Here is a 72,089-nt window from a genome sequence, read left to right as displayed (position 1 = left end):
TTTTCTAAAACGCTGTTGAATTTTTAACAAGTTGTTTGAAACAACAAGTTGTTTTACTTAGTAGTTTCAACAGGTTGAAATTTCAAAACAACAGGTTGTTTTACCTTAGCAGTTTTTGAAAAAGGTTCTGAAAAGCTTGACTTTGCTGTCAAGTCAATTCAACCGATTGTTTTGACAAAACAATCGATTGTTTTCCTAAAAACCTTAACAGAATTCTGTTAAGCGGTTTTAATATGTTTTAAATGATCCTAACTAACTTGGCTCCTTTATTAAATGCTTTTGACCACTTGGTTGGTCTATATAAAGGTGGTTTTTACGCCCCTAATCTTGATGTAAGAGAAAGAGTTTATCAAAACAGTTTTCCAAGATTTGAAAGAGCTTTGGATCATTCTTAAGTGTGTGGAATAGGATTGGGTTGTAATTCTGAACTTTAAGCTTTGTAATACCCAGGTGTATTTTATTCCCTTTTTCCTTGATTACTGTATTTCTGTAGTTGTGTTGCCAAGGAGTGTTGTATGTTCTTGAGGTGTTCAAGATCAACATTCTTGGTGTGGTTTGCCAAAGGTAGTGTGTTTCTTGAGGGGTCCAATGTCACTTACTTTGGTGTGTGATGTTTGTAATCTGGTTTTGATTGCATAGTGAATTACCTAGTGGTTTCTGGGGACTGGATGTAGCTCTTGGTGTAAGAGTGAACCAGTATAAATCTGTTTGTGTGATTCTCTCTTTCCCTGATCTCACATATATCTGTTTTAAGTTGTTTTTATTAATTGATGATAAAAACAATCGATTATTTCGACAAAACAACCGATTGTTTTTCTGATAACATCTTAAAACAGTTTTGGGTATTTGTTTCCTTAATTCTTTTCTCTGTAATTCAGCATTAAATTTCATTATACCTTCAAAGTTTGCGAAAATCTCTTATAAACAATTCACCCCCCTCTTGTTTAAGGCCATATATTCTAACACTACCTATGTATCATTTTTATTAACATGAGTTTTGGTCTAGTCCTCCCATATTTATTATTCTCTTATTTCCGTTCTTTTTTCTTTTTGTTAATAATATTTTTTTCATGTGATGATAGATGATCGTTGTTACTTGAGGTGTCAGCCTAGCTGAGATATCAAGTTGAATAGTAATGCCTAATATGAAAGCTTTTATAAAAAAAAAATTGGAAATAAAATAAAAACAAATAAATTCAAAATAAATATGAAATTAATACAAAATAAATAACAACAGATATCCAAATTAAAATAAATTAAAATAGAATAAATAGAATCAAATATGTAATAAAACAAAAGTATAAGCAGTTAAGAAATATAAACAAGAAAATTAAAAATAGTTAGAAAATATTCACAGTATTTAGGAATTAATACTAAAAAATTCAATTGTTCCCTACGATGGCGCCAAAAACTTGATGACTTTTCTACGATAAGTGCACCACGTTGTCAGAAGTAATAATTTGTCCCTAAGGACAGATATTGAACCCACAAGGAACAATTGAATAATCAAGTAAAAGATTCACTAAATATAAAACATAATAATAAAAGTTTGTTGAGTGTTGTTATGATGGTAAAGATTAATAAGAAAATAAGTCAAAGAGTTTGTTGCTTCAATTGGAAAAATATGGATTGAGATTCATCTTTCTCACTCTTTTATATTTTGATTAACATGACAATATTGTGTTCTTTGATTGATATTGATGCCCGTACAAAAATCATTTATATCGATTCTTCGCATATAAAATTATTAAGATGCTTCCTAAATATCGATTCCTTGCATATCTATAAAAACAACTTATCCGTAAGATCAGACATTGATAGGAATTAACATTTCACATCTATTCCTAGCATTCAAATATGTTAAGCATTATCATTTGGGTCAGAAACTTAGAAGTACTTTCTAGTCAAATTTAAGATTTTAGATCATGATAAACCAAGCATTACAAACAAAACAATAATACCAATTATCAATCAAGAACATAATATATGTTTAGATATCACCTCAATACATAAGAGTTTCAGCATTTTACTCCCAATCCAAAATGGTAGAATTAGCCACACATGATGATTGCTAAAAGCAGAGAGAGCATGAAAAGAAGATCCAAAATGTTCCTCCTTGACGATTGCCTCCTCTAGGGTTTTCTAACACCTTCTATCCTTTCAATTGGGATACAATTCACTCAATGGTGTTTTTCTCTCAATCTTTCACACTAGGGTCATGTCTCATGCCCCCTATTTAACCTAATTGGCTTGGGTTAAGTGAATTCTTGCTTGGGCATTATTGGGCTCACCTGGGCGAGTAAAACGTCGAAAAGCCCAACAATCTTAACACTCTCCCGCTCAAGTGAGATTGAGCTCGCTTAGGCGAGTAAAATGCCAAACAACCCAATGTTTCTGGTGCTATCTCACTCAAGTGAGATTGAGCTGGCTTGAGCGAGATCCAGTGGTGGCATCTTGGCTTTTTGCGAGTTTGGGCAGCTATGGTGAGTGTTGATGCACTCCAACTTTCTCTTTTTAGCTTTGTTTATTTTCTTTTTGCCCAATTATCTCCATTTTTCCCTAAAAACCTGAAATTAACTCCATTTTGGGAATAAATCGTTCTTATTCAAATTAAAAATCATAAAATATGTAAAAAGGTATAATATGATTAATTAGGGTTATTTTATATTTATTTTAGCAATTAATACCCATAAGTGCCTATATTTTAATATGGAATATTATTGAAATTTGACACTTATCACTTACATACTTTATTAGTGAATATTTGTTGATTTTGTGAATACTTGATTATGTTCTAATTGAATATTTGACTAAAAATTATTTGAGCATTTGGTTCAAGATTATTTGTTTTCTGAGGGTTTTAGTCTCTCTCGTTTTAGAAAGAAAAATATGACTTGCAATCCTTTTAATACTACTATTGCCCTATTACTGTATGAAACATGAGTATACTTTGCAAGAGCTTGATAAAAGAGGTTTTGAAATTTCGTGTGGATCTTGAACGCCATATCCAAAGTTTCTTAAATTATAAACCATCTACTCATAATTGGTAACGAAATTTAGGAAAAATTCTAGGTTGGTATAAGGGAAAATTATCGTCTCTATGATTTTGGGTGAAGTGGTGATCATTAATAAGTTGAACAGAAGATATTAGGTGATAACTTCTTCTCGAAGGAGCTTGTTCGTTAGAAGGTCAATTATAAGAAGCTATGTGTTAAAGTTGTTTGCTTTTGTAAGTCGTATACTCATGTAGACAACCCCCTTACACTGCCCTTGTAAGTTGTCGGCTCCATCATTAAGGTATCTACAAGGAGTTCTTAGAGATAGACGATCGTCAACATAAACAAATCATCATAAGAGCGAGATACATTATGAATCAACCCATTTTCTCGGTAGTGAATATTCGACAAATGCATATGAGATTAACTCTAAGGCTAGTATAAGTTTTATAACTTCCTTTTGTCTATTTTATGGCTTATAGATTGGTCAATATGGAGCCTCCTCATCTTGGCCCCTTGAAAGTTTTAAATCCTGTGGAGAATAGGTTTCAAAAACTTCTTCTCGGAGGTTTTGCGTAAGGGAAAATGGAGAGCAAAATAGATAATCCACCTAATACTACCAAGAAAGTGTTAGAATATATGGCCTTAAACGAGAGGGGGGTGAATTGTTTAAGAGGGATTTTCTCAAAATTTGAAGGTATAATAAAAATCAATGCTGAATTACAGAGAAAAGAATCAAGGAAACAAATACCCAAAACTATTTTAAGATGATATCAGAAAAACAATCGGTTGTTTTGTCGAAATAATCGATTATTTTTATCAGCAATTAATAAAAACAACTTAAAACATATATATGTGAGATTAGAGAAAGAGAGAATCACACAAACAGATTTATACTGGTTCACTCTTACACCAAGAGCTACATCCAGTCCCCAGAAACCACTGGTAATCCACTATGCAATCAAAACCAGATTACACACATCACACACCAAAGTAAGTGACATTGAACCCCTCAAGAAACACACTACCTTTGGCAAACCACACCAAGAATGTTGATCTTGAACACCTCAAGAACACACAACACTCTTTGGCAACACAACTACAAAAATACCGTAATCAGGGAAGAATGGAATAGAATACACCTGGGTATTACAAAGCTTACAGTTCAGAATTACAACCCAATCCTATTCCACACACTTAAGAATGATCCAAAGCTCTTTCAAATCTTGGAAAAACTGTTTGGATATACTCTTTCTCTTACTCCAAGATTAGGAGCGTAAAACCACCTTTATATAGACCAACCAAGTGGTCAAAAGCATTTAATAAAGGAGCCAAGTTAGTTAGGATCATTTAAAACATATTAAAACCGCTTAACAGAATTCTGTTAAGGTTTTCAGGAAAACAATCGATTGTTTTGTCGAAACAATCGGTTGAATTGACTTTACAACAAAGTCAAGCTTTTAAAAACCTTTTTCAAAAACTGCTAAGGTAAAACAACCTGTTGTTTCGAAATTTCAACCTGTTGAAACTACTAAGTAAAACAACCTGTTGAAAATTCAGCAGCATTTTAGAAAACTCATCTTTTCAAAAGGTTAAGGATTCAAATGAACTTGGATCATCTTAAGGAGTGAAATAACAAGTTTCAAACAACTACACAACACACACACACCCAACATCAAGGTCTTCAAGCTTTCCTCTTGGATTTGGAGACATCAAAGCATCTTGTTCAACAATCTCCCCATATTTGATGAAGACAAATCCCTGGTTTGTTTGTGTTGTTGTTTTTGAACTTGAAAGGTCCTGCAAAACAGAATTTGTGCATATACAAAGAAAGTATACCAGCAGGATACCAAGGCACACAAAACCAGTTTTCTGCATAAGCCTTTAAGTAGAAAAACCAGTCAAATAGCCATAAAAACCAATGTCAAAATGAGACTTGTGTGCAGCATAACTATGGTGAATAAGAGCATGACAATAACAAAATTTAAACCATGAGAAAACCAGATAACACCATATCAAAATTGCAGCAAAAATTTATGGTGTATCAGAGCTATGACAGCAGCAGAATCAAAGTATCATAGACTCCAAGAAATTTCAGCAAGGAGACCACAATTTCTCCCCTTATCTTTTCTTCATCCAACAATTCAAGTTGGTCAAATGATTACTCAAGAGGAGGATTAGGTAGAAATATTCTCTCTTCTGTTAAGAGCAAACCTTCCAGACGTTCCAAAGATACATTCACAAATATTCATCAACCCCATGACCACCAATGTGGTTGCCATTCATAACAAGCTTTGAATTTCAAGGAGAACAAATAATACATCTCTTTATGATCTAATTTAGAGGCACAAAGAATGCATATTTGACTCATAATGGGTTATGAAATAAAATAAACAATTGTAATCATGCATAAGAAATCATAACAGCTTTATTCAAATGTGTCAGAGGTAAAACAATCGGTTGTTTTTCTGAGACAGTAAGAAAATGTTATTTTTCAAAGCAAATCATTTTTCAAAGTGATGGGAAATGCATAATGAAATACATTCATACCTTTGCGTTACCTCAAGCATGTTTAGAATCTCATTTAGTCTTATGAAGCCAAAAGCATAAGATGAACATATACAACTTACTTTACAAAGGATGAACATATGCAAGTTACTAAGCCTCTCATACCACACTACCTTGGAGCTTGCTTAAGCCCATACAAGGCCTTTTACAGCTTGCATACATGGTTAGGATGTTGATGATCTTCAAAGTCCGGTGGTTGTTCATAGACTTCCTCATTGATAATTCCATTGAGGAAAGCACTCTTATCATCCATTTGAAACAATTTGAATCCACTCAAACAAGCAAAGGCCAACAACAACCTTACAACTTCTAATCTTGCAACTGGAGCAAAGGTTTCACCATAATCTATGCCTTCTTCTTGATTATAACCTTTAGCCACAAGCTTTACCTTGTTCCTTGTAATTACTCCAGATTCATCCAGCTTGTTTCTGAAAACCCATTTGCATCCAGTGATGTTCTCCACTGAAAGATCCCTTGGAATTCTCCATTCCTTTGGCAGCTCTTCCTGTTGCAGAATTTCAACCGGTTGTTTCGCAGAATCAATCGGTTGTTTTTCTGGACAGGATTCTAGCTTCTCCAAGGTGATGTTCTGCTCATCTTCTTCTGTATAAACCTTTGTAGAACCCTGATCACTATGAATGATTTCATCAAACACCACATGGACAGACTCCTCCACAGTTATAAGCCATCAACAACACCAGATCAAACTCTTTATTCTTGAAGTTCCTTTACATAGGTCATGAATTTTAACTTGTCAAGAATATGAGTAAGGTGTATATGCTCTTGAACCATAAGCATCACTTTGATCATTCTTCATCATAACACTTGTACTTGAAAGGTCCTGTAACATAGAATTGATGCATATACAAAGCAAGTATAGCACCAAGATAACAATACACACACAAACCAGTTTTCTGCATATACAACATTAGTAGAAAAAATGAGAAAAATTGAAGTAATCAAGTGTTTTCAAGTGCAGATAAGCAACAACATAATGCATCAGTTTTTAAAGCTATCTTATACAACCAAATCAAGCATAAATAGTTCCCCCTATTTGCTCTCACAAATAGATAACGAGAAGGGTTGTACAAAGCAGAAATCAGAATGATAATATAGTAGACTAGCAGTAAAAACAATGTTGACATTTCAAGAATAGAGAATGATATAGAGCTTTCAAGAAAACAAGTGGATATAATCTTTTATTTTATCAGATTCTGAGGCACATTCAATGTATATTTGTCCAAAAGCAAGATTTGAAAAAGAGGAATGGTTTAATCATGCATAAGCAAAATTGGCAGCATTATACAAAGGTGCTAGAGGAAAAAAATCGGTTGTTTTACTGTGATAGCAAAAAGAACATTTTCATAACTAGAAATTATCTTTTAAATTGATGAAAATGAAGTATGCAATTTGTTCATACCTTTGCACAGAGAACCCCAATAGATTCACTCAAAAAGAAGACTTTGAGATGTTCATATGGTCACAAGACACATTTACATATATTGAGAAATGAAAACACACATACTCTCTTTGAAGTTTCTCTTTTGATCAACACTATGCATGTGCCAAGGATGTCTCTTGACATTCAAAGAACCTTGCAAGACATACACAATTGAAAGTACAGGCACAAAGACAAACTTTGCTTTTGATGGTTTTCCCTTTAGAAGTCACTCTAAGTCCAAAAGTTATTCTTGGCTGCCAAGGATACCTACAAGAAAAGATTAAGAAGCAAGATTTGGTCCCCTTATGAATTTGGGTCCAATGATGTTAGTAGGAACCTTAGGAACCTTAGAAACCTTAGGAACCCATTTCAAAATACCTTTAGGAACATAAAACCTTCTTACTCTGCAGAATCTAATAGTGATGGAGATCAAGAAGAAGAAGAGAATGAGGTTGAAGTTGAAGATGCTCAAAGACATATTAGCTCATCATCCTTTTTACCTCAAAGGATTACAAGGAGCGAAGCTAAGGAGTTAGGAAGTAGACTTCAAATGTTTTCTCTTTTTGTAGTTTCTTTTGTATAAAATTTAAAATACATAGAGTAGTGTTTAGTAAGGTGCTAAAGAGGGAAACCTAAGACACCTCTTGTGTATAGCATCTATAGGCGTTAGATTTAGGAAAAGTCTAGAAGGTGCCTCTTCACTCTCCATTTTAGGCGCTAAAAGTGGAAAAGTTATAGGCTACCTTTAGAAAGCTTCTCTTGTAAGCTTCTTTGTATTTGATGACCGGTCCTACTCCCTATAAAAGGAGGGCTTGGGTCTTTGAAATAATAGAATTGATTTTTGAGTAAAGAACCTCTCCCAAATTGGTGAGTGAATTGAGAGAGACTTAGTCTTCTTCTCTTCTAGTCTTATCTTGAGTGCATTCTTAGACTCTCAAGTGGCGGCAACTACACTCATCTTGAAGCCTTTCATCCTTCAAGTGGCGTGCACATCTCTAAGAGCTATAACCACATAAGTTTCCTAGTTCTTTTCATCTTCTTCATCCATTTCCATTCCAAAACAATTCCTAAAACATGTCTTTGATGTTTCTAGTCATTTTAATCGGTAGAACTTGCTTGTTTTGTGCTTTTGTTCGATAGTTTCTCTTAGTTTGTTGTTCTTGTGGATTTGGTTGAGTTTCTTTGTGTTTTAATTGGTTCAATTGTATTTTCTCTTGTTCTAATCGGTTCATTTGCCATATTATGGGTTTCTAAGTGAGTTTGGCTTTGTTACTTGAGTTTTGGTGAATTCTTGAATGTTAAGAACATTGATCCAACTCTTAAAAAGTGCCTAATCATATTCCAACTCTTGTTGAATCCATAACATGTTCATATAATATCTCTATCATGTTATTGGAATCATATCAAATAGTGTGGCCCATTTTCATGCAGTAATGACAAATTTCAACTGGTTGTTTCAATAAAACAACAGGTTGTTTTTCAAAGAAACTTGAAAAGGGTTTTGAAACAGATATGTTATTGTTTTTTGGATTAAACCCCAACCCAACCTTGCTAAAAACATATTTTTGAGAAGCAAGAACAGTTTCAAGATTGGATTGGCCTTTGGAAAACTTGTCCATGGTTTTTAAAAGATAGTGAACCTTCTTTTGAAGAGATTCACAATTTTCACAAGAACTTGAATCAACACACTTACAAGAAGAGTTTTGGTAAATCATTTCCAAATTTTCAAAATCAGTTTTTGAATTGTTCAACTCTTCTTCCAAGATCTTGACTCTATTTTCCAACGAGTTGTTTAAACCTTTCAACCGTTTATTTAAAAGGGCCAACCTATTAACTTCTTCATGAGTCTCATTGAAGGCCTCAAGAAGTTGGCTATAATTTTCAACATTAATGGAAGAGCTTGAACTTACACTGCTTGTGTCACTTTCTTGTCTTGTCATTTGACATAAATTTGCTTCTTCTTCATCACTTGAAGAGAAGCTTGATGAGTCATCATTATAAGCTCTTATTGATTTTCCTTTCTTCTCATGCTTCTTGAAGTTTTTCCTCTTTTTGTTGGGACATTCAGTTTTAATATGACCCTGTTCACCACTTCCAAAGCATGTATATTTGTTAGTGTTAAACTCAGTAGGTTTCTTGTTATCATACATGTTGAATGAGTCAATTTTGTTGTTTCTCTTCTTTAGGAACTTGTTGAATTTCTTAAACAGCAGCCTAAATATTTCCTCTTCACTCTCATCACTTGAGTATTGATAGTTTTTGTTCCCAACAACTTGACTTGATCCAAATTCTTCTTTTGTCATGAGACAAACCTTCTTTTTGGATTCTGAAGAGAAAGATTCAGCAGAAGATTCTTCTTTGTCCATCAAGGCACTCCTTGGATTCTTGTGACACTCTTCAAGGGTATTCCACATTTCTTTGGCAGAACTATATTCTGAAACCTTGAACAATTCATTAGAATCAAGTGCAGATACAATGATGTTCATAGCTACACAATCAAAATGTTCTCTTTCAAAAGAAACATTTTCAGATATAGGCATGAGATAGCTATTTGTAATAACATTCCAGATTTTTCTATTTATAGATTCAACAAAGAATTTCATTCTAACCTTCCATAATTGATAATTCAGTCCACAAAACAGAGGTGGCCTGTTAATTGAGGCACCCTCCCCAAAAGGTAGTTTTTCAGCCATAGAAAAAAGATTTAGGATCGAAAACTTGAATAACTTTCAAGAACTTAGCTCTGATACCAATTGTTAGATTATATGGCCTTAAACGAGAGGGGGGTGAATTGTTTAAGAGGGATTTTCGCAAAATTTGAAGGTATAATGAAAATCAATGCTGAATTACAGAGAAAAGCATCAAGGAAACAAATACCAAAAACTGTTTTAAGATGATATCATAAAAACAATCGGTTGTTTTGTCGAAACAATCAGTTGTTTTTATCAGCAGTTAATAAAAACAACTTAAAACAAATATATGTGAGATCAGGGAAAGAGAGAATCACACAAACAGATTTATACTGGTTCACTCTTACACAAAGATCTACATCCAGTCCCCAGAAACCACTGGTAATCCACTATGCATTCAATTGATTGTTTTGTCAAAACAATCGGTTGAATTGACTTGACAGCAAAGTCAAGTTTTTCAAAAACTGCTAAGGTAAAACAACCTGTTGTTTCAAACAACCTGATGAAATTTTGACAACTTTTTAGAAAACACATCTTTTCAAAAGGTTAAAGATTCAAATGAACTTGGATCATCTTAAGGAGTGAATTAACAAGTTTCAAACAACTAGACAACACACACACACACCCAACAGCAAGGTCTTCAAGCTTTCCTCTTGGATTTGGAGACAACAAAACATCTTGTTCTACAGAAAGATGGATCATTAGACAATCCATCAATTACTAGGGATAAGCATGATAAAGAAGAATTATTTGATATATCTATAAGAAGGAAAATACTACATCTCATAGAATGTTAAAGAGGAGAAATGTCTGAAGCGTCTACTGCTCATTTGTTTGAAGTTCGATTGATCCTCTAAAAAATATATTGAAATATTTATACCCCTAGAGATTATCAACATTCCCATGAGAGATATTTGCACGAATTCTAGAGTTACCACACGTTGAAGTTCGGAAAGTTTTGCTAAAGAACGATTAGACGATCTCCCGAGAGCATCTAAAGTTGGAAACTACTTTGAAGAGAAACTATGCTATTAGCACATTCTTTTGATCTCACTAGGTTACCAACCTATCCATCCTTATCTTGTTATCTCTAGGTTAATTAAGAATGGAAGATCTGATGACACTTTATGGCTAATGGACCAGACCATCAAATCACTCTCATCATATAAAGATGATTTATTAATGTGTAGTACTGTGGATTTGTGAAATATTGGTAACATAGTGATTTATCCATTTGTGAAGAATCATTTATTTTTTATCCCTCCATCCATGAACACGTCTCTCGTCATTAAGTTCAAGATTCAACTAGACATGATTTGTCCTTGCCTTCATGTCTTAAACTTTAGAATGCATAAAGTGTCTACTCCTTTTTAACTTAAAGACCTAAAGAAGTTCCTAAAGCAACCCCCATATTGAAGCTATGTGTTCAACAAGGAACACGGGTTCCTTCGACCTTTGAATGTATATGAAGCCATTTATGCTTGGGAAGATAATTTAGCAAGGCACTTAAAGTGTTTTTTTCATCTCATGGTCTCGAACAAGAAAATTCTCATACTAAGTATAAGTTCCATGTGGCTCATGAATTTTCTCTTGTAAGGCTTTCTCATACTTATTCATCAGTTGATCTTACAATGATGTTTCTCCAAGAATCTGGTTTTGCCTTTTGGAAACTGGTACAATCTTTACCGCATGGAATTTTTAGTTATTTTGATTTGTACCAAACTTCCTTTGAAAAAGCCAAGTCTTTGTTAGAGAAAAAATGCTAAAGTGAATGCTGTTTAGAAATATATTCTCAATGTTAAATCAAGTATAAAAACCGAGGAGGTAGATGATATAAGTTTTGAAATAGAAGATGCTTCTCCTGGTCCATCTAACTCAATTCCTAAACAAGCATCAATAGAAACTACAAGATTGTATTGAAAACTGATCAACAAAGTCCATAACATGATTAATCAAGCACTACAAACTGAACAAGTTTTCAGTTTTTAAGAGTAATTCTAGCTCCCTTAGTATTGGTTGGACAATGGATGGTGGTGGTTCAGAAAAGATTGTATTGAAGCTTCTCAACAAAGTTCAGAACATGATTAATCAAGCACTACAAACTGAACGAGTTTTCAGTTTTTAAGAGTAATTCTAGCTCCCTCAATATTGACTAGAGAATAGATGGTAGTGGTTCAAAAAAGTCAGCTACCTACAACTTAACTAGGTCAATTTTAGAAACAATTGTTATGATCTCATCAATATTTTATTGAGTGATGACGCTGGTGTTTCTGACATGTCAAAATAAACATCTACAACATAAATCATATCATTAGATGATATGGATGACTATCTCAACACAAATATGACAGGTAAATGATCTAGTACATGGATCACATGCGTACATACCCCTTAGACTATATAACTCAAATTGTGATCTACCAAATCAGTGAGTATGTTAGTACAAAAAATAAACGGATTTTGAAGCGGCTTTTTTTGTATTGTCTAAGTATGATGATTTTGCTAAACGATCACCAAACCTTATGGACGATTTGCCAACATGTATAACAATGCTAAGAGATAGGGAAGAAAGACAAAATCAGAAGCTTGAACAACTTGCTACATCTTTTTTTTTTTTATTCAGAATTCGTTATGAGATATTTATTCGGCTTAAGGTAAACTTTGTACCTTACTCATCCTTAAAACAACCACCTCAACCCCCTTTGCAACAATGATGATTTTTTTTTTGTGAACTCTTTTTGGTGATGTCAAAAAGGGAGAGAAAATAGAAAAGTTTTGGAACTAAAGTTTTGGGGGAGAACCGTTTTTACTTTCTTATATGAACTTAATTGCACATGTGTTTCTATGTGATATCTAAAACTAAAATTAATTATATATTATGCAAAATATCTCTAATATACCTATTAATGTTTTTATGTTATTTAAATTTATAATTTTGTCATCATAAAAAATGGAAAGATTTTTAAATTGTTAGGCGGCCTATGACCAACTATACTATATATCACCCATCAAACAATCTTGCAACACAAAAGTCTATATGTTTCGATGATACCAAACACGATAAGGTATGTTAAAATGTCTAACAAAGCTACTAAGTGTATAAATTTAGTTAAAGACACTCTAGACATTCTAAGTTGCTTAAACTTACCAGATGATCAAACAATGTTATAAGTGTTAAATGTTTCTGTTGAATATGAACATATTAGACAGTTTATCAAGACATCCCCAAAGAGTCAAAAGATCTATAATATAAGTTTGATATACGAATTCATTGTCTTTAGATTTTCAGACAATCCAATAGTCACATTATACGATCACATGACACATGCTCACTATAGAAGATCTCATCAGACAGTCTTTGAAGAATCAAACCTAGATTATCTTATCAAACAATCTATTGATGCACTACATGCTAGATTCTTCTAAATTATAAGACAATTCAGAAGGAAGTATTATCTTGAACATATCAAAACGATTTAATGACGATTTTAATAAGAAAGATGAGTAAGACTCACTAGACGGTCTTATTGAAGTAAACACAAATACATGCTAGAAAATCCAACAGTCAAGAAAAGTACAACATTCATATTTGAAGTATATAAAGAAATAATTCGAATTATTTTACACGGTTAAGATGCGAAGATTACAACAAAGCAAAAGTTTCCTTTTAGAATGTCTATTGCATGATGGAAGATCAGTGTTGTATATTTGCAAAAATCAAAATGACTTAATGCGTCAACATACATATTTAAAAAATAGAAGAAAAGAATTCAAATTGCCTCACACGTTCAAGACATGGAAGAATCAATCAGAGCAAGACTTACCATATTGAGCGTCTAACGACTATGAGAAGAAAGAAGAAATTCAAAGCTTCAACAATCACATTTTTGAAGGCTATATAAAGATCTTGAAGATGAAGAACACAACAACAAGTGTACATAAAACGAGAAAGAAACACCACTATCAAGTGATATACAATTTCCATCTGCCATTAAAGCGAATTGTGAGATTGGGTAGTGAGCTTAACCACTGTAAATCCTTCACTTTGTGAAACATATTCTTTGAGCTTTAGTTGTTCTCTCTGAAGAGAGTGTTTTCTCATATTGTTGAGAGGTCTTGATTAGAGGAAGATTCAGACTAGTTTACCTGGAGAGGCATAAAATACCTGGTGACTTGGAGAGGTATAAGAATACTTGTGTACTTGAAGAGGTGGAGAATACTTGGTGAATTAGAGAGGTGTATGAATACTTGTGTACTTGCAAAGGTGTAGAATACTTATGTTAGGGAAGGCTCTTAAGCAGATTGCTTAAGGAGACTGAAAGTAGTCCTAGTTATTGAGTGAATCAATATAAATCCATTATATTTCTCTATACTATATACTTTTTTAGACACTGCATATGTTTTTTTATTATTTTGTGAATTGAGTTCAAGCTCCACTCAACGCTCCCATATGGAGACAATTGCACATTCAATTGGTATTAGAGCTAATCTCAGGGGTTGGTTCTTAACCGGACTTGAGGCATGGTCCTGGTGAACTCAATGGAGTTAAGACAAAAACCATTAACATACCACCTTTATTCAAAGGAGAAAAGTATGAACTGTGGATAAAGATCTACTAGATATTAGTGAAGAAGGAATTTCTTCCCTACTTAACTCCTATGGAGAGTTGTTGCTAAGAGAATCTTGAAATAAACATCAAAAGAACATATATAAACTTAATGCCAAAGCTAGGCATATTCTTATATGTGCATTGTCTGAAGAAGAACTATCCAAAGTAATTGCCTTATCAAGTGTCAAAGAAATGTGAGAAACTATTGCTCTATCTCATAAAGAATCAAAAGGACATCCAAACTCATCTAACTCCAATACCTATCACATTTGTTTCATGGTGAACACCATAGACAGGCTGACATAAGAAGAATATAATGAGGAGATACATGATAGTACTATGACAGATTCCTTGGAAAACTCCTTCCACTAGTACAAAAATAAGAAAAGAGTGCTCATTATTAAACGCGGCTCAGTGCTTAAACGCATTCGTTAAAAAAGCGGTGGCATTTTTGAAATTATTTTGATTTACAAATGCGGTCTTACCCAATGACCGCATTTGTAAATCAATGCGCGTGATTCACAAATGCGGTCTTACCCAATGACCGCATTTGTAAATCATTTTTTACCCTAAAAATTTTGAACGCGCCTCAACAGTTTCTCTTCACCGCTTTTCGTTTTCGTTTTCACTATTGCTCTGCTGCTTCCAGTTCGCGCTTGCATTCATTCCCGTTGGCGTTCTTCTCATTCACATTTGGTAAAACTCTTTCGTTTTCGTTTTCCATTTCGTTGCACCGATTCGTTTTCGCTTTTGTTTTCGTTTTCGTTTTCGTTCACGTTTTGGTTCACTGTTACATTGACATTGCAGCACTCATTCTTGTTTTTTTTTTCTCCCGTAGCTTCATTGAGCGCTATCTGCTGCCGCCACCGCTGCTGCCGCCACCGCTATCTGCTGCTGCCGCTGCCACCAACGAAGGCTTCTCACACAAGGTTGGTGTGGTTTTTTAAATTTTTTTGATTTTTTTTAATGTTCTGAATTTTTATTCTTTTTATGTATTATAATTTGTATTTTTGAATTTAAATTATTCAGTTTAGTTGTATTTATATGTTAGTTTTTATGGATTTTTGAATTTTTATGTTAGTTTAGTGTATTTATAATTTGTATTTTTTAATTTATATTATTCAGTATTTATTATAATTTGTAACATTATGTTAGTTTAGTTGTATTTATAATTTGTATTTTTGAATTTATATTATTCAATATTTATTATAATTTGTATTTATATTATGTTAGTTTAGTTGTTAGGTTTTGAATAGAATTATCGTTGTTGTTGAGTCCGAAGGTGTTCGACCTTCGGCAATAATACGTGCTGGTATTGAGTTCGGGGTGTTTGACCCTCGTCAAAAATGTTAGATAGAACCCTGATTCTCAATGATTATTGCAGAATATGGATCGAAATTGGATAAATTCTGTTCGTATAAGTGATGAGTACGAAAGAGGAGTAGAAGAATTTATACAATTTGCACAACATAACGCGATTAATAGTGGTCATGATGGAACAAAGATCAGGTGTCCGTGTGTTAATTGTTTGAATGGAAGGATATTGGATGTTAATTTAATGAGGGAGCACCTGTTATGTGATGGGTTTCTTCGATCGTATACAACCTGGACATGGCATGGTGAATTATTAAATTTACCACGTGTTTCCGTAACTGAAGAATATGTGGGGTCCACCATGGATGAAGCAGTACACGATGATGTAGAAGATGATCGATTGGAAGACATGATTCGTGATGTAGGAGTTGAGTCTTTTGCAAAAGTGCATGGATATGGAAGTATGTCAAGCGATGCAGAGACTCCATTGTATCCTGGATCAACTAACTTCACACGGTTGTCGGTGGTATTAAGATTGATGAATTTGAAGGCAATAAACGGATGGACTGATAAAAGCTTCACGGAATTGCTCCAGCTGTTGAAGGATATGCTTCCAGAGGGAAATACTCTACCTAATCGTAATTACGAGGCCAAAAAGATTCTTTGTCCAATGGGTATGGAGTATAAAAAGATACATGCATGTCCTAATGATTGTATATTATACCGGAAAGATTTTGAATTGTTGAAAAGTTGTCCGAGGTGTGGGTTATCACGTTATAAGTTGAAACAAAAAGATGATGATTCTATTGATGAGATGGAAAAGCATGGACCCCCAATGAAGGTTATGTGGTATCTTCCCATCATTCCAAGGATGAAGCGTTTGTTTGCAAACCCAGACGATGCTAAGAATCTTAGATGGCATGCAGATGAGAGGAAATGCGATGGCATGTACCGACATCCAACTGATTCTATTCAGTGGAAGAAATTTGACAATGAGTTTCCAGAGTTTGGTAAAGAATCAAGAAATATCTGACTTAGTTTAGCTACAGATGGAATGAATCCGTTTGGTAATATGAGTACAAATCACATTAACTAATGTTTGTTACCTAATTTTTTTAACAGAGACATGGATGACGACCAGACTCCAGACAGACCTCGATCTGGACGAGGCAGTAGAGGACCTACTAGATTGAAGCGTCTTGCATTGAGACGTGCTGCTGGTGAGAAGACACATGTTGACATTGACGTCAACACTGGAGTGGCTTTTGGTCCTAAGGCAGATGAGTTTATGAGCTATCTTGGAGTTGTTTCTCGTGAGAGGCTCTCCATTTTGATTAATTCATGGGATGAGGTTTCAGAGGTTGATCGGAACATGCTATGGGAGGATGTTCTGGTAAGCTTTACATTATTATTGTTATCATATAATGCTTTTTAATATTGATTAATTAATTTTAATTTGATGATGTTATTTTCCAGGCAAACTTTGACATTCCTGATGTGGAACCGCTTCGATCAAAGATATTATCCAATATCGCACTTAAATTTCGTACCTTTAAGTCAAGACTGACTTCGAGATACATTTTTGGCGACCTTAAAGACGAAAATCCATGTTTAAAGTACCAACATATTGATGAAGAGACATGGCGTCTTTTTAGAGAAAGCTGTGAAAATGAGGCTTGGATGGTAAGTGAAGTAACTTTTTTGTTTATATAACATTAATAAGTTTATCTTATTTACTTCAGTTTGTTTATTTCAATTATGACAGGATCGTCGGAAGAAAGCTCAAGAGATAGCTTTGAAGAATCTTACCCCGCACGTTATGTCTCGTTCGGGGTATAGAAATCTTGAGCAAACACTGATGGTGGAAAAGGAGAAATCTCAACAGGGGACGTTGTCTGAGAATGTGGAAACAGGGGTCACTTCTCCTCCATCACCACCTTTTCGCCATGTAAAATGGAAGAGGGCCCGAATAAAAAAGTCGGGTGCACCAAGTTCTGAGCAAACCGGGGTTATAATCGAAAAAATTGTAAGTTATTTTTGTTATTTTCAATTTTTTTAAAGCATTAATTATATTAATGATTGAAAATATGATTTTTGTGTATTCTTGCAAGATTCCTTGGAATCCGACGATAAATTTGTTGCTGAAGGTCGTCACGATATCCTGGTTGAAACAATTGGACGACCTGAACACTCTGGTCGTGTTCGTGCAGCTGGACAAGGGGTCGGAATTAAACTTTATTTTGGAGTTTCAGAACGACAGCCATCCTCCTCCTCCAAGAAGGAAACTCAAATGAAGAGAAAGTTACGTGAAGAAATAATGGAGGAGATGAGAAAGGAGACTGATTTGATGTGGTTGGAGATGAAAAAGGAGAATGATCGAATGCGACAAGAGTTTCTATCGCAACAAGTTTGTGCTGAGCCGATTGAACCCCTTGTTAGTCCCACTCCCAAGAGCACAAAGGGGAGTTGTGCGGCTCCTCCAACATCAGGGGATGATATCAATGGGCAGACAGAGGATTGTGAGCTACTGGTAGTGGGCGGCAAACTTCCTCGGGTGGTGGCACTTGGAAAAGTCTATAAAAATGCCACCACCTTACATAACGTTCCTCTCTCCCCTGATGTGGCGAAGGTAACAGTTGAAAAAGTACGATTTCCTGATGCTCGTGTTCCACTACCTTCAGATGAGGTAACCACTGTGGCCGATGCATTTCAGACATTCGTTGCCTGGCCCAGAGAGCTCATTCGATCTATGCCCGAACCTCATGTAATAATTTTGTTTCATTATATTATTTTTATTTATATTTATATATTACATATAATTTAATACAAATGTTGTTTATCTTGTAGAAACCTTTTCAGCCACCAAGTCCGAAAAAAAAGCGTGAGGTTCCAGTTGACGATCCTATGGCTTCCCTACGTCTCATTGCTAGTCAGATTGGCAATGATCCTTTTCCAGTTCCGTGGGATAATACATTTTTTCAAATAAACACTGAACTGCCACTGATGATTTACAACACAGATTTATAGAATTTATATCTGGGAAACAGGAGCTCAATATAAGTATAATTCAATTTTTTATAATGTAAGTATCTTTACCTATTATTCAATTTACTTTATGTTAAATTATTATTGATTATGCTTTAACTAAAAACTTGTAGGTTTTTGCATAGAGTCTGTATCACTGAGGGGAAGGAAAATATGTATGGATTCTTAGATCCTGCATATACTAATCCCGTTGGACCAAACTCAACTGAGACTCAAGCATACATCACTAACATCCTGGAAAAAGAGGGAAAACAAATTTATTTATGCCCTTATATTAATGAGTAAGTTTAATTATATGTCATCAATTATTATTATTTCATGTTTTAAATATTTACTAACTCTTTTCATTGATCATATAGGCATCATTGGCAGTTACTTGTCTTATCAATGGTTGATAAGACTGTTGTGTGGTTCTGTTCCCTACACAAGAAGATGCCCACAAAATTTAAGGATATCATTGATACGTAAGTATAATATAAACTTAACTTTGTATGTTACTAATTAACCATCTACTAACGAGGTTTTTTGTATTAACCAGTTCATGGCGTGGATATAACATCCTAAAAGGTCGATCCAGTTCAAATAATTTGAACTACATAAGAGTAAAGGTTTGTAATTTTTTTCTTTCTCTATTATCATTGTTTATCAATATACTAACATATTACTTTTTATTGAATTATAGTGTAATAAACAACCAGGAAGCTATGAGTGTGGCTATTACATTATGCAATGGATGATTACCATTATAAGACTAGGTGTTAAAACTGGTTGGAAAGAGGTACTATATATGTTAAATCATTTTTATAATTCTTGAACATATATATATCTAAAAACTAATTTATGTCAACTTTGCAATGTAGTTATTCACAGAAGAAACACCAATGAATGAGGAAGGCATTTCATATGTTAGAGATTCTTGGTCCACATATTTCATTAATTTTTATAACTCTAGCATAGGTAAACAATAGTGGTTTTATTATATGTAATTTGATCACTTGTAAATGTACATTTTGATGATTTCAATTGATTACTATATTTCTGTATTTGTCTGGCTGGGTTTGATCATTATGCAGGTTATTAAAATATATGGTTTCTGCACAAAACAAAGTGAACTTTAAAAAAAAAACACTATTTACAAATGCGGTCATTTACCAAGACCGCATTTGTAAATAGTGATTTATGAATGCGGTTTTTACCAAGACCGCATTCATAAATCCTAAACCCCAAACCCACTCCCTCATTCAGAATAATATACAAATGCGGTTATTTTAGGTAACCGCATTTGTAAATGTGATTTATGAATGCGGTCCTATGACCGCATTTGTAAGTTTAAAATAGCCGCATTTGTTTTACATATTTGCACTAGTGTTCGTTGATAACTCCAATAAAGAGGTAGATCTCCTTGACATACACTCTTAGAAAAGATCATTAGAAAGTCATTTTTATTAATACTCATTTCTGCATATAAAACTCTGAAAAAGAAAATTAAAAATGAGCGTAAAGAAATTAATCTTTTATGCAAAAAGAAAACTTAAGTTTGATAAATATGCAGAACTTATTAGAACTAATCAAAGATTAAGAGAAGATAATCTATATATGAAAATGAAGCTTTAAACTCAAAATACTGATCTAGAAAGGATTAACAAAGAACTAGTCTCACTTAATGAAAAATTAGGTAAAACACCAAGTCAAATGCTTCATAAGAAAATTCTGAATGAGGAATTATATCAAATAAAAGAAAATGATGTTTATAAGAAAATTATATCAAATAATGACATAAACATGTTTGTAAAAAATTCAAGGAATTTTTTTTAAAGCAAGATTTAGGTATGAAAAGAAAAAAGCTAAAATTAAAAATGAATCTATTACTTCTACTAGAGTGTCTACAAATGAAATCTTTAATTGTGTTCTAAAAGGGGAAATGGAAGACAAACTAACAAAAAAATATCCAAACAAATGTGGGTACCAAAAGATAGAATTTTTCTTACAAATATCCTAAATTCGAACAAAGACTTTTGTTCTGAAAAAAAAGGAATGAATACTTGCAAAATAATATTCACGCTACAAAATTTACCCATCTCTTCTATTGTTTTGGATATATTTATCTTAATCCAACATATTAAAAGTCCAAACTATTCTTTCCACATCCATTGTAGAGATACTTTTCTCAATTAAATAATATATCATATATATATATATATTCAAATCTTAAAACACATAATAAATTTAGTTACCACTTTTAAATTATTTCATATACTGACATTAACATATAAAATACCAATGATTACACTTCTCCTTACTTCCTCTTATTTTATTTATATAAAGAAATTGACGCGTCAGAGCATACACGACCAAGCAGACAAACACTGCAAAGACCACTCCTTCAAGGTTGATGATTGGGTGTGTGATAAGTGTCATATTTCAGTAATATTTCATATTAAAATACAAACACCTTTGAATATTTATTGATAAAATAACTATAATTTAACCTCTAATTTATGAATTTAAACCTTTTTACATATTTTGTGATTATAACATGAATAAGAAAAATTTATTCCCAAATTTGTGTTAATTTTAGGATTCTAGGGGAAAAAGGAGATGAAAGGGCTAAAGGAGAATATAAGATAAAAAGGGAAAGTTGGAATGCTCTAACACTTGCCCAAACTTGCCTAAGTCAGAAGCATTCGAGAGGAACTCGCCCAAGCGAGCTCAATATCACCTAGGCGAGACCACTCTAGATAGGTTGGGCCTTTTCTCATCCAACTCTCCAAGACGAGCCCAATCACGCCCAGGCGAGCCCAATCAAGCCCATGCGAGAAGTCACTTAGCCTAAGACCAACTAGGTTAAATCTAAGGTGTGATAAAAAATCCTAGAGGAGGTAGTCGTCAAGAAGAAACATCCTAGATCTTCTTTTCTTGCTTTCAATGCTTGTAATGGCCAACATGAGTGACTAATTCTACCCTTTGGGATTGTGAGTAATCTATTCAAACTTTTACGTATTGATATTTAAATATAATATTTTGTTCTTAATTGATGATTGGTATTGTCATTTTATTCGTTAGGCTTGTTTACCATGATTTTGATCCTTAAATTTGACTGAAAAGTAATTCTAAGTTTCTAACCTAAATGATAATGCTTAACATATTTAAATGTTAGGATTAGATTTGAAGCGTTAATTGTTATCAACATCTAATCGTAAGGATAAAAGATTTTTGTAAATAGACGAGAAATCGATATTTAAAAGACTCTCTTAATAATTTTATATGCGAGAAATCAATATACGCTCTTCACTTTGAAGACAAAGTGACTTGTCAAGTGGTAGATGATATTGTTAGGACACGACCCAATAGCATAAACAAGCCCAAACAATAGAAGAACCAACCTCAGTGGATGCAGGTTTAAATTCTATACGCAAGTGAGCTTTTGTTTAGGTCCAAAAACTATTTAACCTCAGAAACATCACCTATTTAGGTGATAGAGTTTTTCAATAATAAAACACAAGAAGGTTTTACCCTAGTTTATACTATTGTATCCTTTATACGTTAGCTCTCGTTACTTGTAGCAAAAACCTAATACACACTTTCTCTTAGTGATATATTATTTATTTATAACATGTATTCACATGCTTGAATTGTTCTTTCTGACTTGTGAGTTGAGATAGACAAAAGGTATATTAGATTAAATCATTAAATTATTAGATTTTAATTATTCAAGTTCATAAATACACCATTTTAAATATAAATTATTTTTATATATTTAAACTATTTGGAAAAATTAACCTACCAACTTTTCACAAACAAGTGAGTTATTGCAGTCAAGGTGACCCATTCTGTTTTTAACAATGTATACAAGCAAACCTACCTTATTTACCATCACTACAACAAAAATGTTAATTCTCCTCTTTAATTCATGTTGAAGCACACCCATAATTAGTTCATTATTATTTTTAGAATATTTGAGATATTAGCAATCAATGAATTCCATTCATCATGTAAAATCTATACAAACGGAAAAAAATAATAAAAAAATGTGAAGGAATATCTTCAAAGCAAATGGATAATTATCATGCAAACTAAATTCAAAATAGAAATGTGACAAATCTATTTTTAATATACTTTTTTAAATATATTTAATTAATTTTTTAAAACTTACAAAATTACGAGTTTCATGTCATATTTAGTAAATCTCTTTTCTTTTTCATCCGACTGTGTATTTTTTTTATAATTTTTAATACTTTCCTTCAAAAAATTTAAATAAGAGGAGATTTAATTATCTATTTTTATAATTTTCTTACTTTAAATAATAATAATAATAGGATAATAGAAAAATTGAGGCATGAGAGGAACTGGGCTAGTGTTGAATCTTGAGCATTCGTGTCAACGGACTCCAAATACAATTCCAATGTGGCAAAATGTTAGGAATAAAATATAAATACACACGCCAAGATATTATTATTTTATTATTATTATTATTAAAATTCAAATTTAATTTAAATATGCAAACAAGTACTTTATGAAAAAATATACTAAGATATTATCATATATAATAACTGTTGTCTGCTTCTTATAAATATTGTACTTCATATAATTTGTTTTAATTAAGAATATAAAATTCTGAACAAATATTCCATACAGTGAGTGTACAGAACTCTATGACAACTATTATATATACTAAATTAATTAATTTTAATAATAATCTTAAAATTAGTTAAATAATTATTTTTTTATTAAACACTGATTTTTTATACAGTGCTTAAAAATTAAATTATTTTTATTATTTATGTTTCCATTTTTTAATAAATCTCATATTTTACAGCAAAATATTTACATATATGTTTTTTTATGATAAAACGAAGAACAGCTTATTAATTTTGATGTGCTTGTCTTTCTTCCCTCCAATCATTTTCCTCTGTGTCTTGTTTTTCTTTCTTTTTTTTTCTCTCTCTCTCTCTCTGATTTTCCGGGAAAAATTCTCTTACTCTTACTCTCTGGTTTCCCGGCGACACAGGAGGAAGCAGAAGAGTAGAAGGAAGACATTTCTCTGCTTCTACGGAAGCTCTTCCCTTCGCTTCCTTCCCTTGCTCTTCTCAATTTCCGTGATCATCACAACTTTCTTCACTCCTCAATTTCAATCCTCCATGAATCCCCTCTAGCCCCTCCTCTCTTTCCTTCTCTTCCATAAGGTACGCTTATTTTTCGGTTTCTTGCTCTTTTTTTGTTTTTTTCCTTTTCAGTTTCCTAGTCTAATTCTTTGTTTTGTTTTGTTTTTTTCTGAATTCATGTTTATTCAAGTATTAGGGGTGTGTTAAAATTAGTTTTTTTCTTTGAAATTTTGTTTTTTGGAACTTGATCGGGTTTACTGGCAAGTGGGTCTTCCTTGTTTTGGTGCATAAGCTTGAGCTGTTGATGAGTGATGAAGAGCGGTGTTCTTCGGTGTGGGGTTTCGGTGGTGTTGCTGTGTAATTTGAGTGTAACTGTGTGCTTAAAACTTTGCTTTGTGGCTTTTGGTGAAGTTGATTATTTTTCTTGGTTATGTTTAGTTTGGTGTTATTTTTTGTTAAGTTGACCATGCGGTCTTTCTTTCCCTGTTGTGAAATGCGTCATCTATTTAGTGTTCTTTTGTTTGGTTTTGTTTAGTCTCTCCTGTTTAAGTTTGTGCTGTATTGGTTATCGTCTATGAGTGAGTTTACTGTGGTTGCTTGTTTGTGCTTATTGTGCCGTTGGGAAGTACTTTAGCTGCTGGGTGTTCTATGGTTTGTTTTATTTAATCTATAAAACTTTCCTTCCTGTGATAGAATAGGTTTGTGCTTTTATGCATACAAATCATAAGCAATCTGTTTGGATTCTGGTTAAGTCCAAACTTGAATTTTTCTAATCATCATTCCTTCTATGTAATTATGATAATGATTAATCATATTAGAAAGAGCAGTGTCATGGTTGTAAACTGGGGAACTAGCTGGCTTGTTGAGACATATAATCACTTAAGTAGGTAGGTAAACTTATCTAGAACAATTTAGAAAAAAAATAAATAAATAAAAAGAATTTTTTGGTAAATTAGAACTAACTTAAGCATAAATTGAAAATCAAGCTCTAAAGAAGTTAATAAGAGAAAAAATGCTGAGAAATAGCTTATATATAAGTTGATTTTAGTCTATGGATTTTTTTTTCCTTATTTTTTTCTCCCAGGATTGTTTCTCGAAAATTTATCCAAATGTACCCTTTTTCAACCAAAACCAGTGATAATCACCTGACCATATCAATATTATCTTGAGTTACTTAATAAAATGTCTGAACACCTTACCTTCAGCTCATAAAGGATGTCTTGGTTCAAAATTTAACTAGCATCGCGGAGGTATTGCATAATAGCATTTTATTCAGTGACCAAATTTTTATTTTTGTGCATAATCTTCCACTCTCACTTTCTGTTTTTACTATTTTCTGCTTTTTAAGCTGGATGCAGATTACCAGGATACGTTACTGTCAGAGACATTTACACCGGATGAAATTTTTTTGTTTGGTCCACAAACAACATTTGATTTTTAATTAGAATCATATTGTTTTGTTTTGAATTCCAAGGAGCCTGTTAACAGAGATGTTGCTAGATATATGTTATTTACTAAGTCAACTAGTTTGTTACTGAGATTAGTTTAAGTGGTTGTGCTCAATATTCACTATAAGTAAGAATATTACTCTTAGTTTCAAAGTGTCTGTGCTCAATTTCAAAATGGTTCCTTTGAGTTTAACTGTCTTGCTTAACCTCACTAACTGGGGAGTTATCTTTGTTAAAATCATGCTCGTTATTCTAAATGGGTGATTGAACAATTTGTGCAGCTCCCCTGTGGATTTTTCCTACTAAGTTGAATTCTGTTACATAATGAAACGGTTCAGAATGTCTATGTTATATCTGTTGAGTGTTAACATCGTGTTCTTTACTTTCTGTCTTTTCTAAATTGGTGATTGGGGCTCATAGGGCTGTTGGTACTGTGCTTTTGTCATAGTTGAATTCAGCATGTATATTGAAGCAGTGGATTCGGAATGTCATCAAAAAAGAAAAATTGGGTAGCTCACATGACACCCACCATTCACGACTTCTATAATGATGTGTGAGATATCATAAATTTCACCCTTGTCCCATTCTCCTAGCCTCAGACCCTTACTAGGCTGCTCATTTCTATAGTATTGGTTTCATTCTGTGAACTTCATCCATCCAAATTAGATATAAAAGTTGTACTGATTAACACCATGTCATGTGTATAGTTGTTGGTTAATTCAACTTACTAGATATTGATATTGGTGTGATTGTAATCTTTGCTTTGAATATTATACAAATGATTGCATCTCACTCTCGTCTTTGTAGTCACTGAGACAAAGTCAAGAAAGGTATAAAAACTACAAGGAAATCTTTGTCTGTCATTAATGAGACTAAATTGTGATGCATACTTACTTGATTGTGGCAGTTTTTCGATTTATGGAACATTTTTCACACAATGTTTATGATGTCTTCAAGTAATTGATTCAAGATATCTGACTTTCTGAATTCTCTTTCTTTCTGTCACATTTTACAATATTCTTAGAAAGTGACTGAAAATGGACAAAAATTATGGGGATTCTTCACCAGCTCATGTTGCCGCAGGTTCTCCTCTTTTTCAGTAATACATAAAATTCTTCTATAGTAGTTATTTTCTTTTTGAGATTAGTTTGTGTGTTGTTTCTGTAGGTTCATCTGAGATTTCCTCACTGAATGCTCGGAAAAAAGTGGCAAGCAGTGCATGGGGAATACCACGAGCAACTGATGTGTTCCATGATTCAAGTGATATTAGCTTGTTTTCTAGTTCACTGCCTGTTCTTCCACATGAAAAGTGTAAGCATCAGATGATTTTCTGGTGTACAGATTGGAATCATTCAAAATATTTATTTATAATCTCCCCTTATTTTTCTCTTTCTTAATGTTGATATGCAGTAGATTTGACTGATTCTGAAAATTATGCCCAACCAGTTGATGATAACTTGCTAACATTAGAGAAAGTTCATAAAGAAGAAGAGGGACATGATCCTTTTGATGATTTTGAAACCAGTGGAATCGGGAACATGCTTCCTGATGATGAAGAGGAGCTTTTAGCTGGGATTATGGATGATTTTGACCTCAGTAAATTGCCCAACCAACTGGAGGATTTAGATGAAAATGATCTGTTTGTCAATGGAGGAGAATTTGAGATGGATTGTGAACCCCAAGAGAGCCTTAATATTGGCATGACCAAGATAACCATATCAGATGGAGTTGCTTCAAATGGTATTGGTCACTATGCTATCCCAAATGGTGTTGGTACTGTAGCTGGGGAGCATCCCTATGGAGAGCATCCATCAAGGACACTATTTGTTCGAAACATCAACAGTAACGTTGAGGACTCTGAATTACGAACACTATTTGAGGTATTGGACATTTGCCTAATGCTTCAACAGTGTTATACTTGCTTTTAAACTCAGTGCTTAATGTGTGGTAATCATTCTTTTGCTTCTTTAATTGCAAAATGCAAACCTAAGTATATGAATAAAGATAAATAATTGAGGTATTTACATCGAGTTGATCCTTCAATAGAATTATGTCTATATATAAAGACTGTGTTTGGCAATCTTGCTTTTGCATGTTGAATTATTGTTAGTTGGTTTATTTGCTCATAGGGAGATTTCTTGCTTAACCTTTTTAAAAATAATTTTCTAAGAAAACTACTTATATGGTTGTTTTAGCAGTAATTTTTTTGTTATGAAGTTAAAAAGTTTCCTATTATTCAACCTTTTAATCTGTTAGCTTCTTTAAATTTGTCAAGAGTAATGTTTTCCAATTATTTTGTTAAGCTTGAAATTTACTAAATATGAAGGTAGCAATTTTATAGTGACTAGACTTCTTTTTTTAATAGGACTAATGATGTTATTTGTGACATAAGACCTTGGCTGGGAAAGAATATGTAATTCTTCAGACATGTTCACAGAGGAGAAAGTATTTTATTCACTGAACTGATGATTACATAAAGTGTCTCTTTATAGAGCAGAGAAAACAAACTAACAGAGTTACTGAAAACTAACAAACTACACTGCTGTCAGGTAGTGACAGGTGTAGCTAATTTCAATTATAACATAAGCTTATTACACTGTACTCTAACACCACTTAATGAAATATTTCCTATTCAGTTTCTTACATTCATTTTACTTTTCTCTCCTTTTTGGTTTCTCTGATATCTATTAGTAGTATTGAAGTCTATTGATCTTCGCATTTTGGGCGAAGTCATGGATTATTAGTGCAATTTTTGCTACAAAATTGGTTTGTAATCTTTTTTTCCTGCTGATTGATTATCAGTGTGAATGTCTCTGTCAATATAAAGTATTGTGTAAGAGGCAATTAATTGTTAGGCGGTGGGGGCACTATTCTTTACATGTTTAGCCTGAATTCTAAAAGAATAGTATATTTTAAGGTAATCTGTTGTAACATTTACTTTTACTAACAAAGAGGAAACTAATAATCACTTGATTATGGTATAATGAAACTGGAACAGCAAGAAAGAGAATGGTTAGAATGTAAAAATCTTAAGAGAGCTGTGGATTTGGCCAGTTAGTGACTGGAAACCTCACATATGTGCCTGGGTTTGTGCATGGGATCTGGTTGTCCCCATTGTGCTCCTATTATTGCCCCCCACATCTCCAATCTCCAAAAGTTATATAAAAATGATAAACATCAAATGAATAGAGGTTATGGATTTCTACTCAAAAGATAAAGAGAGGTACAGGTGTATTTGAAAAGCCTTGATTTACCTTTTTGTACTTTATTGACTTTCTGATTGTTACCTAGTAGAATTGGTGTGACAAAATTCTAGTTGGAGCTTAAATAGAGTATGTTTTAGTTATCTATTCTGCCTTTTTGTACAAGTGGAAAAATCATTTTCAACCTTTTCTTATCTATTCTTATTGTTGATTTTTTTCCTTTTTATTTGATAGCAATATGGGGCTATCAGAACTTTGTACACAGCATGCAAACATAGAGGCTTTGTGATGATATCATACTACGACATTCGAGCTGCTCGTACGGCCATGCGTACTTTACAAAACAAACCCTTGAGACGTAGAAAACTTGATATTCATTTTTCAATTCCGAAGGTTTGATTTTTGTGGCATTACTTAATAGCTGTTATTTTTTTATGTTGCCTTTTTAGTTATTTCATCTTTCTTCTGGTTGTTTCAGGATAACCCTTCAGAAAAAGATATAAATCAAGGAACCCTTGTAGTGTTCAATTTAGACCCATCCGTCTCAAATGATGACCTTCGGCAAATATTTGGGGCTTATGGTGAGGTCAAGGAGGTAAAATTTGTTTATTTGTTCATCTCAAATGTATTTTCTTTTGTCACTACTTAATTTTTATCTAGTGCTTGGAGTAGTTGTAATTTTGTGTTAAAATTTCAGATCAGGGAAACACCGCATAAGAGGCACCATAAATTTATTGAATTTTATGACGTTAGAGCAGCAGAGGCAGCTCTTAAAGCATTAAATCGAAGGGACATTGCTGGGAAACGCATAAAACTTGAACCCAGTCGCCCTGGTGGAGCACGTAGAAAGTAAGTTGGATTTTATCCTTGTTTGGCATAACATATTTGCTGCATAAATAATTTTCTCCCTTGACCTGATTTATTGACATACTTGAAAGTTTTTGACAATAGAGGTATACGTATACCCAAGAATATCTATTGTATACATCCTTTAAAATTTTGTTATCCTAAAGTGATGTTATAAATATCCCATTTATATAAGTGAATTTCAATTTCAATACATGGATTTAATTCAGCTATTCTATTTTCTCTGATTTCCACACCTTTCATGTTGTCATGCCAATTTTCATTTTATCTGCACACTGAATGCAGTAATGTATTGGTGTCTATACACTAGTTACTCTGTAGGGAATCTTTAGGCTTCTAAGTCCTTGCAAATGTATAATTTGAATCTGGAAAGAAATAGATGTTAAGAAATAAAGTTATTATTTCTGCATTCAAAGTTTTGTACCAATCTGTTTTGAAATGTAATACACTTTTGGTGGATGTATGAGGTCTGTACAAGATAATTGCTTCTGTTGATCTTTATTCTCACCTTTATGTGGAACTCTAACTACATGTTTAGGACCCCCTTTTTGTGACTGTACAGTGTGCATGTAATTCTTGATCAATACATCATTCTTGTCAACACTTGAGGCTTTGGTCTTTTCAAGCTTTCATCTGTTTTGCCTTTTTTGTTTTTTTCCTGGCCATAATTTTGTTTGATATGGTTTTAGCTAATATTATGCTATATGTTCTTGTGCCACTGACAATGTTATTATCTATGTAATTAAACTTATAAGTAAAATAGTAACGCTTTTTCTCGTGTTAGCTTGATGCAACAACTGAGTCAGGAACTGGAACAAGATGAAGCCCGAACTTTTAGGCATCAAGTAGGTTCACCCTTGGCCAATTCTCCTCCTGGTAATGATATCTTAAATTCAATCATTTTTCACATTCCCATTCTACTTTATCATTTTAGCAAGGTATTCTCAGTTACTTGATAAAATTAGTTGTCAATTTTTTCTCAGGTACCTGGGCACAATTTGGTAGTCCGGTTGAACATAATTCATTAGGTTCTTTTAGCAAGTCCCCTGGTTTGGGTCATGCCAGTCCAATTAATACCAGCCATTTGTCTGGATTGGCTGCAATTCTTTCGCCACATGCAACAACCTCTCCCAAGATTGCGCCAATTGGCAAGGACCCTGGAAGAATTACAAATCAGCTGTTTTCAAACTCCGGATCAACACAAGGAGCAGCTTTTCAGCAGTCTATCTCCTTTCCTGAGAAAAATGTAAATGCAAGTCCTAGGCCTATATCTAATTTTGGTGAATCAAATTCAGGTGCATCAAGTATTGGAACACTCTCTGGTCCTCAATTTCTTTGGGGAAGTCCAACTCCTTACTCTGAGCATTCAAACACTTCATGGTCTTCATCTTCTGTGGGGCTTCCATTTACGTCTGGAGTCCAAAGGCAGGGTTTTCCTTATACTAGTCATCGAAGTCCTTTTCTTGGCTCCCATTCTCATCATCATGTTGGATCTGCTCCATCTGGCCTTCCACTTGATAGGCATTTTAGCTACTTCCCTGAATCACCTGAAGCTTCTCTCATGAGCCCTGTTGGGTTTGGGAATTTAAATCAGAGTGAAGGGAATTTTATGATGAACATGGGTGGTCATGCATCCATAGGAGCTGGTCTGTCAGGAAATACCGCTGAAATTAGTTCTCCTAATTTCAGAATGATGTCACTTCCTAGGCCTGGTTCCTTGTTCCTTGGAAATAGTTCGTATACTGGACAAGGAGCAGCTAACATTGATGGATTAGCTGGACGTGGACAAAGTAGACGACCTGACAATGCTGGGAACCAAATGGAAAGTAAGAAATTGTACCAGCTTGATCTTGACAAAATCGTCAGTGGTGAAGATGCAAGAACTACTTTAATGATTAAAAACATTCCTAACAAGTAAGAACAACTAAACTAGTATATCCTAGTATACCAACAATTTAACAAGGATGGTAATTGGTGAATTTCTTGATGACTTTGGGCTTTTCTGGTTGGTTTTAAGGTATACCTCAAAGATGTTGCTTGCTGCAATTGATGAGAATCACCGGGGTACTTATGACTTTCTGTACTTGCCAATTGACTTTAAGGTATACACATCCTACATATCTTTTTTATTAAGTTTGGGGAATTTCTCATCCCAGGATGACTTAATTCTTCTTAATGCCTATTTTTGCTTGCAGAATAAGTGTAATGTGGGTTATGCTTTTATCAACATGGTGTCTCCTTCACACATCATCCCCTTCTATAAGGTTTGAATTCTATACATTTTTACGTCTGAGGTATTCTGTTACTATTTTTAAATTCTCCTGTGGTTTCCAATTTCCTTCACTTAAAAGGTAAATTTGAATACAAGATTAAAAAAATTGATAAGTTCTGGTAATTTGCGAGTGTTGAAACATGTCCTGATCTGGAGAAGTATACTGTTAAGAAGTCTATCATGGAAATTTATGTAGGCCTTGAATGGGAAAAAGTGGGAGAAGTTCAACAGTGAGAAGGTTGCTTCACTGGCATATGCACGGATACAAGGAAAGGCTGCACTTGTGATGCATTTTCAGAATTCAAGCTTAATGAATGAGGACAAACGATGCCGGCCAATTCTTTTTCATTCAGAGGGCCAGGATACTAGTGACCAGGTAATGTGATTACTACCAATTGCAATTGCAAGATTACTGCATGAACACATTGGTTCTGAGCTTAGAAGTCATGCAAGTCTTAAAAATTATAAGTGGATTATTTGGAATTCATGATTATACATTTTCACCTTCAATTTTTAGTTACAGCAATTAGGATGAAGCATTAGACTAGGTCAAACATCAAGGATTAATATAATTTTTGTTTCCTCCTGGACTAAATTATCACAATGTGCTTGTAAGCCTGACACAACTGTTTCTCAAATTTAACTTTAAGACAATAATATTAAGCTACTACAAAAGTGGGCAGACCTCAAGCTGCATGAACTCAACAACTGTTACCAAACCATAGGTTGTACATGGAACTTGAAGTGAAGGGGTTAATTTTCATATAAGAAGTTGTAGACTTATCTTGGAGAAGGGAATTTTATGTTGGCAAGTTGATGACTCCATATTGTTTGAAGCTTGAAGTTGTGCGTCCTACCAAGTTTCTACTGAAATTGTCAATCAGAGTTTATCGTTTTCTTATCAATTTTGAAGTATCAAGTTAGAGGTGAAAACTTAACTCTATGTATACACATGTTCACTTAACACTGTTTATATCCCGTGGATTTAGTATTGATGCTGAATGAAAGGAACGGTGTGGTGTGACCTTTGCTTCAACGGAGGAGCACTGAAATGAATAGAAATAAGGGGTGTGGTCCACAAGGGTGGGTTTCTCCTCTATAGTGGTAAGATTTGAAAGAAAAGCCAGGCTCACTTTGCTGGTTTAACGAAAATGCCCTTTCCTAACTCAGAAAACATTTGATTACAGCACGTGAAAATGCTGTTGTTGAGCCCACATAATCATTATGCTTCCACCATCATAATTGATTATATGGGTTAAAAGTGTAGAATAATCTATTATGATTAATCATAATTGATTATGCACTCATTCTAGATGCATGAGTAATACACTCATTACACAAAAAACAAACTACCATCTCTTTTCTGTCTCTTACACTTAATCCAAACAACCTCATTTGCTTTTCTATTTCTCTTTATTTTCTTTTCCACTCCCTTACTGTCCATCCACTAATCCAAAAAAAGACTAAATGACATACCTGAGGGTTGTAGACTTAAACTGCACTAGTTCTGAATAGTGTATTATAAATTACATTGTCTATTTCACCTTTCGAGAGTTGTTTGATTGTGAAGTCAGATTTGAGCTATCGGTTCACTTTTCGGTTGAACATTAAACTGCTGAATTGTTTTATTATATTTTTCTTATTTGCCACATTAATTGATCAGTTATTTATTCCTTTAACTTAGATTTCGATGGTTTTGTCTGACAATTTCTTTCACTGCTTACCATCTAGGAACATTTTCTATCCAGCAATTTGAATATATGCATTCGTCAACCAGATGGATCCTATTCAGGTGACTTGTTGGAGAGCCCAAAGGGCAATTTGGATCTGAAGTTAGAGAAAGATTAACCATTTGTTAGACATATTGTTCCTAGCCACAATAAATGGGGTCTGGGAGTTCTAACTATTGCATTGGTGATCCTAAGGTGTACAAAGCTGATTCATAAAAAACAAAAAAAAAGCTGTATAAAGATGAAGGGAGCAACCCAGTTATCAGCGGGTGGAGACTTCGAATATGTCAATAATCATAAAAGATGCAGAGAGCAGCTTGTTGATGTGTAGAGAAACCATTGTTTTACAACCAGTGGAAAAGAATAACTTGGAGTGTATTGCTGAGTGGTTAGTTTCTAAAGCAGCATGCATGCCAGATTGTGCAGGATTGACTCTGTCTGGGATTTTGTTATTTTTTTTCTTCTTCTGTTAAGGCTCTTGTGGCCATTTGCTTATATGGCTAACGTGTATATGAAAAAAAAAACACTTTATGGGGAAATAGTCTGTATAGAATGGGAACAGGGAACTATCCTATTTATGAATGTTTGTCAATTGTAGCCAAAAGAATGTGAATGTCTGTAAAGATGTGAAGTTGTGAACTGGTTTCTTGCCATTGCATTTGTGCTTTTGAAATATTGGAGGCTCTGTAAAGCACTGTTCTACCAAACTCTATTATAAAACCGAGTCTTTCTCATTTATTAATGTCTCATAATTTCTACTTAGATATATGCATGTAAACCTTTGCAGTTGGGAAAAAGGTTTTTTGGAATTATGAAAAAAAATGGATCGAGCAAAGCAAGGTTGCCTGATTGAATCTTTTCATGGCTTAAAATTATTGTTCCTTTTGATCAGTATGGATGGTTCGCCTTGAGGAAAGGTCTTGAAGTTTGATAGTGTGTTTGAATATAGTGTACATCAATTTGTTTTCCTTTATCTGAGGCATCTTATGATAAAAAACTGTGAAGTCTCAGAAATACACCTGTGCGGGACCTAAAATGATGTTCAACAGAATTGAAAAGAAAAAATTTAGGGAAGAATCTTTGAAGTTTGCACCATGGACGATTCGACAGCTCACAAATTTTTAGTCATCCCTTACACTTTTAATTCAATAATAGGTTTTTAGAAACATAAATTTTAGGCACATTCTCCCTGCACCCAATGCTTTGTGATTGGCACCCAATCAGATTTGTGAAAAGACCATATTACCCTTAATGAAATTAAAAACACATATATTATGATCTGCACCCAATGCAAGCACCCAACAAATAGGGTTCTTCTTCTTCAGTTGTGCCTTTCACCGTGAAGCAGCAGTAGCCACCTTGAGCCACCGTGAAGTTGCAGGGAGACACCGTGAGCCACCTTCGCAGAGTTGGTTTGCTTCGTCGTGAGTGAGCTTCATCGTCAAAGAAGTCAAGGTACCGTTCATCGTTTTTTCTTCGTAGAGTAGTGCATTCTGGATAATTTTATCCGCAGATCACCATTTGCTTCCGGATAATTTTATCCGTAGATCAGCATTAGCTTCCGGATAAATTTATCCGCACATGAATATTGGCATCCGGATTTTTTCATCCGCACTTGAATAGTGGCTTGCGGATATTTTTGTCCGTAGTTCAAGAATAGGTTCCGGATATTTTTGTTCGTAATTCAAAAGTGGGTTCTGGATATTTTTATCCATAAGCTACGTTTGACTTGCGGATATTTTTATCCGGAATGTTGTTATTGTTCTGCGGATATTAATATCCGTATTAGTGTGAAATTTTTCACAAGTGTTTTAAACTATATGTGTTATAATTTTGTTATATATATTGAATGTTACTTTTATGAAATGTAAGATGGTGCGGACTAGAGGTGGAGGAAGTTCTAATTTGGATCGTGTGCGTCCAACTGCATCGATTAGAAGAAAACGGGGTGGGCCTAGTACTTCAATTCCAAATGAAGAGTTTGAAGATTATATTGAACAAGAAGAAGTTGAAGTTGATGATGAAGGCTATCCAGGAGGGCCATTGGATAAGTCCTTACTTGTTAATTATGAACATCACGTAGCCAAACAGTTGTGGGATGGTTTGGTAAGTAATGAAAAATAAATTTTTGTATTTGTTATGTATTCCTGATTATTGATGATATATGTTGATTATTGTAGGATCGTGGTGAGCTGAAGGTCGTTTCACATGGGAGGAAGATAAATAAGTTAGGAGCACCTCATGAGCGCATAGAAGCTGCTGTAGAATTGTCTGGCTTAGGTGGTCTGCTTCATGCTAGTTATGAGAGTCTAGACCGAGGACTGCTGTGTGCTTTTGTAGAGAGGTGGCATGCAGAGACAAACAGTTTTCATTTACCGGTTGGGGAGATGACCATCACTCTTGATGATGTGTCAAATTTGTTACATTTACCCATTGTCGGTCAGTTTTACACGCAGGAAACCTTAGATTCTGATTCGGCGACTGATTTATTGGTAGAAGCCCTCCGTGTTGACCGTGCACTTGCATATGAAGAAACAAGACACTGCCGGGGAGCTCATGTGCGCCTGAGCTGGTTAAGAGAAGTGTATCAAGATGCATGCTCAAGGAGGCAGTGGACTGTGACTGCCAGAGCATACTTACTTCACCTTGTCGGTTGCACTATTTTTGCGGACAAGAGTGTTACATCAATAAGTGTGTTTTATCTTGGATTTTTTGTTGATTTGAGGCTTACCGGGGGCTATTCTTGGGCAGCAGCTGCCCTAACTCACATGTATGAGCAGCTAGGAGATTGTAGTTATGCAAACACAAAGCAACTAGCTGGTTATGCAACATTGTTGCAGGGGTGGATTTATGAGCATTTCCCGTCTATAGGGATGAGACGTATGCAAGCATTGTATTCTGAAGATCAACCTCGGTGCAGGCTGTATGATGCTGGAAAAGGTACTTCAATTGTTGTTGTTCGATCACAGTTGGATACATTGACACCAGCTTCCATTCGGTTTTGTCCATACAACGAGCACAGGGAAGAAAGTCCATTCGAGTGGATTTCCTTATTCTGTGGTTATTTGAGGCTTGGAAATTGGGCACAGCTGCACATGCCAGAACGTGTTCTGCGTCAGTATGGCTATACACAGATCATCCCTCGCAACCCATCTGTAATTGGACATGGTCATCCGGATACAAATGAAATGGACCGTCGAAGGTTACATTTCAATGATTATGTCATACATGACTATGCCATAGCACGTCATCCTGACGCTTGCGTTCAAGAGTACATGGGTTGGTTTAGATCTGTATCACATCCATATGTGATTAATACAGATGAGGATGACCGTCCTGTACCGGTACCCTCAGATGCACGTCATCACGAAGCAGTGCCAAGTCATCATGAGGAGTCACATCCTGCTCTAGTATGCTTCTAACCTTGTTAACATATTAATTTCTATTGTTTTTTTCTAATAGTATGTCATTCATGCTTGTAGGGTATTTGTTGTAGAATTACAGAGACATTGCAGCCATTACTTAATCATGGCGATGTCGTGGAGGGCAGCCCTGTTTGGGAAGGCATACAAGCAGCCATTATGTTAGCACGAGGAGCGACTGATGAAAGAGCTGTTTATGTCAGGAGACATGCACGTAGGAATGATTGATTAGGATTTCTCAATATGTCAGATGTATTACGATTTCTTTTTATGTAATATTTTTATCCATGACAATGTATCTGAACCTTATTTATATGTTTCAATATGATCCTTATCGGTTCTTGCTTCACGTTACTTTTATTTTAGTACACAAATCACTGGCTTACGCATATTTTATCTGTAGACAATTTACACACTTTCGGATTTATTTATCCGTATGCACAAATGTGGGTTCCAGATATTTTTATCCGTAGGCATAACTGCGACTTCCGGATATTTTTTATCCGTAAGCACAAGTATGGGTTCCGGATATTTTTATCCGTAGGCATAACTGCGACTTCCGGATATTTTTATCCGTAGGCACAAGTGTGACTTACGGATATTTTTATCCGTAAGCAACGAGCAGTTCCGGATTTTTATATTCGTATTCACAAACTTCAGTGAATTCAACATTGTGTGTAGGACAACTGCAAATGTACTAAACATCCATAAATCTAAATTATGCTATTACAAATGTTATAATTACAAATAGTCTAATGGACATTAGTTGGGTATAAACTTGTATCCGGCTAGTGTAGTATGTTGACCAAGTTTGGGCCGCCGGATAACGATGTGATGCCCACAATATATCCGTAGGTGGAATTGGACAACCATCTTTGAGCTTGACCTATAAAGGTAATAAATATAAGGTACACAAATCTTGATTTACCACATCAATCTTGATTGGTTTAGTTTATACCTCGACAAAATGATTTCCGTGGACATGTCCAATTGCAATGATTCGGTGTTGACGGAAGTTACTTGGTGCTTGGGTTCTTAAAGGAAAAATACTCAATGATTGTAACATGGACAAAGAAACAAGAATGACATTATACCGATTTGCAATAACGTATCCCATGTCTGGAATTGTCATCCACTTATCTGTTCCTGCCTGCAAGTACAATTAAGAAACAAAGTTAAATAAAGAAATGCAATGTAAAAATGAAATGGTGTTAGTGGTTGGTACCATAGACATGTGTTCCACTAGAAGTGACTTCTTCAAGTATTCATATCTATCATCACCACCAAAGAGTTGAACATATTCTTGTCTCCATTCACTTAGTTCTTTTAACAAATTCATTCGAACAACAGCCCATGACTCCTCTCCCATTCCCAATTGGGCAGCAACAGCACGGTAGCCACAATGGCCATCAGCCTTAACGTCAACAACATCAACAATATATGGATGATACCCTACAGGGAACTGATCAAGGAAAGGAATACATTTTGCTGGTACAATTTCTGGTAAGCTTTCTTCATTAGATTTTTTGCTTGCACAACTATCATGTTGTGAGTGTAAAAAATCCACATGTTCAAAATAAGAAGGGATTCGCTTAGTTGATCTCATGAATTTGGTTGGACGAGACATCTTTACAGCACCTTTTGTTTTCACCTTATGATCTGGTGCGTAAATAGATGTTTTCTCTGGAAGGGCAATATCCTGCAATTTACTTTTGATGTTAACCTTACCTGCAACATCCAACTCTTTAAACCGCTTCGCGATGACCTCAAACTCTTTATCAATTGACAACTCAGATGAAGATTGTTCAGTAGCAATGTCTTCAAAACTTAAACGAGTCCACATCACATGTACTGATTTAAGTGGTATGCTACCAACACCAAATGAAGCCAATTGACACGCACAAGGAAGACCATGAGTACATGTAAGACTACATCCACACCTACTTTTATCAAACCCCACTGATTTAACCCTATCAAGTTCTTCTGAAATAAGGTTCAAAGCATATTTAGACACAAAACCTAACAATTTTTTGTAAGCTGTAACCTTGAACCGATGTCCAACCACATGCAAACTCTTTTGGAATGAATCTTTGATTGCATTATGTTGTAAAATAATCATCTTATTGATGGAATCCCAGCAGAAACATAAATCCCCCATCGAATTCTGAAGAACTCTCTTTAGGCTCCAGTGTGCCGCCTCAACTCTGTTACTTGTTGTGTTTCCTAAGTGCATCACCTTATCTATCCATGCCTTGACAAATTTTTCTTTATGTGGACGTAACCATGTATCCATCACATAATCAACAAATATAGGCCATGGAGAACAGACAACTCGAAGAGCATTGACATGATCTTCAAAGGCCTCAACAATATCACAATCCACAACAGATCCCCACACTTCCATTACTTGATCCCATGCCTCTATTGGATGCACCAACATTTTACATTTTGCTTTCACATTTTTATCAATGTGAAACCGACATAGCAAATTATAAGCTTCAGGAAACACCATTCTAATTGCATTCATTAAGGCAACATCTCTATCACATACCACCACCCTAGGGCATGAATCAACTCTTAAAAACAACCCTTTAAGTCTGTCAAGGGCCCAAAAAAAATTATTTTCCTTTTCTGCTGCTAGTAAACAAAATGCAACGGAGAAAGTCAAACCTGTAGACGTAATCCCAACAACCTCAAGTAACGGCATCCTATACTTGTTCGTCTTGTACGTACTATCCATTAATATGACAATGTTAAATGAGTTCACCAATTTTACTGAATCTGGGTGTGTCCAAAATATATCTTGCACAATATTAGAGACCTCATCACACCTACACCAATGCACGTACCTGTCTCGCTCTAGTAACAACATCAGTTGTTGCATTTCTGTTCTGTGACCTCGTTGTGATCTTCGGTGAACAGTGATTGCATTATAAACCTGCTTAATCGTTGTCACATTCTTCTCATTTCTCTCTTTCATGGTTAGTAAAATATTTCTTGGCTTCACCGCAGTTTTACTCATATCCTCAACCATAACCTTTTCCTCTATACTTAACCTTCCAGCATAGGGATGACTCACCATTGTCTCTGCCAAGTCATGATTGTGAGAACCACAAATTAATTCAACCTTCCACCCTTGACCACCTTTGACTGGTTTGCCTCGCAATCTGAAAGGACACTCACACTTCCTACTTCCAGTTTGACTGACATCTACTTCTTTTTTATACCGTCTATATTTACCTCCTCTCTCACAACCTAACAATACATAGGTCATCCTTCCTCGTTGGCCCGTCCATGTATCTGACCTTAATATAACAATGACAAACCCATAACTATAGCCAACACTTCTCGCCCAATCTAACAGCTCATCTCGATCACGAAATACCTACAATAACATTCTTAAAAATTTAAAAGAACATCTTGATCATCATGCCAAATTTAAAAATAATTCATATAAAAAACATTCACAACCCAACATTGACCATACCTCATTTGTAGAAAATGCCTCACTACATTCATGTGCCCTGTGTTCATTATCTAATGCATTATAACTTGTTGACTGCTCTAGATCAACATCATCTAATCCATCCCACACATCAATCTCCCCTAAAACTCCCATGTATGACTCTGTTGTATCCATTCGGTTGCTGAAAAAAATGAACACTTCACTTCTGGATAAATTAATCCATAACCAAAAAAATATCAACAGTTAACTTCTGGATATATATATCTGTAAGGCAATATTATGAACTACGGATATTTTCATCCGTAAGGCAAATACTAGTTCCGGATATTTTCATCCGTAAGGCAAATATGAACTACGGATATCAGCGTCCGTAGGCAAATACTAGTTCCGGATATTATTATCCGTATTGAAAATTTTGACTTCCGGATATTAATATCCGTAGGCAGAAAAAAATTAATTCCGGATTCCGATATCCGAGACCAGCTGAGCTCGAGAAAAAAACCAAAAACGAACGAAAATGGATTACTTACCTCATTAACTTGGCAAACGAAGCTTACACTCAACTTAGCAACAATGAACAAAGCACAACCTTCTCTTTTGCAGCTCAAACCAAAGCTTCACACATTCATGAACTTCTTCTTCCTCACCATTCAATGTTTTCATAAATGAAGAAGACAAGGACATTTTAGGATTTTCAAAAATGTGTCGGGTGCCAATCACAATTGATCGGGTGCAGAAAGCAATTGTCTAAATTTTATCTTTCAAAAATTTCAACTAGTGGTGGTTAAAAACCAATATAAAATGCAGGAAAACAATTATATATTTTTATTATCAACTTCTCAAGTTAAAGCAGTGACAAGCGAATCACTTTTCTGACAATATAGAGTCCAAAACCATTCTTAGGATTTTAAGAGAGAAAAATCATTTCATTGCTAAAATTGAAAAGTTGATGACAATATGAGAAACCTACTAATATTTTCCCCTTCTAAGTACTTAAACATCACAGTATCTTTGAATACCTTTTTAGTTTCTACAAAGATTCTTTAGTCGTTCTTTCTTAGGCATGAATTTCATCAATGAATTCTCTAATTCTGATGCATGTTCATGAGTAATAATGTTCTGGTAAGATTAGAAGATTTGCATTCGATGGTCTTGTACCAGAGTTACTCAACTCAGGTCTCAGTACAGTCCAGAACTTAAGAAATCAAATTCGTAGATTTCTTTGTGCTAAAGCTCATAGCAATGCACACTACAAGTAAAAGGATGTTATTGTAATGTGAAACAGGGACAAAAAGTTGTAGTTAAAAATCCCTTTTAACACAGTTCAAAGTTTTTCCCTTGAAATTTTGCCCTCATATTTGTAGAGCATCGGCAATAGACCCGGCTAGACTCAATACTTCAAAAGGAGCTTTATTTGCTATAGCTTTGACAGTAACAGGGCAAGAATCTGTGATCCAGAAATAGGAAAATGCATTCTCCAAAGATTCTGCAAGTTAAATAAAATGGAAATAGTATTCACATATGAAAAATACAAGAATGTGGAAACTAGAAGGCATGTGACATTTAAGCTAGGACTAACCATTTTTATGAGTGAATCGCTCCCATGATTGGTTAGGGAACACTGCATGGGTGACATAGGCACTCACCTTTGCTGCACCATTGGATGCCAAAACTTTCTGAGGAACACAATAGTAAAAAAAAGAGAAATGATCAGTAGCATAGCACTTACATGCAGAAGAAACATGCATTGAGTTTTTGACATATGCACACAAAAATATTGATAATTGATGCATCATACAGATTAACTTTTGCCAAGTTTAGGTTGGCACAACTAAGACCAATAATCAACAACTAAAAATAGTATCATGTCACTAGGTGAGATCGGCTTCAAGCAAACAATTTTCTTTTGAGAATATACCATCATTTTTCTTTTTGTATTTGCAAATTAAATATTGACCTGACACTCAATCAAGGTGCCTCCAGATTGGACCAAATCATCAACAATGACCACATGATGACCAGAGACATGGCCTTCCTTGAGCCGAACTATCTTCTTGTCACCTTCACGAACCTTAGTACATACAACCTACCACATTGAAAAACAGAGAAATCTATTAGCAAAACAAATATAAGCACAAATTAATCAAAGAAATAGGAGGCTCACCACTGAAAAATTATCAAACAGCTTGTGGAATCGCTTCCATGCACCATCATCTGGAAATGCAATAACTACCTGAAAATAACAATCAGAAATTTGGGCCAAAAAATACGAATGTAGCAAGTATGGCAATTTTCCGTGAAATATAAAATACTCACTCTTTTAACATAACAAGTTGATCAACAGACAAAGTGTGAATGAAATAACACAGAATACTCACATTATCAGCATCAGGAAGCTGACTCAGACGGTTCCTTAAGAGAGGAATACCAGTCTCAAACAAAGGCAGGACTTCATCTCCAAAATAAAATCTCTCCTGCATAATGTAAAATCATAAATAAAATTACAAAAACTTGATAGTATGCTGCTACAATATCAACTACACAAAGAAGCACACTGTTGTTGCAAAAACACGGGTATTAATTACAACTGTTAGGATGTTAATTAGTTAAGGGGAAATGACTCATTTAGTTTTGTGTATCATTTGAGCATTGAGGAGAAATCCTTTGTCAAGGTGAAAATCTTGGAGGAAAGATGTGTCTTCTATTTTCTATTCTTTCTATACAATTCAATAAAATATATTTTCTTTGCCACTTCTATTATCATTCATAAGAGGTTTCTACTAAGAATCAATGATGTCCTAAAAGCTGAGAACATTAAACCAGAAAGACACAAAGTTTTACTATGTTGTTGCGTAGCTTAAGCAAGTTGAAGTATATGAGCAATAACTGAATACGTTGTTCAAACAAGTAAAAGTGAAACATGCATCATTCATATGACTTAAAAACTGACTATCTAACCACATATTATGTTGAATGGTGCCTTCGCTCATTCTTCAAGAGTTCTACTTCAGTGAAGAAAAGTTCTTTGAAAGACAATAATAAAGAATTGCATTGACCCATCAAGCATAACCGAAAACGAGATTATGCAACAAAATTCCCATAAACAACAAGAGTATATTGAGTAGCAATTCATAAGCACCTTAAATTATACAGCACAAAAACAAAGCATAGTAGCACTTTCCTTCCAATGCAGTACACACACAAACCTGCAAGGCATGAATGTCATATATGACTAAGCTCGTTGGGCCACCTCTTGAAATTGGAATATTTGACAACATCCTAGCAAGGGTGAAGGCAGTTGCTACATCTCCTTCTTCCTCCATTCGCTCAAAGGATCCAGTTGGAAAGAAAGGCAAAACCAATGTGAAGGAAGCAACAAATAGACGAGGGAGTGCATATATGACAGAAAGTTGTTCAAAGACATGTGCTGGGGAGCAGAAAGATGCCAAAAAAGCAACATGTTGACCTCGGAGTTCTTCTGCATTATTTATATATAAATTTGGAAATCCATCAGCAAATGACCTGAATAAGCATGAAATTAATAAGCATTTTTAGTTTTGGTTATAAAAACGGGAAAACAAAATTCATCATGCAGTTTGTTTGTAATAATGTCATACAGGTCAAATGTGGTTTGAGGAATCCAGATCCTCAGATATCCATCCAGGATATGAATCAAAGAGAATACATCATGACAAAACTGAGGTAACTGGTATAGTGATATTACACTATTAAAATATAACGGATAGCTATAACTAAATATCACCCCAAGAGAAGATTTCTAAGCAAATTAGTCATGAAAAAAACATCAAAACATAGGTACACAACCAGAGGAACTTAGGGAAGACAATAATATTCTCCTGAGAAAATCCTAAGTTCATCTAATATACTCTTCATCGGCATACATCACATCATCATCATCATCACTAAAGAGGAATAGCAAAGAACAAGCCAAACACACAACACAACACAACACAGCGCAAGTCATTGAATTCAACAAGAAAAAATGATCAGGAGTATAAAGAGAGAGCAACACCTCCATTTGATGTTCTGGAGAATGATGTGAGGAGATAAAAGAGCAACCTTATGGGCAAGTTCTTCACAGTCAAGGGAGTAGAAGAGGTTCACCTGCTTCTTTGGGGACTTCACCATTGCCATTTCTCTCTCTCTCTCTCTCAAACAAAAGCAAAAGCGTAGAAAGGAAGCAGAAAGAGAATACAGAAGTAAGAAAGGGTTGTTAGAGTGTGGTGTGGTGAGGCCACGAAGAACACGGAAGGAAGGAAAGAACCTAATCAATGGGTCGGGTCTCTGCTCACCAACATTCGTCAAATATCGATGCTCAATTTTTTTTCTTCTCAATACACCTTTTCGGGAAACAAATTATAAGGGTATTTTTATAAATGTGAAAAAAATTCAAATTATTTATAGGTTGGAAATTTTCAAATTATTATAAAATTCAAAAGTTTATTCTGAATTACAAAATTCACAAACGTGTTGTAGATTATATAGTCTATTTTGAATTCGAAAATACATAATTTTGAAAGTTTTAGGTTATATTTTTTGGAACACAGTTTTAGAATGTACGTATAATTTGAAAATACATAATGTAATAAAAAAATATTCAAAATCAACTCAGAATCTATTCTTAAATTATACAATCTGAAAATGTATTTTAAATTATCTAACACATAAATTGTTTTGAATTACATGATTTATAGAAATTTCTAAATTATAAATATATTTTAAATTATGTAATCTGAAATACATTTTAGAGGATTATGACATATTGGATGTGTTTCTGAATTAAAAAACATTATACATTATTTAATTCGAAGCATGTTGTTTCCTAAATTCAAAATTTAAAAAGAAATCCAAAGTATGGACATTTTAGACTTTTTAAAATCTGTCCGAAGGTGTAAGAAGGAATTAGGCAATTATTTCCTGCATCTAATCAAATGTGAACATGTACTTTATTTTTGTGTGAAATGAAAAAATAAAAAATAAAAGGGATTGCAAATAAAGAATACATTCTAGAACTCTCTTTCTAGAATATTTTGTTTGGAATTTTGGAAAACTTTTATGCATTCTGTAATTTATTTTCTGGAATACGTTTCTAGATTTAGATTTTGTTTTCTAAGTATTTTTTAAATTCTAGAATTGTTTTTTTAAAATAAAATTTTGATTTTTAAATTCTATTTCTAAATTTCACTTCCAAAACTAAATAATCTATTTTGGATTTATTTTTCTAAAATATTTTTTATTTTTTATTTTTATTTATAGAATTAAGGACATTTTTGGAAATTTAAAAATATATAGGGTGCAAGTTCAAAAAATTTAAATTTGGGTGTAGGAAGAATTTGCCAAGGACAAGGAACTATAAGATGCAAAAATTAATTCTCAAATTACAAAATGGAATTTGAATTTATACCCATTTTTTTAATAAAAATAACAAAACGGTCCATTCGAGACAAAAAAAAATAACCTGAAAAGAGAGTGTGGATAAAAAAATATTCTTTACAATCCCTTTTTCAGAATATATTTTCGAATTTGTATTTCTCAAACACATTTCTAAATTTTGGAAATTCTTTTTTGAAATGCATTTCTAAATTTTGTATTTCGATTTTTTTTAAATATATTTTTTAATTTTAGATTTACTGTAAAATAAAATTCTGATTTTCAAATTGTATTTTTTAATTCCTGATTTTAAAATCTTGAAGAGAGGTAATTTTAAATTTTTTGAAAGGTATTAGGATGCATATTCAAATCGATATGGAAAGAATTTGCCTTTATCCAATTTCACCTCTATTTTTTTTTTTTACTTTGCCTTTGTAGAGGGCTAAATGTGTTTGTTTCCAAGTATGAAGAGGGAGAGGAGAGGAGGGAGTGAGTGTTTTTTGCGTTTGTTTCAATGGTTTTGAAAGTGGAGGAGTGGATGAGGAAAAGGGTGGAGAGTTTTTTTCATTTTTCACAAAAATGAAGAGATTTATGAAATTCATGTAGAATTCTTGTATTTTACCCAAATATCCTTGTGCATGTATTTTATTACAATATACAAAATTAAATATTACATAAATTTATTTATAATTTCAAAAATATTTAATTATACTACTAATAACAACATATAACAACATGTAAAATTCTTGTATTTTACCCAAATATCCGTGTACATGTATTTTATTACAATATACAAAATTAAATATTACATAAATTTATTTATAATTTCAAAAATATTTAATTATACTATTAATAACAACATATAACTATAAATAATTAAAATATTAAAATAAAATTATAATATCAACAAAAACGTTATATAAAATAAAAAATAATTAATATTAATAAATATTATTTTCATAAATTTTAATATATTTAATAAATTTATTTCAATTTAACACAAAAATATTTTTTATTATATTTTTATTTAAAAAATATAAGTAATTATGGATATTATATATTAGAAAAATTTAATTAATTCAAACTTAAAAAAATCATAATTCATTATTCAAATATTTTTTAATAACAAGAATAAATTTGTAAACTTACAATAAACCATCCTGACAAATCTTCTCCCTTCCCTCCCATAAATCCTCTCCTCAATCCAAACATTATTTTGTTTCTAAAATTCTAGTCCTTAAAAATTATTATTATCAATTAATATCATTAATTTAAATTTGTTAGTAAAAAATTAATAAATGTAAAATATTAATACAAACTTTAATGTCATAAATTATTTTTACTGATGAAAAAAACACACTAAAATTATGGTCCTTAAAAATTATTATTATCAATTAATATCATTAATTTAAATTTGTGAGTAAAAAATTAATAAATGTAAAATATCAATTTAAAATATTAATATAAACTTTAATGCTATATTAACATCAATAAATCAGTATAATAATTATTAAATTTAAAAATATTATTATTTTAAAATTTATTACTCAAAATTTTCTACCTTAATTTGTAAGAATAAAATAGTATTGACCTAATAACTAATTCCAACCCACTATTTTTAAATTCCTTTTCAATTTTATCTTTGTTAAATTGATAGAACCAAAACCATTATCATTCACTGTTTCCTCCAACAACCTTTCCCTCATGGCTTGCTACAATGCCATTAAGTGAGTTTTAATGGCTTGGAGATTAAGGAAATGAAGAAGATGGAGAAGAAATAGTAAATATTATATGCTTCTCACTGTTATAGTAAGAAAATTCTCAAATTTATAATTGAGTTTCATTGATCCTAAAATGGTGTTGCAACCTAGGTCAGAAGGGGATAATATGTATAAACTATTACTAATTTGGTTTTGGAAATCGATTATGCGAAATAAATATATTAACAAAATTAATGCATGTTTGAAATATTTTTTAACCCGTTAAAAGAAATAAAATAAAATAATTTGTTAATTATTTATTTTAAAAAAGAAAATAGTTATAAAAATATTTATTTGAGTAAGATATTTGAAGATATTGCCTCATTTTAGAAAAAAAAATATTGAATAAAACTTAAGATTCTTTTGCGTATATATATAGATAGACCGTCTAGTAGTTCACTTCCAATACAATAACGTATATTAGTAGTTCACTTTCAACACTTACTAGTTCACTCACAACTCTTTGATTAGATAGAAACTTACAAAAATATTTTACTAATCAAAAGTTTTAGAAACACGATTAGAGAAATAATTTTTAATTATTTCTTCTCAATCTTTTTTTAAGAGTATAAACTTTCGTATTTCTTAAATTATCACTTTTGTCTATAAAGATATAAGATGAAATGTAATCAATAAAACTCTCAACGGAGGAATATAGCAAGAGTTCTACATGTGAGTAACTTTACAAAATAAAAAGATAAACATTTTACTTCACAAAAAGAAGAGTACCAAGATTTCACATTTCTCTCAAGAAAAAGTTCACACTTAAAGTTTGAAGAAAATAATTGTTGCAATGAAAATGAAAATTCAATGATGATTTTGTGTTGACCTAAGCTAATATTATCTTGAATTTTTGCCTAACATTTAAGAATGAAATATTGTGTTTTGTTTTCCATCACTACAAGAAAATGATTGAATGATAACTAGTTTAGAAAAAAAAATAGTTTTTATATTAACTAATTTAGATACCATTTTATAAACTATTTTTTTTAATATTAAAATGGTATCTATTATTAATAAAAAATTAAAATATAATTAGATACTATATTTTTGATAGCTAATAATAAAAAAAATAAAAAAAATTTAGAGACATATTTTAATCTTTTGTTAAGATGTAATTGGAAACATTTTTTAAGTCACTTTTAATCTCTTTTAAAAACTAATTTTTGGTCTATAAAAATAATAAAATTATAAACTAATTTTTTAAGTTTCTAAGTAGATACTTAAATTTTGAGTCCCTATTATTTAAATTTAGATACTAATTTTAGAGTAATTAAATTTTATAAAATTAATTATTAATTTTTAATTAATAAAATATTTTAAATTAATATGAATTAATTCACTAATTTATTAATTTTAGTATAATATTAAAATAATTAAATATCAATTTAAAAATTACATTTAAAATGGTATTTTAACCTTTTAATTTTATTTAAATATAAAATTAAATTAATAATAAATTCAAAATATTATTTAAATTAAAAAAAATTATGAATTAATTTAAATAGATATACATACTTTTTTAAGATCTTTTTTCTTTTAAAATCTGAACAAATAGTGCAAGGCTTGAATTTCTAACTTTATCTTTCGCTTTAACCGTTTTATGATCCAAATAATGTAGCTGCACATGTTACATATGCTATCAATGCTTATTACTTTTTTACCATTTTGCTTATTGCTATTTTTTCAGCTTTTCCCTTTGTTGACCATTTCCCTTTGTTACACATAAGAAAAAACTTGGCATGTAATGATGTAGATATCTATATACTTTATATAACTTTATTTGTTGATTATATGTACTAGTTGCCTACTCTTTTTCCTGATATATTAGTTGTCTTTTTTTTCAGTTTTCAGTTCTCAGTTTAGAACATCTCAGTTTGCACCTCACCCTTTTGGCACCATGAGTTTTTAATTCAAATTCAAAATCAAATGTTGATCAATCATTCATAACACCTCAGTTTGTTTGCAGTTCAATCTTTGGCACTAGGAGTTTCTAATTCAAATTCAAACCAAATGTTGATCAATAATTTAAAACATCTCAGTTTGCAGCTAATTCAACATCAAATGAAACTAATTCAACACCTGTGATATATTATGTCAGCAATGGACATATGAAGAATTCCAAAAGAAAAGCACGATCGGGAAAGTATCTGGCTATGGAGGTTTTGGAAGGTCTCGTCACACATGTGGCTCTATTAGCACATCTCAACATGAATATAATATGGTAATTTCTTTTTCTAACTATTTTCTTTTTATAACATCTCAATATATATAATATAGAAAGTGTATGAAATTTTTATTTTTTTAGACAAAGATGAATGGAATTCCTCCCACTATATTAGAATTGTTTCGTCGCACGCACCAACGACGTAAGGACAACTCTTGGGTTTGTCCTTATCAATGTAATTTTACACTATTCTATATATATTTTTAAATTTCAATCTTACTAATAAGATGATTATTGTTATAGCTAGCATCAAAAGCTCACATGGTACACCACTGAGCATTGACTCTTCATGGAATAAAGATCACAAAAAAAATAAATAGATAAAGCTTTTTACTTAAAAAATAAGAAAGAAATGCACAACTTTTTTTAGAAATTGTTTGACCAATAGTTGTTGTTTTCTTTTTCTTATTGTCTTTTCTAAAATTAAATAAAAGAAGAAAAATATAAAGTTTCTCTATTGCCCGTTTATTTCTTTTTTTCTCCACCTGATAGTAATTCGTGATATTCTTTTGTCCATGATATCTCGTGAGGCATCTAGGCTATTTTGATTCCATTTAAATAGTAATAGCCACTCTGGAAAGAATACATAAGTCAAGAACAAATATAGAGAAAATGACCCATTAATTGAAGAATATTAAATCCTTTTAGTAACTCACTTCTTATTTTTATATTTTTCTATTTTTAATAAACAAAAGTAGCATTTGGTGACACTAAGCATAAGGCTATAAATAAATATAAAATATGAAAGACTTGAGTTGACGAACTTTATAAATTTATTTTAAAATGAGTGAACTTAAATCTATAAATAAATATAAAATAATAAAGAGTAAGTAGGTAAATAAAATAATATTTTATAATAAATTATATTATTTAGAGACCAATATAGTGACCATTTTTTGGTATTTATATATTTGGTCACTAAATGAATTTCTATATATTTTGGTCACTAAATTGGTTTCAATGAAATTGGTTGTTAATTTGGTTTCTATATTATTGGTCACTAAATTAATTTATAATATTTGGTAACTAAATTGATTTCTAAATTAGAATATAAATTGATATCTAAAATTAACTACCATGATTTTAGCCACTTAAGACTATTAGATTCTAAATTAGTCTCTAATTAAATTAGTGACTAATTTTATCATTTTAGAAAACAAAAATTTAGTTTCTAAAAACAATTTTTCTTGTAATGGATGCTTTATATATAAATAAAAAAATAATACACAAATACATGAAAAATAATGTTAAATAAAAAATGGTTTGACACCCACTTATAGTTTCTTTTCAAATATGAATATTTTAAAACATTTTTTAAATAGTTAATTTTTTATATTATATTTTATTTATATGAATATAAAGTAATTTAGTATACAAATCTTCAAAATAAAAATTTTATTATTTAAAATAATATCAAATATAATCATACTTATACCTAATCAAATAATTAATACACTATAAGAAAAATAGAAATTAACGGTTAATTGTTGATAAAACACAAAATGCAAATAAAGTGGGGCATACCAACGTTAAAATAATACAAAATAAATAGTCTAAATCCGACACACTCTTAATAAATACTACTTCAAAACAATAAAATAATAAAAAACAAAAATACATTGCATCGACTTATCCTATGCAAACAAAATCAATTTTTAATAACACATTGCATACCACACACGAATAATATTATTTTTTATAGTTAGAAATATAAGTATGGGCTGAACCGAACGAATACTTGGATATTTGTTTATTAAATTTATTTGATATTGTGTTCGCTATGTCGATGTAAAAAATAATATTTTTTAATGTTTAAAAAAGTTAACTTGGATTCGACTGACACATAATTATGTTTTTTATTAAATTTGATTTAATGGATGCGTTGGTGGAAAAGGCATGAGTTTTATTTTTATCTTTGGGGATATTATTTAGTTATTTTATTTTATTTTTTGGGATATCATTTAGTTTTTTTTTTATGATAAATAAATGTAATTCAAAAGAGTCAATTAGTAAACTGATAAAAGTTATTTGAAGGAGTATAATTATTTTTATTAATATTTAATATAAGTAAAGAAGAACTTCTAATATTAAAATATAAAAAAGAAATTTGAAAAAAAATTAAGAAAGAAATGTAAAAAAAGATAAAAATTAGAGTGTAAATAAAATAATAGGTAAAAGGAGTACTTAAAAATAAATAAAAATGAGTGAGAAAAAAAATTAAATAAACATGTTTTTGTTTTTATTAGCATAAAATTGAAATAAATAATTATGACTTTACTATATACGTTTTAGAGAGACTAATTTCATATTTACTGTTTTATGTGAATTAATAATTTTGGAAATTAAAAAATAAAGACGAAATTAAAGTTATTATATTTAAAAACAAATCTTATAAAGAAAAGAGTGAAAATATTTTTTAATATAAATATTCTACTTAAATTGAAATTGAAAGTGAAATTAAGGTGGGCAAAAAATTCAAATTCTCATATCTAATTCATAATTATCCAAATCCATATTACTTTTAATTCATTTAAATGGATTTATCTCAAATTTAAAACCATATTTTTGGATTAGATATATATTGGATATATTTTTAGATTATCCAAAATGGATTTTGGGTTGGATTTTAACTTGGCTCGGGCCTAGGTTGAGCCGAGTCAATTCGACCCCATGTCGAGTTAAGTCGGCTTGGGCTAATGTCGAGCCGAGCCGGCTCAGGTCGATGTCGAGCCGAGTCGACCCTTGCCGATATCGAGTCGAGGTAGTCGGGGCTCATGTCGAGCTGAGTCGCCTCGAGCCAAGGTTGAGTCGACACTAGACCATGTAGAGCCAAGTCGACCCAGACCGAGGTCAAGCCGAGTCGATCTTGGCTCAGGTCGAGTCGGTCCGGGCCAATGTCAAGCTGAGTCGGCTAGTTTCTATTTCGAGTCGAGTGACCTGGAACCATGTCAAGTTGAGTCAGCCAGGACTCAGATCTAGATAGATTTAATCTAATTGATGAAATGAATTTAATCTAATTGACAAATTGGATTTAATATAGATTTAATCTATTTAAATTTTAAATGAATTTAAAAAAATCCAAATAATTTTGATCTAGTTAAAATAATACGAATTTTAAATCTTATTCATTTTATTGAATCTAGATTAATCCAATCTATGATCACCTAACATTTTAATTTTTCGTAAATGGGATGGAGGTATGGGTTACACACCCTACTAAAACATTTTTTTTTTCTTAACAATTTGTTTACTTAAATGAATATATAAAATATAAAAATATTTTTAATTATATTTAATAATGATATAGTGAAGATAAAAATTTATTTTCCTAATATTTTTTAATATATTCTAATTAAATTGAAATTGAATAGTGAACTATAAATTCACATTTTATTTTTTCGTAAATGGGGTGCAAGTATGGGTACACACCCTACTAAACATGTTTTTTTTAACAATTTGTCTACTTAAATGAATATATAAGAAATAACAATATTTTCAATTATTTTCAGTAATGATGATATTTAAATGGTTTAATAGCTATTTTTTTACTGTTTACACTTAGCATAACAAAAAGTAATAAATCATCAATCAAATTTAACTTGTTGATGAATTAACACATGACATAATGTTTATGTCAGTTGTTTATGTCATCCTTGTATTTGTTTGTCTGTATTATGAATTTTGATGATTGTATTATGTACACAAGCAATTTTTTTAACAAGTGTAAGAGCGATATCTAAAAAGAATAAAGATTTTTTTACCATCCTTTTTTAAATATTTGTATTTATACTTATATAATGTGTATGTGTAAGTTTATATTTTGAATTAATATAAGTTTTATACAAATCTTTAAGGAAGAGTTTATAGGACAATATGAATGATATTTTTGGGGTGTTACACCAACCATTAGATAGAGTAAGTTATAAAAAAGGGATTTTTTTTTTAAAAATCACATTTTTTAATAGTATTGTATGTGTTTGTTTGTATTAGGAACTGTAATGATGGTATAATATACACAAGCAACTATTCCTATATGTGTACGAGGGGCATCTAAAAAGAATAAAGTTTTTATTTTTTATTTTTTTTACCCTTCTTTTGTAAATATTTGTATTTATAGTTATATAATGTGTATGTAACTAGTACAAAAGAACTTATTGACGACAACAAATAATGACACTTAAAAGAAAACCGTTAAAAAAATAATGCGGTGATATTCTTTTAAACTTTGAAATTTTTAATGATGGTTATTCAGAGAACCTTCATTAAAAGTGGACTTTCTCACAAACGATGACAACTATCATGCGAATTGTTGTTAAAAGTCTAATTTATTTTTCGTAATTTTCCTTCCCTTGACATGTGACAAACTTTCCTCACTCACAAAACACTTTTGTGCTCCTCGCTCCAGTCACCTCCACCAAATCACTCTTGCTCATTGGTTGCCCTAACCTCCCGCCTCCACCCTCTAAGTACCTTGCGCCCCAAACCATGACGCTCGTGCCTTGCTCCCTGCCGCTCCTCACCTTGCACACACGTCTTTCATTCTTTGCGTGATAGTCCTTCATCAGGGTTATCTGACCCCTCCTCTGTCCGGTATGACTTCAAATTTAAGGTTAGTTTTCTTAGTTACTAATTATTATTTTGTTATATTTAAATAGTTTGAGATTGAATAGTAAAATTTTAAGATTTTGTGAAATTGGAATTTATGTTATATCACACTCAATCTTTATTTATATCAAATGTTATTTTGTACCATCAATGACTTCTTCGCATATGGAAACTTGTTAGGTTATAATGTGAAGGGTCATAGAGCATGTCCAGTTTGTTAAGAGAACACATCATATGAGTAGTTGAAATATGCAAGGAAGACAATGTATCCTTGACATCGTAGATTTCTAAGGAAATATCACTTGTATTGTAGATTGAAAAGATATTTCAATAGACACCAGGAACATGACATTTTTCGAATTCCATAAACTAACATTCAAATTTATAAGGTAAAAAATGTCAATGTGGTTTTTGGTAAACTGAAGAAGAAACAAAATGTGACTGATATATGGAAGAATAGGTCATTTTTTTTTTATCTTTCGTATTAGTGTAAATTAGATGTAAAACACATTGTCCACTCATGATCTTGTGGCATCACTGGTGAAAGTAGCTATGACCATAAGTATAAATCCCATCGGAAGTGCCATGGGATGGCAATGCTTTACATGTCTGATTTGTTGGAGATTGCATCAAAAAATCAACAACATAACACTTTATTTATTATTTATATGTTGTCAATAATTTATTAAAGTTTTGGTACATTTATGGATTATGTTTGGATGAGGGGAAACAAGATATGCTTGGGTTTTTGGTGTTAGAATGTATGGCATAAACAAGAAAGGGAGGGGGGTTAAATTGTTTTCACAAGATTTTTGTAAAGTTTGGAAGTAGAGTGAAAAGTTCTAAAAAATCAACCAATTGATTTTCTGTTCAACTCGATAAAAGTTCAGTTTTAATGTTCTTTACAGAAATTCAACCAGTTGTTTTCTCGAAACAACAGGTTGTTTATACAACAAAGAAAGAACAATTATTAAAACATTGTAAAATAGAAGGGATAGAGAGAATCACACAAAAAGGTTTATACTGATACACTCTTAACCAAAAGCTACATCTAGTCCTTAGCTAACCATTGAGAATTCACTATGTAATCAAACCTAGATTACAAAACACACACCAAGAGTGATGATCATGAACCCCTCAAGAATACACACCACTCCTTGGCAACACCACAATTTTCAATAAACCCTTTTCTGAAGTTGCCTTACATCAAATAAAAAAAATTACAAAGTTCAAAAGAAAGGAAATAGAACACACCTAGGCTTTACAAAGTAGAAGAACATAAGTATACAAAGACCCAATCCTATTCAACACATAAGTGATGATCCAAAGCTCTTGATCTCTTGAAAAATGTTTTAATAATATCTCTTTCTTAAGTTCTTGAAAAGATCATTAGACAATCTTTATATAGACTCAAGGAAGTGTTTTAAATTGTTAGATCATAAATCAAAAGTAGTTGGAATCATTTAAAGATAGTTTCAAACACTTAACAAAATTCTATTATAAAAAAACTAATTGCTTTCCAAAACAATAGATGAAATAATTTTTTTGTTAAGGATTTCATAAAAACAACCAGTTATTTTATCGAAATAATCGGTTGTTTTAGTTTGACAGCAAAGACAAAACAAAGCAAAGCTTTTCCAAATCATTTTGGAAACCACTGAGTGTCAAACAACTAGTATTTTGAAAATTCAACACGTTGAAAAACTTGCCTTAGCCTCAATACCTTTGAATAACAACTTTCTCAGCTTTTAAGAAAACATTTATTTCTAAAGAGATGAAGAGTTAAGTGAGCTTGAATCAATACAAGGTGTGAATTAACAAGTAAAAAACTACTAGACAAGACACACACATAGAAACAAGGTCTTTAAGCATCTTGTTCAACAATCTCCCCATATTTGATGAACGCAAATCCCTGGTTTGTTTGTGTTGTAGTTTTTGAACTTGAGAGGTTCTGAAAAATAGAATTGTATACCATACAAAGCAAGTATAGTAGTAGGATAAAACAGTTTCATCATGCATACTCAAAATTAGTTTCTGCATAATCAATTATCAGAAAAACCAGTGTGACAACAAAAAAATCAAAGTACGGGCAGCAGAATCAGATTGTGGCAGTGACCAAAATTTAAAAACACCACAGTGTAACAAAATTACAACCAAATGAACCACTAATTTCTCCCCCTATTTGTCTTCACAAATAGACAAAGAGAATGAATACATACGCCTAAAACAAAATGAAAAGAAATATTCTAGTAGTATAAAAAGAAAAAGAAAGTGATACTTTAAACTCTTAATCATCCTTGCAAATTCAAAGAGCTGGGTTTGCACAACTTCAATTTTCTCATCTAGATGTTGGAACATGGTAGCACAAAACTCATAGTGGTTTCTCTGATAACTAGACATGCTATCCATGCGGTTGTCATCAACCTTTCAAACTGTGACATAGGAATCCCACTATGGGTGGCTCATAGCCCACAAGTGCATGCATAACATATTTTTTCGCATTTCTTGCACTTGCACCAACTCCATAGGTTGCATCAACAACTTTCTCGGTTGGATTTTCAATGCCTTGATCATCTTGTTCATGTTTAGATTGATTCCCAACATTTGTAGCAAATTGATGTCCATCATTTGTTCCAGTTTGATCTTTTTGAAAAGGTACCCACCTGTTCTTCCTCTTTGGTAACCCATTTGTCACCTTTGGTAAATCCCATCTTGCTAAGTGACCCATTATTAATTTCATGAGATAGTTTTATCACCTCTAACAATTCTTCATCAAGATCAACTTCAAAATATTGAAGAAATTTAGATATAAGAACAACATAAGGGAAATGATAATCACTTAACCTCATAGATTTTTGCATATGCTCCTTGAAGACATGTATTCAATTAACTTTGATGTTCTTCATTATGCAGTAGATTAGGACAAGGTCTTCTTTAGTAAGAAGAACATGATTACTTCACCTTGGAGTTAACATCCATGTGACAATGAAGACAATGATCCTCTCATTCAATTTTAAAGCACCTACAGAAAAACCCTTCACTCTCAATTTAGAATTTTTGAGACAACTCATATAGATTTGGATTTTGTTGAAGTCCTCCATAACACCTATGTTCCCTTTGTTGATCCTTATCCCTGAGTATTTTAGTCCAATTATGGCTTTCCATACAGTAGGAGTGATCTCCATATCTACCCCTTTGACATGTGAGTACATGTTCTCATCATCAATGAGTAGATTTGTGTACAATACATTCACAAGATCAGGATAAGTGTTTCCAGACATCTCAAGAAACCCTTTTAGCTTATGATCTTTCAAGACCTTCCTCACTTCCTTGAGATTTTTCTCCTTTAACCAGTTGAAGGATATCAATTTTGGGTTATTGATGACCTTTCTACTTGTCTCATGCAGAAAATTTTCAATTTCTCATTATCACCCGAAAACTAATTTTCAAGATGTTCAGTCCTTTTGATGACACGTGATTTCTTCTTCTTAGGTGAGTAAGACGAGGAGGACATAATGCAAAGAAGAGTTTATGAGAATGCAGTAAGTAGAACACAACTTTGCAGGGAAAATGTAGAGAAGAGAAAAAAACAGGTTTTTTTATGAAATATTCAGTTGAAATCACACACATATATAAGCAGAAAAAGTTGGCCAAGATAAATTGTCTTTTAGTGAGTTGTTTTTTTCCAAAGAAAAAGAATCTTCAGCAGTGGGAAAGAGGCAGTGTGTCAATCCCAACATAAAAAGTTTTGATTGAACTTTTATAATGCATGACAATACATAAGAAACTTGAATTTCCAATAAACCAACATAATATATTCCCTTATGATCAGATTTTGAGGCACATTTATTGCATATTTGAACAATCAATCAGTTTTGAAAATCATGAATAGTTGTAACCATGTGTAAGTAGTCATGGCAGGTTTATCCAGAGGTGTTAGAGGCAAAACAATAGGTTGTTTCGTACTTTCAACCGGTTTTTTATTGTGACAACAAAGTGAATATTTTCCAGAACCAAAAAAAGATCTTCCAAGGTGATGAAAAATGCAATATGCAATTTGCTCATACCTTTGTACAGAGATAACCTTAATAGATTCCACCAAGAGAAAACTTTGAGATGTTCATATGGTCATATGAGACACATACATACGATGAGAATATACAACTTACTTTACTTGTGTCATGAACATTCTTGAATGTCAAGAAATATTGTAAGATGCATATATTTGAAATATAAGGACAATCAATACTTAGGTTGGTTTTCCCCAGAGCACTTATTCTTTAGACTCAAAGTTTCCTTGACTGCCAAGAATACCTAAAATAAAGAGAAATCAAGAAGCAATGTTTGATCCCCTTATGAATTTGGGTCCAATGATGTTAGTAGAAACCTTAGGAGCCCATTTCAAAATACTTTTAGGAACATAAAACCTCCTAACTTTGTAGAATTTAACAGTGTGACCCTTTTCACGCAGTAAAAGCATATTTTAACCGGTTGTTTCGACAAAACAACAATTTGTTTTTAAAAGAAACTTAAGAAAGGTTTTGAAAAAGGTTTGTTCTTACGGTTTGGATTAAATCCCAGTCCAACCTTGTTAAAAAACACAATTTTGAGAAGTAAGAACAATTTCAAGATTAGATTGGTCTTTGGAAAACTTGTCCATAGTTTTTAAAAGATTCTGAATGTTCTTTTGAAGGGAATCACAATTTTCACAAAAGTTTGAATCAACACACTTACAAGAAGAGTTTGGTAAATCATTTCTAGGTTTTCAAAACCAAATTTTGAATGACTTAACTCTTGGCAATGCAATCATATTGAGCCTTTTTATTTTCAATCTCAGTCCATTGGGACCAAGGTTTTTCAATGAAAACATCATCTTTTTCAAGCTTAGGTATAAAAGGGCCATTTGTGATAGCATCCCAGATTCCTCTGTCAATTGATTAAACAAAAAATTTTATTCTTACCTCCCAAAATTGATAGTTCAGTCCACAAAACAAAGGTGACTTGTTTATAGATGCACCCTCTCTAAAAGGTAGTTTTCAGCCATTTTAAAAAAGGATTCAGGATCAAAACTTGAGTAACTTTCAAGAACTCAGCTCTAGATGCCAATCGTTAGAATGTGTGGCCTAAACAAGAGGGGTGGTGAATTGTTTTCACGAGATATTTGAAAAGTTTGGAAGTAGAGTGAAAAGTTATAAAAAATTAACCAATTAATTTTCTGTTCAACTAGATAAAATTTCAGTTTTAATGGTCTTTACAGAAATTCAACAAGTACTTTTTTCGAAAGAACATGTTGTTTATACTAGCAAAGAAAGAACAATGATTAAAATTGTGTAAAAGAGAATGGATAGAGAGAATCACACAAAGAGGCTTATACTGGTTCACTCTTAACCAAGAGCTATATCTAGTCCTCAGCTAACCATTGAGAATTCACTATGTAATCAAACCTAGATTACAAAACACACACCAAGAATGATGATCATGAACCCCTCAAGAATACACACCACTCTTTGGCAACACCCAATTTTCATAAACCCTTTTCTAAAGTTGCCTTACATCAAATACACATAATTACAATGTTCAAAAGAAAGGAATTAGAATACACCTAGGCTTTACAAAGACTCAGTCCTATTCCACACACAAGTGATGATCCAAAGCTCTTGATCTCTTCAAAAATATTTTTAATAATATTTCTTTCATAAGTTCTTGAAAAGATCATAAGACAATCTTTATATAGACTCAAGGATGTGTTTTAAATTGTTATATCATAAATTAAAAGTAGTTGGAATCATTTAAAGATAGTTTCAAACACTTAAACAAAATTTTGTTATAAAAACAATTGATTGTTTTCCAAAACAATAGATGAAATAATTTTTTTGTTAAGGATTTCATAAAAACAACCAGTTCTTTTTATCGAAATAACCGATTGTTTCAGTTTGACAGCAAAGACAAAAAAAGGAAACATTTTCCAAATCATTTTGAAAACCACTAAGCGTCAAACAACTAGTATTTTGAAAATTCAATAGGATGAAAAACTTGCCTTAGCCTCAATACCTTTGAGTAACAACTTTTTGTGAATGGAGATTCTTTTTGTCATCCTTAACGATGTTGATGAAGAACGGTAATGAAATAGTTTCATTTATCGTAGGAGGATCACACATATTTTAATTCTAGTTATGATTTCTATTATTTTACCAAAAATTAGACATCACATCATGTTGGATGACACATAAATTAGAATTAGTATGAGAAAAAAACACTATTGTTATTATTTGTATAAATATATAATTTCTGTATCGTATGAAATATTCATATATCAATGTAAGAGATATCTTAATATTTTAATGAAAATTGTACATCAATTAAAGGTAAAATTAAATTGTTCTCAAATATTTTATTATAAAGATGAATTATGATTAAACTTAATTAAAATATTATTATAAATATATAATAAGAAAAGGTAAAAGCAAATGAAAGATGTCAAAGTATTATTAATAGAAAACAAATATATGTTAAAAAAAAATTCAATGTCACTAAAATAAAATAAACTTTGGTTTTAACTGTATAATATTAAAAGTCAATAAATTTATTATATATAATTAAATGATAATATAACTTTTTTACATTCTTATGCTCTCGAGAAATGTATTAACAAAATATTTAACTAAAATCAAAATATACATAAAGAGCATACAATATTTCTAACGTCAATAAGAGAGCAAACTCATGTAATATCACAATAGATATGTAGTATCACAAATAGAATTCAATAAAGAACATAAAGCAACAAACTTATAACTTTTAAATGATGGATACGATGAATATGCTAAAGAAAAATAGTTGAAATGAATTTTTGGACTTGGAAGAAGAGCTAAATGGATAAGTATCCAACAAACAAGAAAACAAAAGCAAATGTCTAAACCACATTTAAAACAAACTATGTTTAATTTTAACTTGCAGAACCATAAAGGTAGGGATTTGGGGGTATTAAAACTTCAACAATTCCTTCCAGCATTAGCAAAACCTTCTTCATTGTTGGTCGAAGAGTGGGATCTTCATGAATGCACCAAAGAGCAATCATCACAAATTTTTCAAAACTCTTAATGTTCTTAACAGCTTCATCATCATTTTCTAGAAGAATGTCTAGTCTTCTAGTCTTGATGCCCAATCTGTCAATATCCCTTTTTCTTCATCAACAAATTTATTTTCTACATTCCTCCTACAACAAATTATCTCTAATAACAACACACCAAAACTATAGGTGTCAACCTTAGTAGTGATTGGTGAACTTCTAAACCAATCTGGTGCAACATACCCTTTTGTTTCTCTAATTCCAGTTTCAGTGTGGCTTTGATTGATCAGTAATAGCTTTGCTAATCCAAAATCTGAAATTCTGGCATTATATTGATCATCTAGAAGTATATTTTGTGGCTTTATGTCACAGTGGATGATTTGGGTGCAACATTCCTCATGCAAGTAAACAAGACCTCTTGCAATCCCAGAGGCAATTTCAAATCGTTGTCTCCAATTTGCTTTCAAAGGGGTGAAAAGGAAGCTTGCTAAAGTGCCATTGCTCATAAACTCATACACCAAAATTCTGTGTTGTCCTTCATTGCAGTATCCAAGTAGACGAACCAGATTCCTATGATGAGTTTGACCTATTACATTCATTTCAGTCTGAAATTCCCTGTCATTGTCTCGAAACAACTTGTCTAATTTCTTAACAGCCAAACTAGTCATGTCTATTGTTCCTTTGTAGACAATGCTAAAAGACCTCCTTCCCAATTCTTCACTAAAGTTACCCGTTGCTTCTACAAGTTCCTTGAAGGTGAAGTTACGCAAGTTTTTCTCAATGACACCGTTGTTGGTTTTACTACTTTTGATCTTCTTGCGGTTGAAGGAGAAACCAAAATACATTGCACCAACCAACACTAAAATGACCAACACTAAGAAGCTCAAAAGAACTGATATCACGATGATCAAGGTTTCATGATCTTTTTTCTTCTTTTGCTTCTGGAAAGGGGTCAACATGCAACCACCATACATGTTATTTGAATCAATTAGAGAATATCTCTCTGGGCAGTGACATATGGACCTCAGGTCATCTTTCAGGTTGCATGTGCTATTAAGCCCACAAACTCCTCCACCATCCTTTAAAGTAGAATCCAGACAAATATTGTTTGGTTTTGCTGTTAAAGTGACCCACCTTTGTTCTTTTTTTGGATCTTTGGGGTGATATGATACAGTCAAGACCCCATCATAATTGATTGTTGCTTTGTAGTAGACATCATTAGAAGATATCTTCTTATTTGATGGGCTAACTTCAAACTTTTCCCCACTTTTCTTCAGTACATACAAAAGCTTGATTTATCAAATACAAATTTGATGCCAACATTTATTTTGTTATTTGAATCAGCTGGGCCAGTACTAAAGTAAGGCTTATCCAAATTTACAAGCTTAAACACAAGATTCCCATCCTCCTGTAGTTGAAGTTTGAACCTTCCAGTTGAAAAGTTGAACTCTCCTTGTCGAGAGGAGAGTTCTCCACCTAACTCTAGTACTTGAGTAGGTACCAATGTGTCAGTTGGATGAGAGAAACTCTCCCATAATAACACAGAGTTTTGATCTAATAGTTGGAAATTTCCATCATCATTCATAAGAGCATTAAAAATTGTACCTGATGTAAAACTTGATGTCCATAAGTCTAAACCTTGAGGATTTTTTAGTACTAGTCCACGAGAATCGTTTAGTTATAACTTTGATCCTATTGGAGCAAGGTTGTTTCCATTTGCAAACCAAATGATGGTCGTATTTTGTATCTGGTTATACCATATAGCCAGTAAGAAAAGCTTATTAGGAAGTTGGTAGAAGCCAAATGCAAAAACACCTGAAGGGGAAAACCACTTGGATGTCTCATTACCAGCAATGAGTGAGTTACCAACCCTTCGACTACATTTTATTACAAACATTAAAAATTAGTATGGATCATCCTTCACAAATAAAACAAGTGTGCAAATCAATGTTAATTACCAATGTATAACCATATTTATGAAACAAAATAAAATTATAATAATTTTCCTTTTGGTTGAATAAAGCTTTGGAAAGTTAGGTTTGAGTGGTAACAAGATTTAAACTAACATTTTTACAAATTGTTAAAGTTACATTTACCAAATTTAGAAACTAAATAATTGGTAGTTAAAACCCTGATAGCTAATTAGATATAAATTTAGAAACTATTTATCAATAATATAAATTAATTTAGATATTAATAAGTTTTAGTATCTAATTTAGTCAATATAACAACTAATTATTTTTTATTTTTAAAATTAGTTTCTATTTAATGACTTTCTAGTAGTGTAAAATAATTTTAAAAATGTTTTAAAATAATAATAATCAATATCATGGTTACATAATTGATTAAGATGGTTATAATGAAAGTTAGATTAGGTTAATTGATTATCATGTTATGTTTGATAACATATTACAATAGAAAATCATGTTAAGTGTTTTCAAATTCTCATGATAATAGTTGATTCTTTTCCTAAGATAATTAATTAAACATGTTTCTACAAGAAATTAATAACTATTTTGCAAGATGATAATCAATTGTTTAAATACTTAGACTTACATAAGTAATTAATGAAGAACTGATATAATCGGTTATTTGGTGAATTAATCGATTAAATCAGAAAATTTGAATAGCTGATTCACAAAGGATAACCAATTAAATGGAATAATACTCAATTAAATGCGTTAAAATTTGTTTTGGTCAAAGGCTTTCAAAATCTATAAATATAGCACTTTTCAAAATCTATAAATATAGCACTTGACTCTACATTTGAATCCCAAATTTTAAGCATAAGATTTTAAGAAAAGAAAGAGCTTTTACAATTTTCATGCACTCATTTGTTCACTCAAAATTATTTTCAAGAAAGGTTATGATCAATTGATGGTTTTTGTGAGTTTCTTATGCTGTGTAGTTGTATTTTCTGATTTGTACTTTGTTGTTTTTATGGGTTGGTTATCTAAGGTTATTATCTTGGTGAATAAGAGTTGGTAAGGCTATAGATTCTCTCAAGGTGTGAGGATTAATAGGATTGTATATCCTCTTAATGTCAAGTATGTTGTATATTCTCTTAAAGAGGTTTAAGAGTTTATTGTTGTATAACTTTGAAGAAAGTTAGTGGAACCAACAATTCTCAAGTCGAATTGTTGAGATTGGAGTAGGATTAAGAGGATCTTAACCAATATAAATTCTTGTGTGCTTTATTTCTTACTTTCTCTATTATTTATTGTTCTCCAGTCCTTTTCTTGTATCAATTTAGATTCTACTTAAACGTGCATTCTAGTTTTCAATCTTGAAGGTTTTGAAAAAGAATTCCAGGAAGTCAAAGTTTTCAGAAAAAAATTATAAACCCAATTCACCCCTACTCCTTAGTTTAACTTAGCCCTTTTGTTTTTATAACAAACCTGGCAAGGAGGTTAGAGAAAATTCTCAATCAAATATTCAAGCTTTAGTTATGGAAATGGGAAACAATTAGGACTTTATAAATCATTAGAAGTCAAATTTGAGCAAACATAGATTAATAGTCACCTAGTTTGCAAAATTCTCTAAGCAAGACCATAACATTGGTAGTGATTACAAAAAAAAAAAACACTTGAGGCCAAGGCTAAAAGAGGAAACAAAACAAAGTAGTGAAAGAGACTGAAGATGAACAAGTTAAGTTAAGGGCCAAAGTGATGATGGTGAAGATGACGTACTCTACTATTTAAGAAAAGTTAGTAAAATTTGAAAAAGATTTTGAACTAAAGGTGCTGAAGATGGCGTGCTATATCGTTAATGATAGCAAAACACTTTCCTGATGCCTTATTTACCATGACCACATTGGCCAATCGTGTTGGATATTGGATTTCTAGAATATGTATTGTCAACAAAAGCTTGTCAGTTTACTCTACAATCACCCCCTCTTCTCGACCCCAAATTTTTGTGGTCTCTATATGATGGCTTAACATTGGGGTCCAAAACTAACTAATGACATTAAAAATCAGGGTCAATTTCGGGCATATAAGACATCAACCATGCAAACGCTTCACAATTATGTTGCAAGACTAATGTTAGTCATTCTTCAAAACCGGGAACCAAACTCTCCCTTATTTTTATTGTTTTACCATCAATGATTTATGTTTCTTTTAAATACTTTGATGGTTGCAGGCTTCAATCCTTAAACACTATTCTCTTATCCAAATCAAGCAGGTTAAAATGCTAGGTGAAAGTTATAAATGAGCATATTTTGTGATGCAGTTTTGTTGTGAAGTATGTTATACGAGGAAAGAGAATTGATAACCAAGTATTTACTCACTAAAGTCTTGGTGTCATCCCCAACACCAAAAGTTGTTCTCAGCTTAGTTTAGCCATAAACTTGTGGTCACCTTAAAACCCCACTAACACTCAATAAAAGAGTATTAAACACTTTATTGGGATTTGAAGGCCCAATAAAGTACATGAGATCATCAAAACTTCCTTTATCAATAAGTACTCTATGAACATTGCCATTCATAATAAAAATTAATATAATTGTTGGGTCATCTTTTTAAGGATGAACAACCTCTAAATCCTTATTGGAAAAAAGTCTCAGAAGAACATGACATATGTATAATGATGACATCTATAAAAACATGGGTGTATGCTTTTGATTCGAGCTAGTACTTCTTCCCCCTAAGAATCCCCATGGATGGTGTTGAAATCTCCCAAAATATCAGAGTTTCATGCTCGTTGGTTTGCAGAGAGCTCTTGTTGGTCGTCCTTTTATCTATTATCACATTTGACTTTCTTTTTTTTACAAGGATATCACTCTTTTGATATGACAGATCAACATATAAATTATGTCGTTTTACTCAATGAAATTAACACCATGCATCTTGATGCAGACCTAACTTGTTTTTTTGGGAAATAATAGAAACTTAATAACATGTATTTCCTTCTACATTTATCCCTGAGGTGTATTTAGTGGTGGGGATTGGAAATCGAGGTGACTTTGGCCACTTTTATGAGATTGTAGCGTCTATCACTTGATCTTGTTTGAGTATTATGTCTTCTTCAATTGTCTAATTGTCTATATCGTGATTGTGTATAGAACTAGATTCATCCTTCCTCTCATGGATTATCTTTTGATGCATAACCACTGCTACTTCGATGTGAAATGACACACCTGATCAAACCTTGCTCATGCGCTCCATTGTTCTTTATACACAATATTCTCTAAACGACCTTGTTTCGAGGCCTTTGACAAAAACGTCCATGAACATTGTTTCGTTCAGTTGTGAAATCTTAATTATGATGTCACAAAAACATCTAAGATTTCAAAGACTCAAAAATTTGTTGCTTACATAATAAATATCATGATGGAGGACCATCTACCTAAAGGCAACCACCAAAACTCAGGCTAAAGATCAGAGATGAAGATAAATCATATAAGCCTTGTAAAAACTATACAAAGTTGAATATGTGTCCTTTCTCTGGCTTTGTATTTCGAGCCATAATTTTCCTTTGTTTTTGAGACATGTTTAGAGTTCATCAAAATGAAGAAGGAGAGGCTTCTAGAATCAGTAACTTTGGAAGCAAGATAGGGTTTCCAAGAAGCATGTGCAACTAATCTAACCTTAACCCTAACTTGCCATGCAAGCTAAGGTTAGTGTAGCTTTACACATTACCTTCACTTAGGGTTGCCTTCTCATTGTATATTCATATTTGATTGAAGTAAAGGAACTATGCCAATTTGATTCTAAACTCTCTCAAAGTCTCACTCTCACTTTTGCTAGGGTTCCAGCCTTAGTCTAGGGAACTTAGAAGAATAAACTCTTCACCACACTAACTTCAACCGAAGAAAACCTTGTGATGGAGAACCATCTGAAAGGAAACATATTAGGCCTTAACTAGGTCCATGGCTAAAAGAATGGAAGAAGAAAAAGGAGTTCAGAAAACCCTATTTTTATAGAGAATTAATTAACTTTTCTTCCAAATTTCCTACTCTTATAAAATTGTAAAAAATAGGGTAGGATTTTTATTTGGGCTTGTATTTGGACCTTATTTTTGGGTCATGTACTAGGTCTATTAGAATAGGAAGTAGAAAGTCTAACTAGGGTTGCAATTGGGTCTCTTTGAGCCCATTTTCAGCCCTAGATCGTCTAGGGTTTGGAGAGGATTCTAAGGAGGCCTGAACGACACCTACATAGCAAAAGAAGTGTGAAAGGCAAGCTGAACAATCAACATAGGAAGTGTGACTGCCACATGGTTGCACCTCAATGGAGAGAAATCCTTTCCACTCACAAGCCACCACTTGTCACTCCAAGAATGGAGATGATTTGCTCCAGTTATAGAGTGTCATTTTTCAAGTTATGAATGGAGAGTATTTTCATATTTTTTGCACCCTTTAGGCTATAAATAGAGGTGTTTAACCCATGTATTTTGCAGCTTTATTTGACTAATTAATTGCTGCACAAATTCAGCTCAATTTGTTTATTAGCTCCTTCCTAGTTAGCACTTTTGCGAGTGTTTTAGCAAGAATCCTCTTAGAAGTTTGCCTCGCATCTTTTCCATACTTCATTTCACCTTTATCCACGATTTAAATTCATCCATAGAAGCCACAAATCTGCTCCATCTTCTGCAACAAAGAATTAAAGCAAAAGAAACAACGCAAATCAAGCTAGAATTGCATCACCTTGCTTTGCACCATGCATCTATTCCATTCCATGTATAATTCTTTCTGCTATCAATCCTTTTCCATTTCAATTGGTGCAAATCATTTTCGCATGGAGCAAGCTCCGTTACATAACTGAAGTGGTTTTATCCGATTAACAACAAAGTGAGCCCCAAACACTTTGGAGAAATATTTAAAGGCATGAATTGATCCATCAGGGAGGTCGTTAAACCATTCCAAAGTTGTTGTGACGAACATACTAACAAACATCTTACAACGAACTCCATCATTTCCTACACTAATCAACATTTGTGTTCTAAAAATATTCAAGTGAGCCATATGATCTTGTGTTCCATTGAAAGACTCGACTTTTAGGACCATGTAATGAGCCAAGATTAGTTCATTCATGATCTCAATTGAGAAAGGTTGTAAATCATGCTGATTGTTTAAAGATTCTATGCACGTTTTTTTCCCAAAGACCAACTACTATTAGATTTGTTTGCTCCTACTCTTCATTAATACTCTATAGTTGTTCTTGCTTGCTCTAGGCTTCCTCGACTCGACTATGAGCCTCCTCCATTTTTTGTATAGTTTTCATGAGTTGTTGGACATTGGGTCAGTCCTCTTCCTCATTATGTTGAGAGTTTTCTAACCACGTTCCTCTTGTAGATGATTGGGCAACTATAAGTGCCTAATTTCAATAATATTTCATATTAAAATATAGGCACTTATGAAGATTTATTGCTAATTTACATATAAAATAATCCCTAATTTATGAATTTATATATTTTTATATTTTTTATGATATTTATTTGAATAAAAATATTTTATTCCCAAATTTGGTGTTAATTGCAAGTTTCTAGGGAGAATTGAAGATTTGGAGTAAAGAAGAATGATTTGAGCTAATAAGAGAAAGCTGGAAGGTCCAAGAATAGAGAAAAGCGCTGAAAAAGCCAATTTCGCAATAAGAGTATCTCGCTTGAACGAGAATGCGTCAGACAAATTGGGCCTTTTTATATTTTATCACTTAGCCCATTAACGCGACACATGAAGCAACCTAACCCTAGAAAAAATTAGGTTAAATAGGGAGCTAGAGGCTCAACCCTAGTGTGGAAGATGGAGAGGAAAACATCATTGAGTGAATTGTAACCCAGTTGGGAGAATGGAAGGTGCTAGAAGTATGCCTGGCTAATTCTACCCTTTGGGATTGGGAGTAATATGCTCAAACTCTTATGTATTGAGGTGATATTTAATATGATATAATATTCTGTTCTTGATTGATTATTGGTATTGTTGTTTTACTTATAAATTTCTATGACAAATTGATAATCTTAAATTTGATCGAGAGGTATTTTTAGGATTCTGACCTACACAACAATACTTAACATATTTGAGTGCTAGAGATAGACTTGAAATGTTAATTGCCTTTAACTTCTAAGTGTGATTCTAAGTTGTTTTTATAAATATGCGAGAGATCGATATAAACGAATTTTCTATGGGCATCAATTTCAATCAAAGAACTTAATATTGACATGTAAATCAAAATACATGAGAGTGAGATAGATGAAACCTAATCCCTATTTTTCCAATTGAAGCAATTATTCTTTGATTTTCTTGTTAATTCTTACCATTATAACAATTTTCAAACCAAATTTTTATTATTTTGTTTTATATTTAGGGAATATTGTACTTGATTAGTAAACTGTTCCTTGTGAGATCGGTATCCGTCCTTAGGAACAATTATTACTTTTGACAAATGCGGTGCACTTGCCGTAAAAAGTCATCGGCAACAATATGATAATCTAAACAAACCACTAAACAATGAAATCTTTTACGAAAATAGTGTATATGAACACTGTTGATATTGTCATTTAGAAAGGTATGAAAGTAAGACCTATTTTACTGTTTTAATAAAAAGTGTTGAGCAGCCTTATTAAGCAAAACATTTAAAGTATCTATGATTGTGTAACATCCTTTTTTTTTAAATGATGCGTATTTATATATTTTTTTGGGATTGAGTCTTGGAGAATAAGGGTCCTATGTGAAGATACCTCAATCCTCTATCCCACCAAGGATAATTTCACGTTCCTTAAATTTGCAACGTGCTAAACGTCAATGACTCACACTATATGTTACAAGAAAATAATTAAATAAAAACTAATTTTAGAGACAAAAAATAATTAGTGACTATATTAACTAAATTAGATATTATTTTAGGAGCTAGTAACTAAGATCTATATAGTCAATTAAATATCAATTTAAAAACTATTTATCAATAATATAAACTACTTTAGATATCAATAATGTTTTTAGCCTCTATGATAATATTTAATTTAATCAATATAGTAATTAAGTTATTATTTCTTGTTTCTAAAATTAGTTTCTATTTATATTCAATGATTTTAAGCCCTAAATACACTAATTAGAGAAATAATGTTTTGACACTCCATCAACCACTTGACAACCCACCTTCAAGGGTAATAGAATCATTGAAAAAAAATAGGTTCATATGGATAATAATATATTAAGATATTTTTTATATAATCACATTACAACCATCAATATTATTATTTTAATATTTTTTCATATCATTTAATTACAAATTTACCATTTATTATATATATCTCATGTTTTGAAATTGAAAGTATCATTTTTGTGTTGAGATTCTCTCAATCACTTATAACCCACTTGTAAGAGTAGTCTTGTAAAAGAAAAAGAAAATGAAGAATAAATTGGCGATTTAAGCTTAAATGTTGATCTAACCTGTCATTGGTAGATTTAGGGCAGAAGACAATGTTGTAGTCTGCAGGAGTGGAACAGGTGAAGGTGCTCGTTGTGTCGTCTTTCCGGTAGCTGTAGGCTTCGGGACATTCCGTCTTGAAAAATTTGGAGAACGTAGTTGGTTCGCACGAGGAACGGTTTCCAACGCAACAATACTCCTCCGTTCTGAACCTCCACTGTCACATGCTATCTTGCCGGAATTGCAGTCGCCGGTAACACATGAGAAATTTCCGGTAACTGTGTCGGTGGTGCAGAGTGTGCGGCCCCAGATTCGACCGTTCCAATTCACGGGTACGTTGACACTGGCATTTTTGCCGCTTGGCAAAACGAAGCCGGTGGTTGAAAGATTGACGTGATTATAACTGCTGAAAGCCGGCCACACCGTGTAGTTGCATTGGTTGATTAAAGTGATGTTGGCGGAATCGGTCCCTGTAAATGAAGTAATGTTGTGAGAATCACACCTTCAAGATTTAAAGATTAGGCAGTTCTTAGAAAAACTTAGATGGAACCTGATAAGTGAAGCGTTAATGACAGGAAAAGTGAGAAGAAGCATGTTGAGTGAAGCATATCGAGAATGAAGAAGGAAACAACACAAATGGAGAATATGAATAAGATGGACCGAAGATTAAGGGCCAATTAGCTGAAAACTGTGACTTTTCTCTGAATTCATAACGTGTACGAGATGTCCCACACTTTATTTTCTTCTCTATTAAAATCTAACACTATTTTCTTCCTTCTTCATTGGGCCGAGTTGACTAGTTGACTCGTAAAGTATTTTAAACAGTTATTTTCTTGTATTAGAAGTTTAGACTGGAAATCCTATTACCTTAATGCATTTTACACATTATAGTCGATTGATATTGGATACTGAGATGTTCTGAAACTCTGTTTGACTCTTACGGATACAAATTCATTATTTTTAGAATTATACTTCCTACGATAATATATATATATATATATATATATATATATATATATTATATATATATATATATAATATTATGATATTGTTTTTGAACCCATGATTAATTTTACAATTATTTTTTAAATGATTAAAATTTTGTACTATTTATGGTGTATTTGTTGGGAAAAACGGGTAATTTTTCCACTAAAACAAAACCTTAACAGAGCTACCCGACAAATAATATTAAATAAATAAAGCGGAATAATAAAAGAGATAAAGAGGAAAAAACACATCCGAAAATTGTTAACGGAGTTCGGCCTGTTTAGCTTAATCTCCGAGCACAGCAAAAACAACTCACTTTTATTATTATGAGAGAAGATATTACAAATTGAGATATATCACAGTGAAGGAGGAGAGTTTAATTTATAACCCTCAAACCTCCTCCCAAACAATGAACTCACCGATGTGGGACTTGGGATTAAGCCAAAATCAACAAATCTCCACCTTGGCTTAATTTCAAGTTCCACCTAATACAAATCTTCTCAAAACATAAC

General features: G+C 32.4%; 4 protein-coding genes and 1 pseudogene across 5 annotated transcripts; 2 read left to right on the top strand and 3 right to left on the bottom strand.

Moving 5' to 3' along the window:
* Positions 1 to 23,515: 23,515 nt before the first annotated feature.
* Positions 23,516 to 34,023, top strand: LOC137831135 (protein MEI2-like 2). Of its 2 annotated transcripts, none has more exons than XM_068638682.1 (13): positions 23,516 to 23,846; positions 26,238 to 26,296; positions 26,381 to 26,524; positions 26,624 to 27,093; positions 28,651 to 28,809; positions 28,895 to 29,011; positions 29,114 to 29,265; positions 30,068 to 30,159; positions 30,267 to 31,197; positions 31,301 to 31,385; positions 31,479 to 31,547; positions 31,752 to 31,931; positions 33,287 to 34,023. In XM_068638682.1, the coding sequence occupies exons 2-13, from the start codon at positions 26,251 to 26,253 to the stop codon at positions 33,401 to 33,403; spliced, it is 2,562 nt and encodes an 853-aa protein (XP_068494783.1). In that variant the 5' UTR covers positions 23,516 to 23,846; positions 26,238 to 26,250; the 3' UTR covers positions 33,404 to 34,023. The 2 variants fall into 2 exon arrangements, 1 of the variants encoding a protein (XP_068494783.1); XR_011084347.1 differs by having other exon boundaries at positions 23,521 to 23,846; positions 31,752 to 32,659; positions 33,287 to 33,889.
* Positions 34,024 to 35,157: 1,134 nt separating this feature from the next.
* On the top strand, positions 35,158 to 36,722 carry LOC137833403 (protein MAIN-LIKE 1-like). Its single transcript, XM_068641754.1, has 2 exons — positions 35,158 to 35,391; positions 35,466 to 36,722. The coding sequence occupies exons 1-2, from the start codon at positions 35,158 to 35,160 to the stop codon at positions 36,705 to 36,707; spliced, it is 1,476 nt and encodes a 491-aa protein (XP_068497855.1). The 3' UTR covers positions 36,708 to 36,722.
* A 589-nt stretch (positions 36,723 to 37,311) lies between these two features.
* LOC137833402 (protein FAR1-RELATED SEQUENCE 6-like) lies at positions 37,312 to 40,326 on the bottom strand. The gene is made up of 5 exons (XM_068641753.1): positions 40,195 to 40,326; positions 37,933 to 40,092; positions 37,666 to 37,857; positions 37,514 to 37,593; positions 37,312 to 37,393 (listed from the first exon to the last, which is right to left on the bottom strand). The coding sequence occupies exons 1-5, from the start codon at positions 40,324 to 40,326 to the stop codon at positions 37,312 to 37,314; spliced, it is 2,646 nt and encodes an 881-aa protein (XP_068497854.1).
* Positions 40,327 to 41,290: 964 nt separating this feature from the next.
* LOC137831134 (ribose-phosphate pyrophosphokinase 4) lies at positions 41,291 to 44,535 on the bottom strand. Its single transcript, XM_068638681.1, has 7 exons — positions 44,207 to 44,535; positions 43,380 to 43,695; positions 42,552 to 42,647; positions 42,338 to 42,406; positions 42,131 to 42,259; positions 41,753 to 41,849; positions 41,291 to 41,659 (listed from the first exon to the last, which is right to left on the bottom strand). Exons 1-7 carry the CDS (start codon positions 44,326 to 44,328, stop codon positions 41,526 to 41,528), a joined length of 963 nt encoding a protein of 320 aa, XP_068494782.1. The 5' UTR covers positions 44,329 to 44,535; the 3' UTR covers positions 41,291 to 41,525.
* A 16,534-nt stretch (positions 44,536 to 61,069) lies between these two features.
* LOC137831133 (G-type lectin S-receptor-like serine/threonine-protein kinase LECRK2) lies at positions 61,070 to 63,120 on the bottom strand (annotated as a pseudogene).
* Positions 63,121 to 72,089: the final 8,969 nt, after the last annotated feature.

Source organism: Phaseolus vulgaris, chromosome 6 (genome assembly GCF_000499845.2).
Source record: "Phaseolus vulgaris cultivar G19833 chromosome 6, P. vulgaris v2.0, whole genome shotgun sequence".
NCBI classification, from domain to species: domain Eukaryota; kingdom Viridiplantae; phylum Streptophyta; class Magnoliopsida; order Fabales; family Fabaceae; genus Phaseolus; species Phaseolus vulgaris.
This window is presented reverse-complemented; position numbering and strand designations above follow the sequence as displayed.

Bases quoted from the DNA above. Each gene is read 5' to 3' on its own strand.
- LOC137831135 (XM_068638682.1), top strand. From the start codon at position 26,251: ATGGACAAAAATTATGGGGATTCTTCACCAGCTCATGTTGCCGCAG. The intron at 29,266-30,067 runs GTAAGTTGGATT...TTCTCGTGTTAG, and splicing joins CCTGGTGGAGCACGTAGAAA to CTTGATGCAACAACTGAGTC. The intron at 31,198-31,300 runs GTAAGAACAACT...GTTGGTTTTAAG, and splicing joins ATTAAAAACATTCCTAACAA to GTATACCTCAAAGATGTTGC.
- LOC137833403 (XM_068641754.1), top strand. From the start codon at position 35,158: ATGGTGCGGACTAGAGGTGGAGGAAGTTCTAATTTGGATCGTGTGCGT. The intron at 35,392-35,465 runs GTAAGTAATGAA...TGATTATTGTAG, and splicing joins AACAGTTGTGGGATGGTTTG to GATCGTGGTGAGCTGAAGGT.
- LOC137833402 (XM_068641753.1), bottom strand. From the start codon at position 40,326: ATGGGAGTTTTAGGGGAGATTGATGTGTGGGATGGATTAGATGATGTT. The intron at 37,858-37,932 runs GTACCAACCACT...TTGTACTTGCAG, and splicing joins TAGTGGAACACATGTCTATG to GCAGGAACAGATAAGTGGAT. The intron at 37,394-37,513 runs GTCAACATACTA...GTACATTTGCAG, and splicing joins TATCCGGCGGCCCAAACTTG to TTGTCCTACACACAATGTTG.
- LOC137831134 (XM_068638681.1), bottom strand. From the start codon at position 44,328: ATGGCAATGGTGAAGTCCCCAAAGAAGCAGGTGAACCTCTTCTACTCC. The intron at 42,648-43,379 runs GTTTGTGTGTGT...TACATTATGCAG, and splicing joins ATGACATTCATGCCTTGCAG to GAGAGATTTTATTTTGGAGA. The intron at 42,260-42,337 runs GTGAGCCTCCTA...TCAATGTGGTAG, and splicing joins TGTTTGATAATTTTTCAGTG to GTTGTATGTACTAAGGTTCG.